General features: G+C 38.5%; 2 protein-coding genes across 4 annotated transcripts; one reads left to right on the forward strand and one right to left on the reverse strand.

The window, feature by feature from the left end:
* Positions 1–9,370: 9,370 nt before the first annotated feature.
* On the reverse strand, positions 9,371–14,563 carry SERP1 (stress associated endoplasmic reticulum protein 1). The gene is made up of 3 exons (XM_030822716.1): positions 13,443–14,563; positions 13,093–13,168; positions 9,371–11,896 (listed from the first exon to the last, which is right to left on the reverse strand). Exons 1-3 carry the CDS (start codon positions 13,524–13,526, stop codon positions 11,856–11,858), a joined length of 201 nt encoding a protein of 66 aa, XP_030678576.1. The 5' UTR covers positions 13,527–14,563; the 3' UTR covers positions 9,371–11,855.
* EIF2A (eukaryotic translation initiation factor 2A) lies at positions 14,062–51,983 on the forward strand. Of its 3 annotated transcripts, XM_030822713.1 has the most exons (14): positions 14,062–14,214; positions 19,697–19,766; positions 26,077–26,151; positions 30,249–30,367; positions 31,219–31,318; positions 31,994–32,076; positions 35,380–35,453; positions 35,589–35,733; positions 35,868–35,984; positions 39,619–40,190; positions 43,557–43,670; positions 49,361–49,489; positions 50,953–51,018; positions 51,588–51,983. In XM_030822713.1, exons 1-14 carry the CDS (start codon positions 14,187–14,189, stop codon positions 51,651–51,653), a joined length of 1,758 nt encoding a protein of 585 aa, XP_030678573.1. In that variant the 5' UTR covers positions 14,062–14,186; the 3' UTR covers positions 51,654–51,983. The 3 variants fall into 3 exon arrangements, with proteins under 3 accessions (XP_030678573.1, XP_030678574.1, XP_030678575.1); XM_030822714.1 differs by lacking the exons at positions 26,077–26,151; positions 30,249–30,367 and having other exon boundaries at positions 14,131–14,214; XM_030822715.1 differs by lacking the exons at positions 14,062–14,214; positions 19,697–19,766 and having other exon boundaries at positions 26,095–26,111.
* Positions 51,984–63,600: the final 11,617 nt, after the last annotated feature.

Raw genomic sequence — 63,600 nt, forward strand, 5'->3', positions numbered from 1 at the left:
GCTTGAACCCAGCAGGAGGAGGTTGCAGTGAACCAAGATAATGCCAGTTGCACTCCAGCCTGGGTGACTGAGTGAGACTCCATCTCAAAAAGAAAAGAAAAGAAAAGAAAAGAAAAGAAAAGAAAAGAAAAGAAAAGAAAAGAAAAGAAAAGAAAAGAAAACCTACTAAAACTAGTTAGGAATGGTAAGAGTCTACAGCATTTGAGTCATGACCAATTTCCTTCCCCTTCCATATTCAGAGTGATGGGAACCCTACTCCAGGTAGACACAGCCAAGAACACAGGGCTCCCTCTGCCCTCCCCTCCCAACTAGAGGGCTGCAGTATCTTCCCATCAGGGCAGCATGTCTCCATTTCTCCTCCTTTCCCAGCTACCTGTTGCAAAGGCTAAGTTCTGGGTGGTGTAGCTGAAAGGTGGGAGCCCCCTTCTACCCAGCCCCCACTCGTGGGATACAGAATCTATTGAGGATACTGGGTCCAATCTCCATCACTCCAGCCCATTCATATAGCAAAGGTTCCATGCCAGCACAGGCAAGCCAAGAATACCAAGGGCTATAGAGCAGAAATTAAAGAAATTGAGTGCAGAAAAACAATAGAGAGAATTAATAAACCTGAAAGTTGGTTCTTTTAAAAGAACAACAAAGTTGACAAACCTCTAGCTAGATTAACCAAGAAAAAGAGAGAAGGCTCAAATGAAAGAGGAAATGTTACCATTAATGTTACAAAATAATAATGATTATAAAGGAATATTGTGAACAACTGTATGCCAAGCAGACGACAAACAAAATGAACAATTTCTAAATAGACACAAACTACTAACACTGAATCAAGAAGAAACAAAAAATCTGAACAGACCTCTAACAAGTAAAGAAATTGAATTTGTAGGTGGGCACAGTGGCTCACACCTGTAACCCTAGCACTTTGGGAGTCTAAGGTGGGAGGATCACTTGAGCCCAAGAGTTTGAGACCAGTCTGGGCAATACAGTGAGGACCCATCTCTACAAAACAAAAAATAAATAATTAGCTGGGCATGGTGACATATGCTTGCAGTCCCAGGTACTTGGGAGGCTGAGACAGGAGGATTGCTTGAGCCCAGGAGGTCAAGGCTGCAGTGAGTCATGATCATGCCACTGCACTCCAGCCTAGGTGACAGAGGAAGACCCTGTCTAAAGGTGGGGAAAAAAAGAAATTGAATTTGTAAGAAAACAATTATCCACAAAGAAAAGCCTAGGCCCAGATGGCTTTATTGGTGAATTCTACAAAACATATAAAGAATTAATGCCAATCCTTCACAAGCTCTTCCAGGAAATGGAAGAGAACAACTTCTGATTTATTCTACGAGGCCAGTATTACCCTGATAACAAAACCTACACAACAAGAAATGAAAACTACACCAAGATCTCTTACAAACTTAAATGTAAAAATTCTACAGAGATACTAGCAAAGCAAAATCTCTACCTGAAAAAGGGCATCTACAAAAAACCCACAGCTAACATCATACTTAATGGTAAACAATTGAATGTTTTCTTGTTCTTGTTAAGATCCAGAAGAAAACAAAGATGTCCACTGTTGACACCTTTTTTTTTTTTCCACCCAGGCTGGAGTGCAGTGGCACGATCTCAGGTCACTGCAACCTCTGCCTCCCAGGTACAAGCAATTCTGCCATCTCAGCCTCCAAAGTAGCTGGGATTACAGGTGTGCACCACCATGCCCGGCTAATTTTTGTATGTTTAGTAGAGATGGGGTTTCACCATGTTGGCCAGGCTGGTCTCGAACTCCAGACCTCAGGTGATCCGCCTACCCTGACTTCCCAAAGTGCTGGGATTACAGGCATGAGCTACCGTGCCCAGCCCACTGTTGCCACTTCTATTCAATATTGTACTGGAGGCTAATTCTGACCAGGGTAATTAGACAAGTAAATGAAAGAAAAGGCATTCAGACTGGAAAAGAAAGAAGTAAAACTATCTCCACTTGCAGATCAATCTTGTGTGTGGAAAATCCTAAGGAATTCACTAAACAACTATTAGCACTAGTAAATGAGCTCTACAAGGTTGCAGGGTACAAGTTCAATATACGAAAACAACTGAATGTCTATACAGTAGCAGTGAGCAAAAAGAAAATAAAATTAAGGAAAAAAATCCACTTACAATGGAATCAAAAAGAATAATGTACTTAGAAATAAATTTAACAAGAACAAAACTTATATTCTGAAAACTACAAAACACTGTTGAAAGACATGAAGGAAGGCTGGGCAAAGTGGCTCTTTGTAATCCCAGCACTTTGGGAGGCCGAGGTGGGAAGATCACTTGAGCCCAGGAGTTTGAGACCAGCCTGGTCAACACAGTGAGACCCTGTCTCTACAACAAAATACAAACAATTAGCCAGCCATGGTGGCGAGTACCTGTAGTCCTAGCTATTCAAGAGGCTTACGCAGGAGGATCGCTTGAGCCCAGCAGTTTCAGGCTTCAGTGAGCTACTCCACTAAACACGCCTGGGTGACAAAGCTAGACTCTGTCTCTTTAAAAAAACTTTTTTTAAAGGGATACAAACATAAAATTAAAGACATAAGTGAAAACCTATAGTCTTACATTTGAATTGGAAATATCAGTATAAATTATACCAGTATAAATAACAGTATAAATTTTCTCTTAAAAATACATATTTTATAAGCTATGTTCACCAAAAGTCTTAGAAGCAGTGACAACACAGCTGCAATGGGCTCCCCTAGAGTCCAGGTTGAAATCTCTAAATACCACATCCTGATAAAAAGAACCAGAACTCCTGGGGAAAAAGGCTGATTTCAAGTTTAGAGAAGGAAATATCTCAGATGAATCCAGGGCATCTTGTTATACCAGTCTCATTTCTATGTGTTTCACATATATAAGCTCATTTAATCTTTATTTTATAGTTGAGGAAACTGAGGCTTAGATTGCCCAAGGTCATATAGATACAAAGTGACAGAAAACAGATGCAAATCCAGGCTGCAGAGCCAGCACTTGAAAAGTTACTCAACCTTACTAGTTATCAGAGAATGCATATTAAAACAGGGAGGCGACTTTACCTTCTTATTACATGGGCAAAAGTTAGTATCTGATAAAATGAAATTTTAGTGAGCACTTGAGGATAGAGGAACTCTTGCACATTGCTAGTGGAAACAATGTTTTTTGTACCCTCTTTTGGATAGCAATTTCGCCATACCTCATACATTTGAAGAATGTACGTACCTCATGCCCAGACATTCCAAATTCTAGACTAGAGAAATTCCGTATACAGCTAAACAGGGAGAAAATATATTAATATAAACACCCATATTCATTATAACCCACATTGCAAACAAGTGGGAACAGGTGGAAACAACTTCAGTATCCCTCATAAGGAAGTTAGATAAACAAATTTGGCTTATTTATAAAAAGTATACTCTATAAAGCAATTCAAATGAATGAAGCAGATCCACTGAAGAAACGTCAAAATGATCCTGAGTGTAAAGTTTCATACGACAATGTACAGTTTGACACCACCTCTTTAAATCTTAAAAGTGTACAAGGGTATGTTTTATTTGTAAATGTATACATATATTCTAAAAGTATCAGAAAAATATGTAAATAGCCTACATTGACTTTAGGGGGCAAATAAGGGGTATTTTCATCCTACCTGTAACATTGTGTTTATATTTTTAAAAAGAGATTTGAAGCAAATATTGCAAAATTTTAACAACTGTGGCATATTGATAATGACATGTAGACATGTTATTTTATGTATATTTGAACTTTTTATAATTAAAATATTTAAAAATCTAGCATACTGAATTTTTATCTGATATCTGATATGAGGCACAATTTGCTCATTACTAAAAAACAAACAAACAAAAAAGAGGGCCAGGTGCAGTGGCTCATGCCTGTAATCCCAGCACTTTGGGACACCGAGGCAGGAGGATCACTTGAGGCCAGGAGTTCTAGGCTGCAGTAAGCAATGATCGCACCACTATACTCCAGCCTGGGTGACAGAAAGAGACACTCTCAAAAAAAAAACCCCAAAGAACAAAAACAAACAAACAAACAAACAAACAAAAAGACTGAAGGCTACATTGAAGTGTGGTAACTTTGAGGGGATCCAGAAACAGAAAAGGGTCATTAGTGGAATATTGGTGAAATCCAAATACAGTCCTAAGTTAGTTAAACTATTGCTGTACTGTTAATTTCTTGGTTTTGAAAAATGTACCATGGATATAATAAGATGTTGTTGATATTAGGGGAAGTGGAGTAAAGGATATACAGGAACTTTCTATGTTATCTTTGCAACCTTTCTGAAATGTAAGTTTATTTGAAAATGAGGAAGGTATAAAATCAAATTCCATTTTGTTTACTTATTTTGAGAGAGTCTCACTTTGTGACCCAGGCTGCAGTGCAGTAGTGTGATCTCAGCTCACTGCAGCCTTGATCTCCCAAGCGATCCTTCCACTTCAGCCTCCCAAGTAGCTGGGACTACAAGCATGAGCCACCACATTTGGCTAAGTTTTTTATTTTTTATAGAGTTGGGGTCTCACTACATTGCCCAGACTGGTCTCAAACTCCTGGGCTTGAGCAATCCTCCCACCTTGGCTCCCAAAGTGCTGGGATTAAAGGCATAAGCCACCACATCCAGTCCAAATTCCATATATTTTCTCTAAACATTTTTCTATTTTCTTTTAATGGGAATTCAACTTTTCAAGGACAAGTTTTAATAGCCTATATATTTGCCAAGTGCCTTTTTCATGTCCAGGGTGGCATTACCTGTAGGTACAATCACCGCACTTCCTAGTGATGGCAACTTTGATGTAAGGTAACAAAAGGGGTGTCAAAGGAGCAACTAAAGCAGGGCTAACTAGCGTGGAAGAGTAATCTTTGAGACCAATAGGCTCTCAACCGGCTACATGCAAAACATTTTTTAGCGGAAGCTACATAGCAGAATATGATGCACAGTCCTATACATTTTGAGAAGTCATTTGGAAGGTAAAACTTTGGAAAGGCAAAAGTAAAATTTGAGATCTACAAATGGCTAGTGATCCTAGGATGGTAGGTGACTTTCAGCCCAGCCAAATATCAATATGAAGGCTATGATTTCTTTTCGTTTTCAGTCAGGAAGGTCCTTCACCCTATCAAAGCTCTACTGGTTTTGCAGCTCACAAAGTCAGCGGTATCTTATTTGCATAGAGTATTTCTAATTTTTCAAAGTGATTTTACCATCATTAGACTTCACTGTATGAGGCAGGTGGGTGTTTCGTTTTCCTCAAGTGAAATGAATGAAGCTGAAGGAGGTTTTGGGATGCAAGACTATGCAACTAGTTAGTGCCAAAGCTGGAACCAGAACTCAGGGCCCTTTTCAATACTTCTTAGAGTTTTGTTTGCAAATAGATCACCTGAGGATCCTGTGAAAACGCAGATTCTGATTCAGTGGGCCTTTGGTGGGGTGTCTATCAGGCTTCCAGGTTACTGCTGGTCCCCAACCTACACTCTGAGTAGCAGATTAGATCAGGCTGAGTTTTTGTTTTTGTTTGAGTTTTGTTGTTATTGTTGTTTTGTTTTTGACAGGTTCTGGCTCCACTGCCCAAGGTGGAGTGTAGTGGTGTGATCTCAGCTCATTGCAATCTCTGCCTCCAGGGCTCAAGCAATCCTCCCATCTCAGCCTCCCAAGTAGCTGGGACCACAGGCACATGCTACCAAGCCCAGCTAATTTTTGTATTTTTTGTCGAGACAGGGTTTCATCATATTGCCCAGGCTGGTCTCGAACTCCTGAGCTCAAGCAACCCACCTGCCTTGGCCTCCCCAAGTGCTGGGAGTATATAGGCTTGAGCCACCGCACCTGGACAAAACCAGGCTGAGTGTTAAACTCTGCTGGGTGAGCTTTCCCTGTGTGTATTTGGCAACATAGATGAATTTTAGTGGGATGTTTACAAAAAGAATCTGGCCTTGAAAAACATCTTTATACTATTCTCAAGAAAGAACAAATGACTTTCCGGATGACGTTCATTGTCTGTGGTACCTTTCTTCTCCACTTAATCCACGAGTAATTAACAGGCAGACTGTGCACCAGTAACTAGGGCTGGAACTAGGCAGAAACATGCTTGGATACTCCCACTGTAAAATTACCTTTATGATTTAGGCTTTATCTGCAATTACAATCTATCTCAATCCCGAATGTATTTGTGCTTTACGATCTGCAGTTGTGCGTTTATTGGTGCTGCTCATGTCAAACAGAAAACAAAGTTGCAGCGTCTTGGTGGTTTACCCTGGTCTCATGGCACTTCTGGGTGCCAGAAGCTAAATGTGCTGAGTAGGGTGCTCTGTGTGGCTCCATGGATGACATTTTCCCAAAAGGGTGCTGGAAGTCTCCTTTGCCCAATGTGAGACTTGGTTTGGCAACCACACTGCATCCTAAATGATAGTCAAAATGGTGTGGACTTACAGTGGGGAATTCCTTTGTGAGGAGAACAAGCTATCTCTACTCAGGAACTGGATTTGGTTTAGAGTATACTCACCTGGTTTGCATGGGTCTGGCACAGAGAAGGGTGCACTGGTGTGATGTCCTTGTACCGTCCTATACCCTAGGATGGGGCTGAGACAGAAGGCAGCTGACAGCCCACAAGCACCTGCTCTAACAGCAAGCATGGCTGTTTGACTCTTTCCTTATAACCGGACTGACCAGTGTGGTAAAGTGTCAGCTTTCTTTGATAAAGTGCTTTTTTGTTTTCTCAATGACACATTATGAACCATTCTCAAATATGACTGAAAGACAAATATCACACTGTTGAAGTACTTCCAAATATCAAGCCTATCCTGGAGGAGTTTGTTTAAAGGGTAAAAAAACTGAATTCTGGTGCTGAGCCCAGTCATCAACCAGAGGTCACCAGGCTTGGAAGTAGTTGGGATGACTGTTATACCAGGGTTAGGGGATTTTACAAAAAGACCTGCTTCTTAAAGATTATTCTGATATAAGGCATTCATCGATCTTTTTCACTTCATCACTCAACTAATATGTTGCACTCCCACTGTATGTGTAAAGCTCTGTACTAGCCAAGGGAGCGATGACAGCAGATGAAGAAATAAAGAAAAGATATGGCCTTTGTACTTGAGGATTCCATGTCTGAGAAACTAAGAAACAAAAATAATAAACATGTGAACATAATAAAGCTAACTGGTCCAGAGCTGTAAGTCCCAAAGAGAGTCTTCCTGAATCCCACGGCAAGAGAAAGCTTTACAGGAGAGGTGAAATTAAAGCTGGAAAGGGTAGGTAGTATTGTAATGCAGGAAAAGTGGGCAAAACCACCTAAAGTACAAGGTATCTGAAAAATCAGGGATAGAACAGTTCTATGGAGGGAAGCTGTGGGGGACAAGGCTGATAGGTAGGTTGTGAACCCTCCTGAAAACCAAGGCAAAAAGAGTTATTTCTTCCCAATGGCAGTGGAAAGCCATTTGAGGTTAATAAATGTTCAGATTTTACCACCATGGAGAACTCACTGAGTTTCATTAGATTCATACACAATCTTCAAAGGTAAAAGGAAAACATTACATTCTTAATATAAAAGTGTTTTAAATTGCTAAAAAAAAAGAGGAGACATGCTTAAAGCATCATAATTCCTTGACATTCCACATACTAACTGCCAATTTCATCATTACAAAACCAGTTTTCTAATCCTTGCTCTACCATTGCTTTATTGGTGTTAGGAAGGACAGTATCTCTAGGCCATATGTCCTCAAATGTAAAACAAAAGGGCCAATCAAGATCATTTCTAAAGCTCCTAAATCAATTATTTCAGTTCAAAATAAATTATTCTCATTCTCCGTTTGGCAGGCTTTCTCCATAACACACTGTGTTAGAAAATAAAAATTTGTTATTAGTCCATGTAATGATACTGTAATCAGTTTTAATAAATACACAGATTTATTCTATCTGCATTGCAAAGTAGAAATTTGCACACTGGAAAATATTCATTAAACCCTTTGTTATAAAAAGTATCTCTGGGGAGCACATTGCCTCATTTTTCGTACTGGACTACTAAAAATTTTTTTTTTGGCCAGGCATGGTGCCTCTTGCCTGTCATCTCAGCACTTTGGGAGGCTGAGACAGGAGGATCACTTGAGCCCAGGAGTTTAAGAGCAGCCTGGGCAACATAGCGAGACCCCACCTCTATTTTTTTTTTTAATTAAAAACAAAATAATTTTACACTTTTCAACAACACAGATGAAATTTTTTTTTTTTTTTTTTTTGAGATGGAGTTTCTACTCTTGTTGCCCAGGCTGGATGGAGAGCAATGGTGCGATCTTGGCTCACTGCAACCACCACCTCCCAGGTTCAAGACATTCTCCTGCCTCAGCCTCCCAAGTAGCTGGGATCACAGGCATGTGCCATCACACCCGGCTAATTTTGTATTTTTAGTAGAGATTGGGTTTTGCCATGTTGGCCAGGCTGGTCTCGAACTCCCGACTTGAGGTGTTCCACCTGCCTCAGCCTCCCAAAGTGCTGGGATTACAGGTGTGAGCCACTGCACCTGGCCCAGATGAAAAATTATTAAACAAGTGTTCTAAGTGTAAGTTTTGCGATCATTCCTATTACCATAAAGTACAAGAAACTTTGGTTCGGTTCTGCTTTCCCCCAATTAACTCTGTGATAGAAAAAAACAAAAAACAACAACAAAAAATTTATCTGGTTTTACTTGTCCTTTGAAATACTTATTACAATTGTGGTTATGCTTTCATTTTGTCTGTTCCTTCTCTACTGGTCTGAAAGATAGTTCAGTGTCAGGGCTATGTATTCACAGTTCCATACCTGGCATATAAGTTATTCATTGACTCAAATGCATGTTTTTGTTAATCTGTGAATTGAAGCAGTTGGATTAAATTTTCCATGTCCCTTCTATCTTTATGTTTCTGATATATATTTACTTTGAATTACCTACGCCTAGGCAGTTAATTTTTTCCCTTAATTTCTAGCCTTTTATTGCTCATTAATCCTCTTTCTAAGGACATGTGTCCTAATTCAATTTGAGAATAAAGTAGTACAAGTAGCTACTGTGGTACTAAGTAAGTTTTGACAGGAAATGCTTCTCTGAGGGAGTGCCACAGTTTGCTGTTGAAGCCAACCAATTCCTACCTCTTGAAGTTAGGGTTTGCATCTAAAAAATAAATTAAAAAACTAAAAAGGCAAGTAAAGGCAAATCAAACTTGAGAACAATTTCTAAACGGAGAATCTGATGCTCTAAGTTTTACAAATAAAGCACAATAAAGTTTTGCTGGTGAACCTGCTACTAAGCCCAGGAACATAATCCAGCTCTACATGGTTGTCCTTTGTACCAACAGAACTCCAGTAACCTCAGTGAGAAGAGTCATGGCCCTGCAGTTGACTATCCACATTTCTTTAATGTAAGTCAAAGCCCATTACAATGCATCCTGTTACAATGGAAATCTTATTTTTGGAAGTCCACTTAATTATTTTGAGCAACACTATACACAACCCAACAGATACAATAATTGACAACTTGTTGAAATGTTAGAGCTAAACCACAAAGAGTAACTGAGTAATGTTGACAACCCCAGTATTTATTCTCATACTGTGCTCAACATTAGATGATCTATAAAATTCAACTGGCAAACGGAGATCAAAGAATTGTGCTTTATCTTGAGCTTGAATTGGATGACAAGGAGATTAGGAAATCCTAAGTGGAAAAATATTCAAATCATTGTGCTTTCTATATATTTTTCTTACTACCTATTTCCAGTTATAAATCTTACATCTGTGCCTCTGCATACCATTTAAGTACAATACTAAACATTCTTTAAAATCATTTTCTACTAACTATAAAAGGTACACTCAGATAACTGTAAAATCATTTCCTTTTAGAAGAAAAGCATCAAATATTCAGGAACTTTATTTTTAAAGAATAAATCAAATAAGACACAGCTTTCATTTACCTAAACATGCATAATCCAACCTGAATATAAAATGCACTTCACTGGTAAATTACACATGAAATACAAAGGGAATGCAATTTTACATATGTAAAATGATTGCTAGCTATAGCAATTTAACAGTCAAATTTATCAGAACATTATACATTAAAAAACACAAACAACAACTTAAAGCCAAATATCTATAGTAAACCAAGGAAAATTCTGATATGGAATGGTTTGACTCAAAGCAAAGAATAAGGCACCTGCTATGAATTTAGCGCAACCATAAAACAGAATTAGTTAACCAAGACACTTGTTTCAAAAAGGGAAACAAGTACAGAGATTAACTGGGTGAGAAAGGCAAGTAACAATTTAGTTAAAAACCTGCTGGCCCAAGGTCAGTTGATTCATTTCTTACGCCAGAACAGTTAAGTTCCTGAAAGTCCTTAACCACTCCGCTCCCTTACTGTTCTCCTTGTTTGAGGGTATCAGAAGCCCCCTATGAGGTTCACACTGTGTATAGACTAGGTAGCAGATTTCCCTTCTGTTCCTCTTAAAACAGCTTATTTTAAAAGAAATATCCTGAGGCAATTAACAAAGCAAACACAAGCAGCTTTCTTTCCAACGCATTAATACATAGACACTGCTCAGGTTTTTTTTTCACCAAGTTATGGCTAAGTATACAAATAGCCAACACTTGCAGTTTTCAACAGTACTAGAAAACCCAAAACCTGCCCTATGATCCTCACCCTCACCATTAGTAAAACGTAAATTTGATCAATCATAACCTACAAAGTCATATAACAAAGGGAAGACTAAAGACTGATCATTATCAGTAAATCCATTCAATTCCAGATGCCACTTTAGGCTGATGTGTCTAGTACCCTAATGATTAGGTACTACCTAATGATTGAAAAATCATTAATCTAGAAAAAGCATTTCCAAACTAAGGATAACTTTGTAGTTGATGTGCCTTTTTTTGCTATTAAAAGTGCTATTTAACATGCCAAAATGTCTTATGGCACATTGGACTCAACAGCATGTTCTGATGAGGCATCCATTTTTAGCAGTATTTTTCCCTAGAATTTTGTTTGGCATTGTAAACCCCTTTGATATATTAAAATAGTTCTGGTGGAATCAATGTAACATAATCAATGTAACATAACCAAACCTTCCCTGATTGACTTCACTCCACCACGGTAGCTTTTAGTGAAACCACAGTAACTGATTAAGTCAGAAAATGATCAAGTTTTTTTTATGGCATCTTGGGTTACTATACTCACTCATGCAAAATCCAAGGTAGTGTAATGGAAACAATATTGGTAAAACAGATGTTGTGGCTATAAACATCTCCCTTTATAATAGACATTTAGAAGCTTTTAAAAATTTTTAGATGCTAAAGGCTGTGGCAAAACTAGGCTGTGTAGTTGTTCCATTTATAAGCACCTTACTACAGCACAGTTACATGAACCTATAAGGGAGTGTGCTTTCAGTTCAAAAGAGTAATAAAGTGCCTAGCTATATAAAAACCACAAGATTTCAAATTGTAATTTAAGCTAACTGCATTTATACATTAGGGTTAACAACATCTAGATCCTGTCTATGCAGAGTTAGACTAATTGTTCATACTGTTTTAATAACCACATAAAAAAACTTACTCTTAATTGACTGAATAAGTAGGGTCCACTACTGTATCTTAACAATCAAATTTTATTGCTTTATTCATGTGGTGTTTTTTGCAAGGCACTGTGGTATGGACTAGAAAACTTGGAATGACTCATGAAGAAACCTTGGAATGACACATGAAGCATGATAGGAAAGTCATTCTGAGGCAGGATGCTTTACTGAATTGTTTTCAACCAGGGTATCAAACATCAGGAATGAGTTCAAGTTAAAATTCACAGGAGAATGGAAACATCTTAAGGTCAGTCACTTCACATGCCCATCCTGATACTTTGAATAATCTGGAAAATTGCTGTAAAAAGAAAGAGCAAATATTAAAATAAGCTTTGAATAAAACAGGTCTGGTGACTAACAAATATTTATTAAGGTAGCTGAAGAATCCAAAGGTACTCTTACATTTGCAAATGGTACATAACTTCAGTATAATAAGAAGTGAAGACAGGACTATCTGAATAAATAAAACAATGAAATATCCCTGAGTTACTTTTTTTATCTTAGCTTCGCTGAATTTTATGTCTAAGTATCCAAGAGAACTTGCAGATAAGTAATCATTTTACAAAGAACTTAAAGCACCAAAGCAAACAGGTTTTTCCAGCATAGAATTATTTTGGTTTATAAGCATCCTTTTAAGGCCTGGCCTATAACATATGCATGTTTCCTCATTCTCACAAAGCTGAAATTCAATCATCTTCAGGTTATATAAACTGCTTGGCTCTCATCCATTTATCAGGAAAGCTTCCAATTGGTAAGTGCAGAAGGCAAAGTGAAACGTTAAACAGAAATCTCAGTAACTTTAGAATGTGGAAAACAAACATCTACTTCAATATTAACAGCTTGCATATTAAGATGATAAATGAAGAAAGATCTTTTTTTTGTAATCTATTTGCAAAGGCAAGTGTGTCTGTTACTCTTACAGCAGGCTGCCCCGACACTTTTTTTTTTTAAACCATGTATCAAACGTTTCTTTTATTAACCTAAAAACATTTGACTCACACATTAAAATGCCAATCAGGTACATTTCCTCTACAGTGAATCAATTCTTTGCACAAGCTTTACTTTATAAAATATACTCAATTTTGACATTAAGACATTAGATTCTGGTATATGTTAAATCAAGTTCTAACATCTATATGTACATATTTATAAGTTTCTTTGCAAAGACTGATAATGGAGTTACAAAACATTCTAAATTCTCATTCCGTTAGGTTTTGTCCGGTCTTACATTTATTCCAACTCGAACATTACAAAGACCTGACCTCCTTTCTGATCTCCTGTGAGTACAAATTAAGCTGGGAGAAGTTTCTGGAGCACCACCCTCTGTGCATATGTGGAACAAGTAATTTGGCTCAGATGAAACAGAATTATGTGGAGTCCTCGGCAGGTGGGTTGAGAACTACGCAGGTAGGACTCACTACTGACCGATCACCACGTCATCCCAAATCCTTTCAGCCCAAGAGTCTACCTGATGGGAGCCCCCAAGCCACTTACCAGAACCACAGACAACAAAAATGAAGAGAGCCAATAACCAGGGTCCTACAGACGCCTTCTCTTCGGGGGCATTTCTCTGCAAAAGCGAAAATCCACCATTTCAGATGCAGAGAAACCACTCGGACCCCAGGCTCCCACAGCCTGCACGCCGGTCGCCGGCCCCCTCACCTCACAGGTCTCCCCTTCCGTTTCCGAGCCCCCACAGTCTGGCGGCTCGCAGACTAGGGCCCCTACCCCTCCACGGCACCAGCCCACGGTCGGCTGGATCCGGGAGAAAACGCGACGCGGCCCCAGGGACCCGGACTCCGCTCCGGCTGCGGAACGCAGAGGGGCGCCCGCTCTTTCCTTACCGAGGTCTTGGCGACGTTGCCGCGCTGGGTGATGTTCTTGCTGTGCTTCTCGTTGGCCATGCGGATCCTCTGCTTGGCGACCATCTTCGCGGCGCCACCACCTGCCCCGGCCACCCCTCGGACTCGCTCACTCTCCTGCCTCCTCTGGAACCGCTGCGAGGCTCGGCTCGAGGTGCCCGCGCCGCCGGAGCGCCGAGGTTCTCAGGCCAGACGCTAGCTACGGCCGCAGGGCCTGGGCGCGGCAAGCGCGGGGGCTGAGCACAAGCCGGGCGCCGGGCGCCGACTGACTGACCGAGCGGGGCGGGTGCGCGGGAGGAAGAGAACTGGCCGTCGGGTCGTTCTCGCGCCGCCGTCACCGTCGCCGCCGCCGGGAGCGCGGAGTGAAAGAGGAAGGAAACGCAACGCAACAACGGGAATGCGCAGCCCGCCGCCTCGATCTACTTTGGGTTCGGCTGCCAACGTCAGCACTAGGCGGGCTCCGCCCCGCGGAAGTGCGCGCCCCTCCCGCTGGAGAAGGAGGGCGAAAGCAGGCGCACCCTCCCAAGCTCTGTCAAGCGTCGCCCTAGATCTGCGCGTGCGCGTTCGGGCGCCTTTTCGCGACACTCCGTAACCGGAAGTGAATTGGCCCCGAGGCTGATGGCTCCGGAAACACCAATTCGCTGTCTCCACGCATGAGGAGGCGTGTAGGGGCCGGGTTCGGCCCTCGTGAACTCTCACCCGAGCGGTTTCTCTTTCCGGGACAACATGGCGCCGTCCACGCCGCTCTTGACAGGTGAGTTCTGAAGAAGCGAGGGACTCTCTTTCTTCAGACTAGTTTCTTATTTTTGTCTTTGCCTTTGAGAACTACCCGAGGAGCCGGGGAGTCTGATCTGCCTTTTCTTGTGGCTTGCGGAAAGGCCAGACTGTTGGCTTTCTTGATATAGCGTGGCAATCGGAAGTGAAGTCTCCGCCTCTGGGCTTTCGTATTCCCCCTCCCTTTCACCCATCCATCATTCTTGCTTGCGGATTCATCTTCTACAGAAATAGAAGAAGGGGGAGAAAAACAGAATGTGCTAGTTGAATTTGTGACACATGTGTCTGCAATACTAGTGTTACACGGGCCCTTGTGAAGTCATTTAGGTCTACAATAAGGACAAAGACAAACATATGAGTTAGTCCTCAAGAATGATCACGCACGTTAAATACACCTGGACTTAAGTAATTCCAGATTCTGGGTTTCCTGCCTTAATGAGGTTTGTAGGACTGAATAGGGAGAGTGGAGCTGTAATGCAGGTTTCAAATGATGAAGGTGTGGTTGGGAGAGGGTGTAGCAGTGAGCATGACAGAGATATTCTAGCAACATTTGATTTTGAAATGGTTATGAGCATATTAGAAGTAGAACATTAGAGGACTCTTGAAATTTTGAAGCTAAAGACAGAGTGTGTAGTGTTGGAGAAGATAATAAACTTAGACTGGAAAATGCTGGGGATGTTGCTTTACTAGGGTGTGGCTAAGAGTCTTTGCATATGAGTATTACGTAAGGAAAAGAGAGTCGGGAAGGAAAAGAAGGCTTTGCTTAAGTTCTGATAACTATATAGAAGGAAAAAGTCATTAAGAGAAAGGTTGTCTGCATTTAAGGAGGGAGACTATTCCCTCCCTTTCTCCCCACCCCTTGAAAGGAACCTTAAAACATTTTTGCTCTTTTTGCCAGTCTACATTTCTATTTTTACATTTTAAAATCTTTGTTATTAAGCACCATGCCCACCGATACTCAGTCTGTCTTCTGCAGTTTAGTCATCATTTATCAAACGCCGACTATAATCTGCTAGATAATATGCTAGGCAAAGATTGTTTAAAAGGCAAAGTTACATAATAAATTTTTTTTAGGTTCGTAAAGGTAGCTTGTTATTCACAATTTTTAATACTAAATGCTTATTTGAACTCTAATAAAAATACCACATTTTAAAATCTGATATAACCCCTCCTTCAAAAATACCTACAGTAGTTAGTTCCTCTCTGCTTACAGGGTAGATTCCATCCTATGTAGCATAGTTATGTAACCATTTATAATCCTTGAATTGCTCTTGAGACTCATTTATTTCCTTGCCATCCCATCTTATTTTGTGCTCCATCAATACTGGACTGCTTCTGAGTCCCTTTGAACAACCTGTTTCTTCAGTCTAGTACTATCCTATGCCTCTTGTTGATTTGGCAAACTCTTTTTCATCTGTTGAAATTAAAATTCATTTTAGATATCATTACTCTGTGAAGCCTTTCGTCACTCTACCCAACAGAGTCACTTCCTGGGCTATTTTTGTACCTTAAGTATATTTGAAATTTTATTTCACTTACTAAGTAGGATAATTAGCCATTCACTTACCTTTCTCCCCTGCTAGATTGTGACTCCTTCAATGTCAGCGACAGGGTCTTATTCATATCTGTCTTCTCAGTACTAGTGCAGTGCCTGGTAGACAATAGATACTCTAAATCAGGGGTCCCCAACCCCCGGGCCGGACTGGTACGGGGCAAGCATTACCACTTGAGCTTCCCCTCCTGTCAGATCAGTGGGGGCATTAGAGCCTCATAAGAGCACAAACCCTATTTTGAACTGTGCATACAAGAGATCTAGATTAGATTTATCTGTTTGGACTATCCTTTTAAATTAATGAAGGATAGCCACTTTATAGTAAATTAACCAAGGATGACAATTGTCTTACAGTGCTTAAAATCGGGGACTTTGTAAGAGCTTAAATGTTGTCTGTTCAGTCTACTGTTCATATTCTTATATTCTTAGAGGCCCAGAGAGATTAAGTGGTCAGATTCACACTGCAAATTGGCAGGATTAGGATTATACTTATGCAGATTGTTCAACTCCATGGTCCATTTTTCTTTCACTAGAACAAACTGTTTAATCTTTTAAACATTCTCAATGTACATATTTCATTCAACAATAGATTATTTTACTTCCAAAATCTTTTGTTAAATTTAGACTCATGGGATTTTAGAGCTGTGAATAATTTGCAGATTAGCCAGTAAATTTTGTTAACCCCAAATATTAATTGGGAATGACAAGCCAAAGCAGGTGAAAAAGGGATTTTTTTTTTAAACTCCTATAACCTAAAAGCCTCAGTACTGCTAGATCCAGATACTCACATGGCTTCAGAAATCTGCTTTTCTTTCTTTTTTTTTCTTTTTTTTTTTTTTTTGAGACAGTTTTGCTCTTGTTGCCCAGGCTGGAGTGCAATGGCACGATCTTGGCTCACTGCAACCTCCACCTCCCAAGTTCAAGCAATTCTTCTGCCTCAGCCTCCTGAGTAGCTGGGATTACAGGCGTGCACCACCATGCCCAGCTAATTTTGTATTTTTAGTAGAGGTGGGGTTTCACCATGTTGGTCAAGTTGGTCTCGAACTCCTGTCCTTGGGTGATCCACACGCCTCTGCCTCCCAAAGTGCTGGGATTACAGGTTTGAGCCACCATGCCTGGCCAGAAATCTGTTTTTCTTCATCTGTAGGCTCTTGCTTTCCTCCAGATTAAATTCATCTTTAAACTGACATTCAGCCAAATGCCCAGCTCCAAAGGAAAGAACACATTTTTGCCAGTAGTCTCAGCAAAAATCTCAAGGCTAGCTGCCTTTGACTTTGCTTGGCTCACCTTTGTATCAGTCAACTTTTAATCATGTAGTCAGGACTAAATTATATTCCCACTCCTGGATACTCCTCAAAAGAAAATGAGCGCCTCCTAAAGAAGAGGAGCTGGGTGCTAGGCACATAAAACAGCAATGTCCATTATGTGAAATTCACATTGTCTAATCTGCTTGACCAGTTGAAGTCACAGAGATAATTTATTGAAAATTGAGTCATTTTCCTAAACTAATATGTAGTTCAGTGAATGTAAGAGTTGGGAAAAGTATCATATTTTAAAGATGACTACACCCCTGCCATGGGATCCTTGTTTATTGAAGCCCTGTGTTTTTCTCTAACTCAGGCCTAGAGCAATAAATAGTATGAGTGTCTAAAAAGGCTAGTAAGCTTAGAAAAGATTATGTAGATGTTTAATGTATTTCACGCAGCTACTATGTGAAACTGGCGTTTATTTGTTGTTTTAATGAAAAGAACTGCTTGCATTCTAGATTTTTCTCTCTGCTAGAACATATTGCCGATCCCCTTTGATTGAAGAGGGAAATCACTAAAAACAGGGAATCACACAAACTCAGAATACACTATATTAAGCTAACTACACATTGTATTTAGTTTCACAGATGCTTGTAACTAAAAAGGATTCCTTGTTAGAAAGTTACATGTAGAAAAAAATTGTTTCAGTATTGAGAAGTTTTTTAGTCCATATTTATTTTTGCTTTTATTAGTTTTAAAACAGTTTATGTTCTGTTATGGACCTGATTTTGTGTTTTTTCTAATAAACTTTGTATCACAGCTTATCAGGAGTAAAACTGTATATGCTTTTATTAAATTTATTTAATAAAAAAACTGATTAAATCTAGCAAGGCATCTTAGAAGTACAAAATGTCAGTTTGGGCCAGGTGGCTTACAGCTGTAATCCCAGCACTTTGGGAGGCTGAGGAAAGCAGATTGGATTGCTTGAGCTCAGGAGTTTTAAGACGAGCCTAGGCAATATAGTGAGACCTTGTCTCTACAAGAAATACAAAACTTAACATGGCTTGGTGGTGCGTGACATGATCATGGTTCACTGTGGCCTTGACTTCCCAAGTCCAAGTGATCCTCCTGCCTCAGCCGCTTGAGTAGCTGGGACTACAGGCATGTGCCACCATGCCCAGCTAATTTTTGTAGAGACAGCATCTCCCTATGTTGCCCAGGCTGGTCTCGAATTCCTGGGCTCAAGCCATCTGCCTGCCTCGGCCTCCCAAAGTACTGGGACTACAGGTGTGAGCCACCATGCCTGGCCTGAGCCCTATTTTGTTTTCCAGCTTCATCATCCTCTAGCCACACAGGCCTTCTTTCTATCCGCTGGGGTTGGGTTTTTGCACTTGTTACTGTTCTCCTTGCTTGTTAACTGCCACTGATCCTTTACATCTCAGTATACAAAACACTTACGGATGCTTTCCCTAACCTTCCATTTTTAGGTCAAAACTCTCTTTTATACCCTCAGTGGTACCATATACCTTTCCTTTGAAGCACTAAACACAGGTATACAATTCTGTATATTTGGCTAATTATTTGATTACTGTTTGCAAAGTTCAATGAGGTCAGAGACAAGGCTGATTTTCTTTCCTATTATTTCGCCAGTGTTCGACACAGGGCCTAGGAGGTGGTTTGTTCGTTTTTTTCCCGCTAAGCATTTGTTGACTAAATGAATCTATTTATTTGGTTCAGCTTTAGAAGCATTTAATTCAACCATTTAAAAGAGTATAGTTTAGGCTAGGCATGGTGGCTCACACCTGTAATCTCAGCACTTTGGGAGGCTGAGGAGGGAGGATTGCCTTAGTTCAGTGAGACTCTGTTTCTACAAAAAAAAAAAAAAAGCCAGGCAGGGTGGCACATGCCTATAGTCCCAGCTACTTGGGAGACTGAGCCAGGAGCATCACTTAAGTCCAGGAGTTTGAAGTTGCAGTGAGCCTTGATTGTGCCACTGTACTCCAGCCTGGGTGACAGCAAGACCCTGTCTCAAAAAAATAAAATAAATAAATTTAAACATGGAAATAAGTATAGTCTAGTTCTGTAGATGATTATTTAATCTTGAACTTTGTTTCTACTTAATTTTTTAGGCTATTACTGTCATTGGGGCCTTAAATGAATATGTCTCATTCCACTTGTTCTCTTAGTTTGAGAAATTGTGAATATATTAATATTGCCATATATTTCTGAAAACTTTAAACATGTACTATATTTTTTATTACTTTATATAAAGCATACAGCTATCCTGTGTTCTAATATTTCCATTTTACAGATTGGGTCACAGATTCAGAGGTGGTAATGTATCCAAGGTTCCACAGGCAGTTATAAACTTAGGTCAGGCTCTGAATTCATGTCCTCTTTACCACAAGACAGCTGCCTTTCTTTCAGTGGTGACAAAGTTTCGAGTTTTTGTTTAAAAAGTTACATATTTCTCAGCAATTGTATGATTTTATGTAACAGAGTAAGAAAATATGCCCTTTTGTTGCTAGTATTCTATAGTTCAATGAAATATTTAATGATTTCATTAATATTTTCACTAAAGCTCTTTTTTTAAAAAAGATATTTGTGTTAACTGAGTCTTTATTAATAAAGTAATTGTGGTTCTTTTTATTTTACTTCTTTAGTCCGAGGATCAGAAGGATTGTACATGGTGAATGGACCACCACATTTTACAGAAAGCACAGTGTTCCCAAGGTATGATTTATTTTGTTAAGTAATGTTACAGGGAACATACAGTACAGTCTAAAATGGTTTTGTTGGTGGTGTATTTTGAACAAGAAAGGAAAAGAACAAAAGAAACGAGAACAAAAGAAAGGAAAAGAACAAAGGGAAAAAAATGAACTCGTTTTTATTGTATAATATTAACTGAAGATGAAAAGAATACATATTCTCTATCAAGGAAAATGATCTTCAGATCTGAAAATAGTAACTTAAGCCTATTTATAAGGTAGGGGGAACAATACTAAGAAAAAGTGTAGACACTAGTGTAATTGAATACAAGCCTTTAGTTTACAAGAGTTTTATCTTAAGGAATGAGAAAAACTTGCAAATTTGATAGCCAAATCACAGCCAGTAATATTAGTGAAATCATAATGAAAAAGATACTAAAAAGGGAGGACATATATATGCACATAGTATATAGCTAGCTAGATTAATTTTTTTTCCCCAAAGAAACAATGGACAAGTAAACCAAAAACTAGTTAAAAATGCTTATCTATAGGGGGAGAGAGTTACAGGATGCAGGGGACACATCTGTGAAAGAGCTTTGGTATAGTTTTGACTTTGGACCATATAATTGTTTTAAATTTAAAAATTAAATTAAAGGCTGGGTACGGTGGCTCACGCCTGTAATCCCAGCACTTTGGGAAGCCAAGGCAGGCCAGATCACCTGAGGTCAGGAGTTCAAGACCAGCCTGGCCAACATGGCGAAACCCCATCTCTGGTAAAAATACAAAAATTAGCCAGGTGTGGTGGCAGGCACCTGTAATCCCAGCTACTTTACTCGGGAGGCTGATGCAGAAGAATTGCTTGAAACCCGGAGGTGAGGTTGCAGTGAGCCAAAATCATGCCACTGCACTCCAGCCTGGGCAAAAAGATGAGACTCTGTCTCAAAAAAAAAAAAAAAAAAATTAAAATGAGAAACTAAAATAAGCGATTCTAGCTTTATATCAGGTTGGTGGCATAACCATATGAAGACCTGCAAAATTCTTTGTTTTTTTGAGACTGAGTTTTGCCCCTGTTGCCCAGGCTAGAGTGCAGTGGTGCAATCTCGGCTTAATGCAACCTCTGCCTCCCAGGTTCAAGCGATTCTCCTGCCTCCGCCTCCCAAGTAGGTAGGATTACAGGTGCCTGCCACCATGCCTGGCTAATTTTTTTGTATTTGTAGTGGTGACAGAGTTTCACCGTGTTGGCCAGGCTAGTCTCGAACTCCTGACCTCAGGTGATCCACCTGCCTCATCCTCCCAAAGTGCTGGGATTACAGGCGTGAGCCACCACGCCCGGCCTAATAGTTTTCTTTTTAACTGAAAGTTGATATTGTCATTTGAATCTACTATAGGATAGAGTAAATTAATTGTATTAATGTCGTTAGGCACCAAGATTTTTCAGCATTAGAGTGAAAAGATAGACTTGCCTGTATCAGTATGAACTCATGATTTCTTTTCATAAAACATTTGCATTTCCTAGTTCTGGCCAATGAAAAGGCCTGGAAGCAGCAATAACACAGTAGCAGTGAATACCCCATCCTCACAGATTGTGATCTCTAAATACAATTCTTCACTAAAAGGAACCACTTCCTTGGAGAGGTAGTCAACTCTAGGTCTGGGACAGAAAATGTTCAAGTTGATATAGCAATTTTTGTGCCAGAAAGCAAAGCTGTAAAAGACTAATGAGATTTTGTTAAAGGGTCTTAGGAAGCAACTTGAAGAGATTCACACCAACCTAAGATGGGAACATTAAGAATTATGAATAGAAAGATAAAGCATATCAAGTATATAAATGCTCCCCTGAAAAATCCTTCCTCCATTTAAACCTTACTGGTCAGCATTGGTGGTTGATGGAGTCCTCACTCATTACTTTGAAAATTGATAAATAAAGGGAAGGAATCAAGCATTTATCTTGCCTTTTTTTAAATTATTATTATACTTTAAGTTTTAGGGTACATGTGCACAATGTGCAGGTTTGTTACATATGTATCCATGTGCCATGTTGGTGTGCTGCACCCATTAACTCGTCATTTAGCATTAGGTATATCTCCTAATGCTGTCTCTCCCCCCTCCCCCCACCCCACAACAGTCTCCGGAGTGTGATGTTCCCCTTCCTGCGTCCATGTGTTCTCATTGTTCAATTCCCACCTATGAGTGAGAACATGCAGTGTTTGGTTTTTTGTCTTATACAAACTGTTTCTAAGAGTAACCAAGTGGTTGATGAGAAAAAGAATTTTATAGACGAATTCCAGTTACTAAATGGAGAATGGATGCTGGATCAGACAGTTACCATTTTGTAATCCTCAAGAAATTGATCTAGGCCACTGGTTCTCAAACTTTACCAAGCATCAGAATCATCTGAAAAGCTCGTTAAAATCCAGATTGCAGCTTCTCTTTCCAAATGTTCGGATTCATTAGATCAGCGGTAGGGCCCAGTAATTTGCGTTTTTAACAAATTCGCCAGTGATACTGATGCTGCAAATCTGGGGACCCCCCCCTTTAAGAACCACTGATCTAGACAGACAGTCATCAAAAGATGCTGAAACCTTTAGCTGAACTGTTTGATGACTGTTAATGGGGAACTTTATAATCAGGCTGTTGTCATCTGACTCTAGTGACCAATTTTTATTAGGCCCAGTTCTCTAGAACCTTGCTACAGGAAGCATGGGCCCAACCAAGACCAACTATACTGGCGTCACTCCTGAGCCAGTACAGAAATGCATCTCAGGCCCTACCCAACTTACTGAATCAGAATCTGTATTTTAGCTATATCTTCAGATGATTTATATGCACTTTTTTTTTTTTCCAGAGTCTTGCTCTGCCGCCCAGCCTAGAATGGAGTGGTGTAATCATGGCTCACTGCAGCCTCAACCTACCAGGCTCAAACAATACTCCTGCCTCAGTATCCCAAGTAGCTGGGACTATAGGCGCATGCCACCATGCCTGGCTAATTTTTGTATGTTTTGTAGAGATGGGGTTCTCACTATGTTGCCCAGGCTGCTCTCCAACGCCTGGGCTCAAGACATCCACCCGCCTTGGCCTCCCAAAGTGCTGGGATTACAGGCCTCAGCCACCATGCCTGGCCTGTGTGCACGTTATTTATTATTTTGCACATTATTTATTTACTTAATATATTTATTTTGAGATGGAGTTTCACTCTTGTTGCGCAGGCTGGAGTGCAATGGTATGATCTCGGCTCACTGCAACCTCTGCTTCCTGGGTTCAAGCGATTCTCCTGCCTCAGCCTCCCAAGTAGCTGGGATTATAGGCGCCTGCTACCACACCTGGCTAATTTTTTTATTTTTAGTAGAGACGTGGTTTCACCATGTTGGCCAGGCTGGTCTCGAACTTCTGACCTCAGGTGATCCACCCTCCTTGGCCTCCCAAAGTGCTGGGATTACAGGCGTGAGCCACCACACCTGGCCCTGTATGCACATTAATGTTTGAGAAGCACTACTCTAGAAAACCCAGTCTGGCTGGGCGCGGTGGCTCATGCCTGTAATCCCAGCACTTTGGGAGGCCAAGGTGGGTGGATCACTTGAGTCCAGGAGTTCAAGATCAGCCTGGGCAGTATGGCAAAACCCCATATCTATTTAAAAAACAAAAAAAAACTATGGCAAAGTTATGTGCTACACTTCATTAGGGTACGCAGTCCCAAGGCTGCAGGAGTAGGGGAGAAAGGGAAATGAGACAGGGAAGGAGTTAAAGCAAATATGATGGGGTATACTGAGCTGACCACAAATCCACAAAATATAGCCAACTTGCTTGGTCATGTGTGCAGAATGTCTCCAGAAAGGCTGTATGGAACATTTGTACTTCAGAACAGTCTGTTGTGTGGAGACGGGGTAAGAAGTTTACTGCAGCCTCTTAGCCTGTTTGGGTTGAATCTGAGTGCCAGAGCTCCTCTGTGTGCTGCTGCAGTGCATGGTGGAAGCCATGTGGAGGTATGGCCTTTAACTCTGCAGACTCGAAGACAACCAGTGGCGTTAGGAGATGAGGTCTCTTCATTGAATAGTTGAGGTGTGGCAGCAGGAAAAGTTAGGTGGATACAAGGAGGCACATGACTGAATCCAGTACAATCTCAGTATCACTAAGAGTAGAATAGAGACACATTTATGTGTCTCCTGGTGAGTTATTATACAGTAGGAACTGTACTGTGCATATCTTCTACAAAAGTTAAAAAAACTTCAGACTCAGAATTTTGTCAGTCTTTTACATGAGTAGTTCTTAAATGTGGCTGCACAACAGAATGACCTGGAGAGCTGTTAAAAAACCCAGATATCCAATCCAAGTATTGGGTATTAAATGATATTAAGAAGTTAATTTTGTGAGATGAAGTGGCATGGTGGTGATTATGTTTTTTAAAAAATATACTCACTGGTTAGAGATGCATAATCAAGTATAGAATAATATGATAATGACGTCTAGTTTTTGCATTGGAATGTTGTGGTATGAAAGATAAAACTGGGGAATAGATACAACAAAATTGGCTCTGAGTTAATAGTTACTTAAGCTTGATGATGAGTGCATAGGTGGATTATTATACTTTTTCTCTACTTTTTGTGTATATTTTAAATTTTTCATTCAAAAAATTATACCAGAAGGAAAGAGACAAAATTTCCCAATTGCCAAGACCAAGAAAATAATTGAATTCTGGATTCTGTAGTTTAGTAAGCTTGTCTTCAGTCTGAAACATGGCTCTAGAATGAGCTACTAAAAGGACAGTGTATAATCATTGTGATAAGGGAGTGTTTATTAAGTCAAAATGAGCTTCCTAAGAACAAATTGTTTCAAGCTTATCTTGTTTCCTTTCTGGGTAGAATTTCCAGACAGAATAATAGAATACACATCAGAATAATAGAACTGTAAACATAATTTTGGCAAAATATCTGAGAAAAGAGAAAGTCTTTGGGTTGCATGATGATGACAGAATTGTCATTGGTTAAGGTCAGTAAAGTCAGCTGATTAATGAGTTAGTTTTAATTCGAGGGAAGGACTGTTGGTGAGCCACAGGATCTTGTTCAGAGCTCACTGAACAGTCTTATAAATAATTTAGATGATAGCCTAGTAACAGTTTTATAATTTATACATTACATACTTCTGTATGTAATGTAAGGACTGACTAATGTTTTAAAAGAGAAAATCAAGATTTAAGTAGGCGTCAGTAGGCTGGAATGATAGGCCAAAACCTGGGTGGAATTAAAGATAATTGTAAAATTCTGCCGTAAGGTTCAGAAATGAGTTGCATAAGTGTAGGGTAGTGTAGGATGGGGAACATCTTGATCATAGCTGTTTATGTGGGAAAGATTTTTTTTATTTTTATTTTTTCGTGTGGTGGAGTCTCACTCTTTCACCCAGGCTGGACAGTGGCGCAAGGGCTCACTGCAACCTCTGCCTCCCGGATTGAAGTGATTCTCTTGCCTCAGCGTCCTGAGTAGCTGGGACTACAGGCACCCACCACCACACCTGGCTAATTTTTGTATTTTTATTAAGAGACAGGGTTTCGCCATGTTGCCCAGCTGGTCTTGAACTCCTGACCTCAGGTGATCCGCCTGCCTCGGCCTCCCAAACTGCTGGGATTACAGGTGTGAGCCATTGCACCATGAGAAAGAGATTTTAAAAATGTTTTATTATCTATAAACTGAATGTAAGCTGTCATTATTGTGTGATTGCAGAAGCACAAATGTCGTCTTCATTTGTGCAGATGAATTAATGCAAAGATAGTGTAAGGGATGTATCAGTCAGTTCTCAATGCTTTTGTTGTTATTTAGCAATTCAAAATTATTTTTTAGCCAGGAAGTTCTCATCTCATGTTGTGACTACACTAATGTACATCTACATGTGCACAGATACAAGTTTCTATTTGGGTATTCATTATCACTGGGTGATGTATTCATAGTAAACATCTTCAGTTCGGAGATACAGTACTTAAGAGTTTCGATTCCTTGATAGAATATTTCCAAGTAGTTAAGTGAGGAGCCTCTTATTGTTGTTATACTTTCAATCTCTACACATGAAAAATTGATGGAAGGCCTACCACACAAACTTATTCACCCGAAAGGGCTCTTTTTTTTTCTTAAAATCCATCTGTTAGTATGAAATCATTTTCCAGCTTACTTTACAGTGATTGTTAGCGTTGCATTTTAAAGTATTTTGGCAGATGAAAGCATTTTGGAATTTTCTGAAATTTGTACAAGTTCTTAGTTATTAAATTGATAGTGAAATGGTTGACTTTATAATCAGATTTTTTTGAAAAGTATTAATGTTTATTCATTTAAACTTTTTTTTGTCATTTTCAGGGAATCTGGGAAGAATTGCAAAGTCTATACCTTTAGTAAGGATGGGACCTTGTTTGCCTGGGGCAATGGAGAAAAGTTAGGTTCATTTACATAACATATTTTGTGTGTCATGAATATAAACACAACTGGCATTATTTGAATAACAGATATTTGAGTGTCATTAATAAAATCCATCTTTTAATGTCATGATGTAGTGAGATATTACCTCTCGTTACACAGAATACCTTCAAAATTTTTCGTTTCTATATATACGTCATGACTTGTTTGAGTTATCTAGTTACTTAGAATTAAAAATTAATGTATGAAAAATATAATTTAATGCTAAAGAAGTTGAGTTGTTTTAAATAGTGCTCTAAGTTATTGGTTGGAGTTTCTTAAATCTGCACTAACACTGAGAAAATAATTCTCTTTACTCATTTAATCCTAGATGTAGATACTTTTTTATCTTTGCTGTTAAATTACTAACAACTGCCTGCAGTTATTATTATTAGTCTTATGTATATAAAAGTGTATGTTATTCAAAAGAACGTTTAGTATAATATATGTTACATAAAATACCAGTTTACAAAATTGGTCTTGCACAAAAAATTATGTTGATTAAATGCTTATATTTTATTAAGAAAACCAGGCCTTTTTAATTTTTCAAGAGTTACAACAACATTTTATTTCATAGACCACGCAAATGCCCAAATATTTGTTGCTTGGCTTAAAGATATTTACATTGTTTTAAACCACATATAATACTGTTAGGTTTTTCAAAAGGGAGAAAATGCATGCATTAGTTTGAAAAGTAAATTTTAAACGTTGTTCTTTACAATGTTAATGTATTCAGAAGTCTTTCACCTACCCGGTGAGATTGGATTAATACTTGCTTTTTAAAAATTGACTGCTAAAGAGAACATGTTGAATTAGTTGATTCACCTTTTATGACTATAAGTAGCTGGCAGAATTAGCGTTTATAATTTTAAAAAATTGGTCTTTTATTCTTTTTCTTTTTTTTTTTCAATTTTTTGTTAGGTTGACCAGGTTAGACTCAAACTCCTGGCCCCAAGCAGTCCTCCTGCCTCGGCCTCCCGAAGTGGTGTGATTATAGGTGTTAGCCACTATGCCCAGCCCTTTTTTTTTTTTTTTTTTTTTTTTTGAGACAAGCTGTCACCCAGGCTGGAGTGGTGCAGTGGCGTGATCTCAGCTCACAGCAACCTCCACCTCCCAGGTTCAAGCGATTCTCCTGCCTCAGCCTCCCCAGTAGCTGAGACTACAGGCGGACAACACCATGTCTGGCTAATTTTTGTATTTTTAGTAGAGATGGTGTTTCACCATGTTGGTCAGGCTGGTCTCTAACTCCTGACCTCAAGTGATCCACCCGCTTCATTCAACCTCCCAAAGTGCTAGGATTACAGGCATGAGCCACCTCACCCAGCCTGAATCTACTACTCTCAAATCATTAATAATATAATTATAATGAGTCTTATCTACAATGTTAACAGTTTTAATCCCAGCCTCAAAAAATAGGATGTGATCTCAAAATTTCTTATTCTTTTTTTGTGTAACCTATTGTGGGTACTTAAATTTTATTTTTTAATCCATATTTTAGTTTGTATTATTTGAGTAATGAGTCAATAGAAATTTACTACCTAATAGGCTATACTATACATCTTTTCATTGTCTTTTTTTGTTTGTTTGTTTTTGAAGTATTCATTGTTCTTCTAGCTTAGAGTTTGTTGAATAAGTCTGTTTTTACCTTGGCAGTTATTGTTAATAGTTCACTCATATCCACACTTAACCTTCCATGGGATTCAACTCTGAATCCTTTAAGTATGTCCCCATATGTCATGTCCATGATTTTAATAGATATCTTCTATATTAAGTTCTAGCATTTATTTCATTAAAGTGCTGTGACCACAATGGTACTTATTGTTCTGGGGCAAGAGAACTACATTTCATGTACTGATTGTGGTCTTTGTTCAGTTTCTGGTTAACTAAGTCAGAAACCGTTACTGATTCTTCCTTAAATATGTTTTTTCTTAATTAAAATAAACATCCTTCATTAAACTAACAATAACTCTTAAAGACCATCAATTCTGAGTAGGCTCTGGTTGCAAAGCAAAGAAAAAAATAAAGGTTAACAACAGCAACAACAAGAAAACAAGAAAGCGTCTTGTAATTCTAAAATAGGTTATTTGCAGCAAGTTGTAAAGATTTCCATGTAGGTGTGTGTGTTTAAATAATATGTGGTAATTTTTCATTCTTTTCAGTGACTGCTTATCTTAACCTCAGTTATCTTCCTCAAACCTGAGTAGAACAAAGTTACTTATAGCAACTTCTGGAATAAGATGGAGTGTCTTTTTTTTTTTTTTTTTTTTTAAACACCCCAGAGTGTTTAGTACATAAAAGTGAGTCAGGCCAAACTGATTTCAAAGCTTGGCTGTGGCATTTATCAATAGTATGATCTTGAGCAAATTGTCAAATCATTTTATTTTTCTAAGCCTAAATTTAAGCACTTGTAAACCAGAAATGATGACATTTATAAGATTGTTGTAAGGATTAAATGAGAAAATGTACATAAAGTGGTTAGGTACATAGAAAACATCCCAAAATGGAACTGCTTTTATCATACAATTACTGTCATTTTTGTCATTGTACCATAATAATTCTTAGAATCATATCTTTTAGAGATTGCTCTTGAGATTGTAGTAGACATCAAATGTCTCCTTACTGATTTCCCTAGCTGCTACAGCTGTATTTATTTTAAAAAAAATTTTTTTTTAATTGAGTTGGGATCTTGCTATGTTGCTTGGGCTGGTTTTGAACTCCTGGGCTCAAGCAGTCCTCCCACCTCAGCCTCCCAGCGTGCTGGGATTACAGGCGTGAGCCACCACACCCAGCCCATTTATTCAAATTTAAAAGTATACTTTTGCAGGCCGGACACGCTGGCTCATACCTGTAATCCCAGCACTTTGGAAGGCCAAGGTGGGTGGATCACCTGAGGTCAGGAGTTCAAGACCAGCCTGGCCAACATGGTGAAACCCCGTCTCTACCAAAAATACAAAAATAAGCCAGGCATGGTGGCATGTGCCTGTAGTCCGAGCTACTCGGGAGGCTTAGGCAGGAGAATCACTTAAACCCAGGAGGCGGAGGTTGCTGTGAGCCAAGACTGTGCCACTACACTCCAGCCTGGGTGACAGAGTGAGACTCCATCTCAAATAAAAAATAAAACAAAGGTATACTTTTGCCATTTTCTCTAGCACCTCTGCCTTTCCTTTGGTTTGATAGACCTCAGCTTCTCTATAGATTAGTTTTGTGTTCACTTAAAGGCGTTTTTTTCCTTTTCAGCTGAAGGTGGAATCATCCATGTGTCTTCTATTTTATATCATTTACCAACATTAGCCTTATATAGGAGACTTTTGGTAAAATACACATTTTTTTTTTTTTTTTTGAGACTGAGTCTCACTCTGTCACCCAGGCTGGAGTGCAGTGGCACGATCTCAGCCCGCTGCAGCCTCTGCCTCCCGAGTAGCTGGGATTACAGGTGCCCACTGCTGCGCCCGGCTAATTTTTGTAGTGTTAGTAGAGACAGAGGTTCTCCATGTTGGCCAGGCTGGTCTCGAACTCCTGACCTCAGGTGATCCACCCACCTCAACCTCCCAAAGTGCTGGGATTACAGGTGTGAGCCACTGCACCTGGCCTTTTTTTTTTTTTTGAAGTTAAGGTATTTCCTGCATATTTTCTAGAACCAACTTAAAGTTGATTTTTATGAAAAATGAACATTTTGGGCTGGGCATGGTGGCTCACGCCTGTAATCCCAGCACTTTGGGAAGCCGAGGCGGGTGGATCACTAGGTCAGGAGATCAAGACCATCCTCGCTAACACGGTGAAACCCCATCTCTACTAAAAAAAAAAAAATTAGCTGGGTGTGGTGGCGGGCGCCTGTAGTCCCAGCTACTTGGGAAGCTGAAGCAGGAGAATGGTGTGAACCAGGGAGGTGGAGCTTGCAGTGAGCCGAGATCGTGCCACTGCACTCCAGCCTGGGAGACAGCAAGACTCCGTCTCAAAAAAAAAAAAAGTGAACATTTTGGAGTGATCTGTATTTGAAAAGAGGTATGAATGTTTTGGTTAGTGTTGACTACTATAAAACAGTATTTCATTGCTGAAATAATTTCTTTTGAAACCAGAGTAAATATTATCAGTGTCACTAACAAGGGACTACTGCACTCCTTCGACCTCCCAAAGGCAGTTTGCCTTGAATTCTCGCCCAAAAATACTGTCCTGGTAACGTGGCAACCTTATACTAGTAAGTATTTTCTCAGTGTAAAAATACTCTGACAGGATCAATTACGTTTAGTGGGGGGAAAAAGTTATAAAGTTTATAACCTCATAAGAAAGTAATTAGTCTTTATGATAGTAAACAGTGTTTGTGAATATTATGATCAACAGTGAATCTTGTACTCTCCAAATAAACAATGTATTGAAAGTAATTTCAAGGTATATGGTAAGTTAGTGTAAAGAGCCATTATGAGCTAAAGGAAAAGAAAAAGCTCAAGGGAAAATTCAGGAAGTAAATAACTGCTGGATAGAGATTTCTGAAGATTAAGAATAATAATGACTTTTAAAATCAAGACTTTTAAATAATTATTATGTGAAAGGAAGTACAGTAGACAAAACATCTAAGGGATGTGTATAGTATAACAGAGTAGAAAATGTTGTGCCATTTTCCAATATATTTAAAGAGATACCTAATGATAATACATTATATGAACATTTTATGTAGCTGTGTTTCATGTAATAAAATAGTTATAGGGGCTTATTTTAAGAAACATTTTCTAATAATGTTGATATTGTTGAATAAGTAAATGATAATAGGTCATTATTGGCTTACAAACCTTTTGAGTTTTTGTTCTTTGAAGAGGTATGAACTCTAATTAATCTTATTTTTCCAAGTAAATGAAAGAGATACTGAGAATCAGTTGAGAATCATGAGTGGGTTATGTAACCTTTTATTTATTTATTTATTTAGGTAGCAGAGGCAAGCTTTCATGATCTAACCCATTTGATAGTAATCCATGTCAAACTTAATAAATAAGAAAAATAATCCTTTTACAAATGTTGCAAGGCAATTACTGAAAAAAAGAATTTTTATTGCAGCTTCTAAAGATGGCACAGCTGGGATACCCAACCTACAACTTTATGATGTGAAAACTGGGATGCATTTGAAATCTTTCATCCAGAAAAAATTGCAAAATTGGTAAATAAATGGTTTAAGATGCTATTTTTTTACATAGTATTAATGTCATCACTGCATAATATTTGTTTTCCTGATATTGATTTAAAAAATAACTTATCAGACAAAAATCTGTATTTTTAAGGATTTTGTATGTAGGAATGTAATAGAACAAAAACTTGATCTTTCTTTCCTTTAGTATTAAGTGGAAAGGAACAGTGTTTCTTTTGTTTGTTTGTTTGAGACGGAGTCTCACTCTGTCGCCCAGGCTGGAGTGCAGTGGCGTGATCTTGGCTCACGGCAACCTCTGCCTCCTAGGTTCAAGTGATTTCACCTGCCTCAGCCTCCCAAGTAGCTGGGACTAGAGGCATGTGCCACCATGCCTGGCTAGTTTTTGTATTTTTAGTAGAGATGGGGTTTCACCATGTTGGCCAGGCTGGTCTTGAACTCCTGACCTCAGGTGATCCACCTGTCTCGGCCTCCCAAAGTGCTGGGATTACAGGTGTAAGCCACCGCACCTGGCCTTTTCTATTAACATATATTGACTAAAACTATTAGTAACTGACTTAATATCATATTTATAAGTGTTTATAAGTGTTTTTCCTTAAATAGTAACCAATATCATAAATTACTTTAACATGTTAACATGATGTTACATTCTGTCTGAATATTTCTTATACTTTTTTTTTATTGACATAGGTGTCCATCCTGGTCAGAAGATGAAACTCTTTGTGCCCGCAATGTTAACAATGAAGTTCACTTCTTTGAAAACAACAATTTTAGTATGGAAAGATTTATGACATAATTTTATTACTTACTGTAATCGTATACAGTTTTCATTAACTTTTATGACATCATAGGGTTTTCCTAAATACTGTTAATTTATTAATCAATAATTACTGTTACATTCATTTGCATAATTCTTTAGAAGTCTGAATTCAGTGAAAATCTGTAACACAAAGGTTTTCTTTTACAATAACTTTTTATTATCTGGTAATTGCTATTAAGACATTTGAATATCTTTTCCTGAATTTAATTGCTATTGAAATTCTGTGACACAAATTTTTTAGATATTTTATCGTGTAGAATTTTCAACTTCAGACACCTAGTTCTAGTAACCATCAGCTTGTGGCCAGTCTTATCTCATCCATACATCTCTCCAGCTACCATCTCTCTTACTAAGTGAAAGCAAATCCCAGATATGGTATACTTTTATATACTTGTTAAATATGTAATTGTAAATATTTCAGGGTAGATTTCTGAAGATTGGGGCCTTTCATTTTTTAAACTTAGCCACAAAACCATTATCACAAATTATTAAATATATGTTCAAATTTCTACTAATTGCAAATGTTACAATTTTTTTTAAAACTCAGGATCCAAATAAAGTACTGCACATTGTGGTTGATTGATACATCTTTTATGTTTCTTTTGGTCCTATAAGTTCCCACTCTACCTGTTTTTTACTCTTCATAATTTATTGTTTAAGAAACAAGGTTATTTGTCTTTCATGTTTTCCCATAGTTTGAATTTTGCTTTTGTATCCCATGGTATAATTTAACATGTTCATCTGTCCCCTATAAATTGCAAGTTGGCTCTAGAGTTGGTCAGCTTCAGGTTCTTTTTTAGGTGAGTAAGGGTAAGACTACATCATAAGGTGGTGTTCACTTCTTTTATCAAGGAGCACATAATGTCTGGTTGTCTTTAAGGCTTAGCTGACATTAATGTTTCATGCCTGGATGCATTATTCATCAGTGGTTGCAAATTGTTGATACTTTGGTTTTTTCTCCCTCACTTATTTTTCAGCTGTACTGCTTCTATAAAGAAAAATTTCCCCTTCTACTATTTGGTTACCTAGTGCTGCATTTATATAGAAAAGGCAGGATAAATATTCTTGCTTTTATTAGTTTTAATATAATGTATTCTATCTCTAGCAACCTTCATTGTAACCAATTAGCTTTTTCCCCATTCTTGTTTTTTGAGAGTGGGCCTCATTCTTTTGTCCAAGCTGAGTGCAATCATGGCTCGCTGCAACCTCGACTTCCTGGGCTCAAGCAATTCTCCTGCCTCAGCCTCCCAAGTACCTGGGACTACAGGCTTGCACCACCATGCCCGGCTAATTTTTGATTATTTGTACAGACAGGATCTCATTATGTTGCCCAGGCTATTTTTTAGTTCCATTCTTTTTTTTTTCGAGATGGAGTTTCGCTGTTGTTGCCCAGGCTAGAGTGCAATGGTGTGATCTCGGCTCACCACAAACTCCGCCTCCCAGGTTCAAGCGATTCTCCTGCCTCAGCCTCCTGAGTAGCTGAGATTACAGGCATGTGCTACCATGCCCGGCCAATTTTGTATTTTTAGTAGAGATGGGGTTTCACCATGTTGGTCAGGCTGGTCTCCAGCTCCCAACCTCAGGTGATCCACCTGCCTCAGCCTCCCAAAGTGCTGGCATTACAGGCGTGAGCCACTGCACCTGGCCTTTTTAGTCCCATTCTTAATGAGCTGTGGATTTAAAAGGTATGTGTTTCAGTCCATTGTAGTTATTTTTCTTATTGATGCTCAAATTGTCTCATCTTTGACCAATTAGTCTTTAGTGACTTCTTTGCTATATGGTAAGACAAGTCATTCTAGTATTAATTTGTACATTTCTAACCATTACACCTACAACTGGCTAATTTTTCAGGAAACCCTGTCTCCTTTTTGGTGTGCTACTTTTGAATAGCTATTGATCTCTGAAATTGAACAAAGAAAAAGTATTAGCTCTTGATCTCATTGAAGGAAACATTAAAAGGAAATAAGGTTTCTTGAAAAATTGGCTGAGTCTAGCAAAAAAAATGGTATTTAGGTTCTAGGGATTCTTATTTGCTGTTGCATTGATCATTGTTTCTAGGCCTTTTTTCTTCTATTTAAAAGATGTAACAATCTTTTAAATAAATAATTTTATTTAAATTAAAGGTTTATACGTATAGTTTAAATTAAAGACTACAAGGTTTTTATTTAACAACTTCTATCTTATTTGTATTGCCTTCTGTCACCACCAAGAATCTTGTTACTCTGGAATACCAGGGATGATAATTTGAGAATATCACATTCATATAAGTATTCATTTGGTTTGTTCCACATTATCCACAGGGTATTCTTAGAATCTTAATACCAAAAAGTAACACTATTACTGAAAATAATTTTTTAAAAAGGGTTTGCAGTTATTTTTGTCTTGAGAGCATCCCATTACTGATTGTACAGTTTTGAGTATATCATAGTTAGAATAGGAATTGGTAACTTTGTTCACATGTACCAAAGATGGCGTGTAGGCTGATTTTGAGCAGCATCCAATCAGTATAGTTATGCATTTTATTTTCCTGTGTTTGAGGCGCACTGTCACCTCACTGTTTCTGGGTTAGCTTGCTTTCTTGTCTTATTCTCCTCTTTGTGAGCATGCCAAATGAAGAGGGATCACCACTTTTGACAGTTTGGTATGCTGCTTTTGAAAAGCCATTGATCTTTGAAATTGAACAAAGAAAGTATATTAGCTCTTGATCTAATTAACTAGGGTAGCAGTTTTATTAATAATAGCATGGTTCAGACTGCCTGGAATAGAGTAAGCTCTTAATATCAGCCATTGTTACTGTGGTTGTGATCATCATTATCATGCATCTGTTTATCACATTAAGTTACAGAATTTCCATATCCACATTCTGCAGTAGTAGGCCGAGGTTGATCTTTTCCTTCTAATAGGCTCTAAGACCACTTTATTTCAGCGATTGAAGAGAGGATAACTGACGTTTATCAAATACCTACCATATGCCTGGCACTGTTCTCTTAAAACCAATTACTGAGAGTTAGGTGGTATAATCCCATTACTTGCCTAAGCTTACACTGCAAGTAAATGACTGAGTAGAAATTGAAGCCTACATTTGTCTTGCTCCTACCCTACGCTTTTTCCACTGTGTTACTGTGTCTCACCAGGAGGAAACTACAGTGAGTAGTATTAGTGTGTAGTTATAGTGATCTTTTATAATGTATTCAGAGTTTAACATGTTCCTTTTAGGTTCTCTCATCAATCTGATTTAATTTACTCTTTTTTTTAGACACAATTGTAAGTAAATTGCATTTGCAAAAAATTAATGATTTTGTATTATCACCTGGACCCCAACCATACAAGGTAATTGCTGTTTTTGTTTATGTGTAATATTATGTGTTTAAACCTTTTCCTAGTTTTTTGTGATTGTAAAAACATGTCCATCTCAGTTTTTATTCTTCAAAAAATTAAGTAATGATTTATGTCTATGTATCTTAGGTGGCTGTCTATGTTCCAGGAAGTAAAGGTGCACCTTCATTTGTTAGATTATATCAGTACCCCAACTTTGCTGGACCTCATGCAGCTTTAGCTAATAAAAGTTTCTTTAAGGCAGATAAAGTTACAATGCTGTGGAATAAAAAAGGTATGCTAAGTATATTTTATCCCTCCTTTTGTTTATCAGTTGTTAATTTAGGCTGTATTCCTATGTGTATAACAGAAGAATCAATGCCCATTTAATTTGTGTTTTAAATCTGATTAAAGTTTTTACTGTTATAGCTACTGCTGTGTTGGTAATAGCTAGCACAGATGTTGACAAGACAGGAGCTTCCTACTATGGAGAACAAACTCTACACTACATTGCAACAAATGGAGAAAGTGCTGTAGTGCAATTACGTGAGTATTCCAGCAGTCTTCCTTTGATTAGAAATAATGATAATAAAAAATACTGTGCCATAAAGATGATATAATCTAAATTCTTGATCAAAAGATAGAATTCATATACCTTAATAACCTTTAAGATAAAATTCTTCTTAATTAAGAAACTTAAAAATCATCCTCAAACATACCTTATTTTGGCAGAATACAATTATTTGAGTTATGCCAACATTTTAGAAGTGAACTTCCTGAGTGAGGTAATTCCATTGTAGTAGCTCTTTTGGAACTTACTTAGCTAATTATAACAGCAAATTGTTTAATACTGTCTTTAGAATTGTTAGTAATATCCAAGAGGCCAGGCATGGTGGCTCATGCCTGTAATTCCAGCACACTTTGGGAGGCTGAGATGGGAGGATCATTTGAGCCCAGGAGTTCAAGACCAGCCTGATCAACATAGTGAGACCCTACCTCTACAAAAAATAGAAAAAGTTAGCCAGGCATGGTGGCGTATGCCTGTAGTCCCAGCTCCTCAGGAGACTGAGGCAGGAGGATCACTTGAGCCCAGAAGTTCAAGGCTGCTGTGAGCTATGATCATGTCACTGTACTTCAGCCTGGGTGAAAGAGCGAGACCCTGTCTCAAAATAATAATATCCAAGAATGTTACCACTTCATCTGTTGTTTTAATGAACTAAAACTTTAAAATAATAGTTTTAAAATACTGATAGCATCCTATTTTCTCATTTTGAATTGAACATGTGTAAGTAGGATAATCTATGTTTTAAAAAAACTATTTCCATTGAAGTCAGAGAAAAAAACAAGGATGGCTCCCTTTTTCACTTTATTTTAATAGCATTCTGAAATACCTAGTCACTATAACTAATCAGCAGAAGTAAAATATATATACAGTTTTGAAAGAAAACAAAATCATCTCTGCTCACGTAGATGAAGTCACACTATAACCAACAGCTACTTTAAAAAAATGAAAGATTCCATATATAGCAAAAAATAAGAAGAAGAACAAATATATAGGGCCAATGAGAAGAAAACTCTAAAACTCTTCAGAGAGACAAACTATGACCTTTACTAAGAAGAATTATTTTTATAAAGATGTCATTTCTCTCCTGTCAGTCTAAAATCAAATTTAAATGCTAATTTTTTTTTTAACTATATAAACTGGCTGTAAGGTTGGTGTTGAAAAATGAACACACAAGAATATTTTGGAAACTTGTGTAAAAGAAGAGCAGGGCAGGGGAAGTTATCTGGAGTTCTGACACTACCAGATATTAAAATGTACCCAGCACTTTGGGAAGTTGAGGTGGGCGGATCATGAGGTCAGGAGATCAAGACCATCCTGGCTAACATGGTGAAACCCCGTCTTTACTAAAAATACAAAAATTAGTTGGGTGTAGTGGCACGTGCCTGTAATCCTAGCTACTCGGGAGGCTGAGGCATGAGAATTGCTTGAACCCAGGAGTGGGAGGTTGCAATGAGCCAAGATCGCGCCACAGCACTCCAGCCTGCTGACAGAGCGAGACTCTGTCACAAAAAAGTAAGCCAATTGTAATTAAGACAGTTTGGTTGTGGTATATGGATATACTGGTAAAAGTGATAAATCAGTGGAAGAGAACAGAGTCCAGAAATAGATCCATACTTTTGTAGACATTAATATATAATAAAGTCAGCATTTGAATCAATGGAGGAGAAAATATTGATCATTTAATATATGGTTTGGGATAACCGGCTAGCCATTTGAAACAAAAGGTTATCTTCTTCACAAAATAAATTCTGGTTGGGTCAAAAACTTATACATAAGACTGCAGAGAAATTAGACTATATGGGAGAATTTTTTTTCTAATCTTAAGAGTAGAAAAAGACTATTTAAACAAGACAGGAGTGCTAAGGGGAAAAAATAATGAATTTGACCATAGAAGAATAATGGATTATTACAATGAGAGAAGAAAAGGAAAAGAGTCCATAAATTAGGCAAAATGAACAAAAAGTTGGGGAAAATATATTTTTTAAATAGTCAAGTGATGAGTATGAGGAAGTGCAAATTTTCTGAATATATCAAGTAAGCCAAGTAAAAGACCAATAATTGGAGAAAAATAAAATAGGCATAGGATAGTAAAAATTAGTCCTCAGAGCTGGTGCAGTGGCTCATGCATATAATCCCAACTATCTAGGAGGCTGAGGTGGGAGGATTGTATGAGCCGAGAAATTTGAGGCTGCAGCGAGCTAAGATCCCACGGCTGTACTCCAGCCTTGGTGACAGAATGAGACCATCTCTTTAAAAAAAAAAAAAATCAGCCCATAGAAAAAGAAATAAAATTACTTATATTAAAAGATGCTTATAATTTAAAAAATAGAAATAAAAACAAGACAGACATTTTCACTTAGTAGGCTAATGAAGATAAAAATATGAAACTACACAGTATGGTTGAAGTATAGTGAGGGGGAAGCCTGCATCATCAAAAACTGTTAATAGAGGCTGGGCATGGTGGCTCATGCCTGTAATCAATCCCAGCACTTTGGGAGGCTGAGGCAGGTGGATCACCTGAGGTTAGGAGTTCAAAACCAGCCTGACCTACATGGCGAAAGCCCATCTCTACTAAAAATACAAAATTAGCCCGGCGTGGTGGCTCATGCCTGTAATCCCAGCTACTCAGGAGGCTGAGGCAGAATTGTTTGAACCCGGGAGGCAGAGGTTGCATTGAGCCGAGACCGTGCCACTGCACTCCAGACTGGGCAATGAGAGTGAAACTCCATCTCAAAAACAAAAATTCTGAAAGGATATCCAAGAAATATAACAGAGGGTTGCCTTTGTGTAAAGTGACCTGTGTTTTTGGCTTTTTTTTTTTTTTTGAGATGGAGTCTCGCTCTGTCACCGAGGCTGGAGTGCAGTGGCACGATCTTGGCTCACTGCAACCTCTGCCTCCCAGGTTCAAGCGCTTCTCCTGCCTCAGCCTCCCGAGTAGCTGGGATTACAGGTGCATGCCACCGTGCCCAACTAATTTTTCTATTTTTAGTAGAGATGGGGTTTCACCATGTTGGCCAGGCTGGTCTCAAACTCCTGACCTCAGGTGATCTGCCCACCTCGGCCTCCCAAAGTCCTGGGATTATAGGCGTGAGCCACCGCACCTGGTCTTTTGTGGCATTTTAAAAAATATAGGGCACAGTGGCTCATGCCTATAATCCTAGCACTTTGGAATGCCAAGGCAGGAGGCTCCCTTGAGCCCAGGAAGTTGAGGCAGCAATAAGCTGTGATTTTGCCACTGCACTCCAGCCTGGGCCACAAAGTAAGATCCCATTTCTATAAATAAATAAATAAATAAAATAGTTTGTATTTTGATTACCATCTGCACGTATTACCCCTTCCAAAAAAAATTTGTTTATTAATAGTAACAAACTATTACTATAAGGCCATATTACCAAAATGTTTAAAAGAAATTAAGATTCAGTAGGGGTTCTTAAATAAATTTATGATTATACATTAATCCCCCTAGTATATAATGTAAGAGTATTTTAATGTTAACATTCCTTGAAATTTTTTTATCTGTTTGACGTGTTTGTGAGTACTATATGATGGTAACTTTTGCTACAAATATTTATATAGTTCTTTATTGCTAATTTGGGCTTTATATTCTTTTTCTAGCAAAAAATGGCCCCATTTATGATGTAGTTTGGAATTCTAGTTCTACTGAGTTTTGTGCTGTATATGGTTTTATGCCTGCCAAAGCGACAATTTTCAACTTGAAATGTGATCCTGTATTTGACTTTGGAACTGGTCCTCGTAATGCAGCCTACTATAGCCCTCATGGACATATATTAGTATTAGCTGGATTTGGAAATCTGAGGGGACAAATGGAAGTGTGGGATGTGAAAAACTACAAACTTATTTCTAAACCGGTGGCTTCTGATTCTACATATTTTGCTTGGTGCCCGGATGGTGAGCATATTTTAACAGCTACATGTGCTCCCAGGTTACGGGTTAATAATGGATACAAAATTTGGCATTATACTGGCTCTGTCTTGCACAAGTATGATGTGCCATCAAATGCAGAATTATGGCAGGTTTCTTGGCAGCCATTTTTGGATGGAATATTTCCAGCAAAAACAATAACTTACCAAGCAGTTCCAAGTGAAGTACCCAATGAGGAACCTAAAGTTGCAACAGCTTATAGACCCCCAGCTTTAAGAAATAAACCAATCACCAATTCCAAATTGGTAAGTAAAGTTTTACTACTTTTATAGAAAAAAAGTTTATTTTGGGCCAGGAGTGGTGGTTCACATCTGTAATCCTGGCACTTTGGGAGGCCGAGGCAGGAGGATCACTTGAGGTCAGGAGTTTGAGACCAGACTGGCCAACATGTTGAAACCCCATCTCTACTAAAAATAACAAAAATTAGCTGGGCATGGTGGCGCATGCCCGTAGTCCCAGCTACTCAGGAAGCTGAGGCAGGAGAATCGCTTGAACCTGGGAGGTGGAGGTTGCAGTGAGCCGAGATTGCACCACTGCACTCCAGCCTGAGCAACAGAGCGAGACTCTATCTCAAAAAAAAAAAAAAAAAAATTGTATCACTGGTCTGAAACTTCTTAATTTCCATCGAAATGTTCTATTTAAACAGTATTGTTTTATTTATGTAAAATTATATAAAGACATAACACGATATTTACTTGTATTTATCATATTTATTTAGATTTAAAAAGAAAGTATATAGTAGACTTCGGATTTTTCCTATTTCTGTATTGGAATTTTCTTTACCTCAGATAAAAACAAAAGTAACTCCAACCCATCCTGCTTTCTGAATCTGTGCATGATGGCATAATTCTTTGATCCATAAAAGTAGTAGGTTTATTTTGGTGAGGGGGAGAAATTGATATAGAAAATAATACTTTGAAAATGGTGATGAAATTAGGCAAGAACTTAAAATCAGGGTTTTTTTTTTTTTGAGACAGAGTCTCACTCTGTCACTGAGGCTGGAGAGCAGTGGGGCGCGATCTCTGCTCACTGCAACCTCCGCCTCCCAGGTTCAAGCAATTCTCCTGCCTCAGCCTTTTGAGTAGCTGGGATTACGGTGCCTGCCACCACATCCAGCTACTTTTTTGTAGTAGAGATGGGGTTTTGCCCTGTTGGCCAGGCTGTTCTGGAACTCCCGACCTTAGGTGATCCACCCGCCTTGGCCTCCCAAAGTGTTGGAATTACAGGCGTGAGCCACTGTACACGGCCAGGATTTTTTTGTTAACATTTAAGATTTCTACTAAATTGTTGCTTTTTTATGTGGCGTGATGATTGTGTGGTCCTGTCAAATCATTTTAGTTGAAGTAGTTGTATGCCCAGTAATTAGAAATGTTTACATGTATCTAATTCCAGAAACGAGCCAAATTACAAAGAAAATACTGTCAAGAAATTACTAGAAACAAAGACAGTGTAGTAGATAACTTCACAAAGGAGGAGGGTTACACAGCAGTAGGGGAAAAAAGGTGTTGGGGTTCGTCCCCCACAGAAAAAGTTTTTTATAGGTAAAAATTTATATATAAATTATACTTAAAGAGTATTTATTAGCTTTCCAAAAAACCTTCACCTTTTAAAATGTGTTCGTTGGTCCGGCGTGGGGGTTTCCATCTGTAATCTCAGCACTTTTGGAGACCGAGGGGGATGGATCGCCTGAGCCCAGGAGTTTGCGACCAGCCAGGGCAACATGGTGAGGCACCGTCACTACTAAAAATACAAAAAAAATAGTTGGGCATGGTGGTGTCTGCCTGTGATCCCAGCAACTCGGGGGTGTTGAGGTGGGAAATTCACTTGAGCCCAGGAGGAGGAGGTTGCAGTGAGCTGAGAAATTAAAATGTGTTCATCAAAAACGTCCCATAATAATTGATAAAACTGAATAAACAAAGTTTATTAATAAGAATGAAATTATGGGCCGGCCGAGGCGGGCGGATCACGAGGTCAGGAGATCGAGACCATCCTGGCTAACACGGTGAAACCCCATCTCTACTAAAAATACAAAAAATTAGCCGGGCGGGGTGGCAGGCGCCTGTAGTCCCAGCTACGCGGGAGGCTGAGGCAGGAGAATGGCGTGAACCCCGGGGGGCGGAGCCTGCAGTGAGCCGAGATCACGCCACTGCACTCCAGCCTGGGTGAAAGAGCGAGACTCCGTCTCAAAAAAAAAAAAAAAAGAATGAAATCATGCATAATGAGCACATAGTACCAAAACCAGAAAAAACTCATGATTTATAGTAGTTGTGTGGATTTTTTTCGTCTCAAGTGAAAGGCTCTCAGTGGCTACATGATGCTCCTAAGTGTGGAAGAGACTTGTAACTTATCTTTTCTTCTTGCCTCATTTTTCATCAAAGTTCTCCTGAGCAGAAACTTTTCAGCCAAAGCAAACTACTACAGAAGAGCCCACTATTGAAAGAATTTTCATATTATGTATGAAACAAATGTTCAGCAAATATTGTATAACTTAAGTAGCATTTTATGCAACATGGATAAAAATGAAATGAAAGAGCCTTACACTCCAAATTTGTCTGCTGTTCTACAAATGTGGGTTCTCATAATATTCAGTTTGTTTCAAGTAGAATATGAACATACCCAGAACTTTGATGACCTGAAATAGTTAATGCATTTGCTAAGATAAGGTCACTTTATGGTTTCTTATTTATTACTCTGCATCTTAAGTGTTTGAGCTCTGCTCATTTCCATATAGGACTTATAAGTAAAATGCAGATCTGAGACCTAGTACTCAAGAAACTTCATGGAGAGCTGGTACTTTTGATGTGCTGAGTTATGATAGAGTCTAAGAGACAATTAACATTAAAATAATAGCAATATAGATAGAAATCAGTAAGTACATAAATCTGATAGAGTTGTAGTGCCATCACTTATACTGTATGTTGTCTAAAACTGTTCTGGAGATACATTGAACCCATAATTCACCATTTTTTCTGTTGTGGAATATAGTTGTTACATGGTTACATAAATATCTGATGTTGGAAATGATTGTCTTCATTGTGTAATCTGACAAGCCATGTAATTTTTTTTTGGTCTCTTCATATGTCAATCCCAGATTTGTAATTATCTAGTTAATTACTCCTTTCTATTTCATTTATTTTCATATAATCTATTCTTGTTTTTTCATTTGCTTTTATTTCTAATCTTCTAATCTCTGATTTTACAAGTAAAGATCTAGCAAGTAATTCTTTGTGTGAAGAAAACAAGCGAGGCAACTGGGTTTCTGTTGACAATAGTTAGAACCAAAAAGGCCTCAGAAGAAGCTGTTGTTGGTATCTAGTTTTCATAAGAATCATGTGTCTGTAGTAGTGCTAAGAAAAATTCTGTTTGAACAAAACTAAAGTGAATTTTGCCAGCTCTGATATGATTGAAAGATATAGCAACTGATAGGAAGACCCTAATTAAATCCATCCTGACAGTTGGAGTGTGCCACTACCAGTGAGTTTCGAAATAATCTTTGCTAATGATCTTAAATTTGATAAAATAAGTTTATCCTATATTAGCAGAAGTGTATAATTTGTTGTAGGTGTTTACAACATGGACTCCATTTCAAAATTATTTTACATTTTCCATAGCATGAAGAGGAACCACCTCAGAATATGAAACCACAATCAGGAAACGATAAGCCATTATCAAAAACAGCTCTTAAAAATCAAAAGAAGCATGAAGCTAAGAAAGCTGCAAAGCAGGTATTTGGAGCATTAATCTCATAACAAAACAAATAGTCAGTTATGGCCGGGCGCAGTGGCTCACGCCTGTAATCCCAGCACTTTGGGAGGCTGAGGCAGGTGGATCACTTGAGGTTAGGAGTTCAAGACCAGACTGGCCAACATGGTGAAACCCTGTCTCTACTAAAAATTCAAAAATTAGTTGGCTGTGGCTTATAATCTCAGCTACTCAGGAGGCTGAGGCAGGAGAATTACTTGAACCTGGGAGGTGGAGGTTGCAGTGAGCCATGATTGCGTCACTGCACTCTAGCCTTCCAGCCTGTGCGAGAGAGAGAGACTCCATCTCCAAAAAAAAAAAAGCAGTTAAGTTAGCTTTAAGCCTTAAAGTTTAAAGAATTGTGGTCCTAAATACTTGACTGTGACCAGGTGTGGTGGCTCATGCCTGTAACCCAGCACTTTGGGAGGCCAACGTGAGAGAATTGCTTGAGCCCAGGAGTTCGAGACCAGCCTGGGCAACATAGTGAGACCCCTATCTCTACGAAAAATTTTTTGCTGGGCATGATGGCATGTACCCCATAGTCCCAGCTACTTGGGAAGCTGAGATGGTAGGATCACTTGAGCTTGGGAGGTTGAGGCTGCAGTGAGCTGTGATTGTACCACTCCAGCCTGAGTGACAGAGCAAGACCATGACTTGGAAAAAAAAGAAAAAAAGCACAAAAAACCTTGGCTCTTACATTATAAAATGTAGTTGGAGTTAGACTTAAATAGGCAGAGTATCTTTCTTTTGTTTGCCTATGAATTTCTAAGTAATCTTGTCTATATGATGGGTGACAAAAGAAACTGGACTTGACATCGTAACCTGAGACACTAATGGTGTTATGTAAGCACGTTACTTGCTGTAGACCCTTTTGGTGGCACTTGTGTGAAGTGGTGTAGTTTGCTTTCCTTGAAGCATGTATTTACTAAGAGAAGCTGGAAATTACATGACTAGAAAGCCATTTGGGCACTCAGTATTATAGTACTATATGAAATTATTTAACTGGGAATTGAAATACCAGAAGTACCCAAATAATGGGATATTTCCAGAATAGTTTCTTATTTGATTATGTAGTTGAAAAGCCACACCAGTGTAAATAATTGACAAATTGTGATATTGTGTAGCTCATGGTGATAATGTGATTGGCTGGGCTGGGGATGTCTGGTTAGTGAAGTTATGGTGATCACATCTTTGCAATTCAGGTAGAGTACATGTCTCAATCCATTCAGGCTGCTACCTTATACTAGGTAATTTATAAACAAATTTATTGCTCACAGTTCTAGAAGCTGGGGTGCTGGCAGATTTGGTATCTGGTGAGAACCCGTTCATCATAGATGGCACCTTCTTTCTGTGTGTCCTCCCATGGTGGAAGGGGCAGTGGAGCTCTCTTTGGTCTCCTTTATAAAGCTACTAATCTCATTCTTGAGGGTGGAATCCTCATGACTTAATCATTTTCCAAATGCTCCACCTTTTAATACTATTACATTGAGTATTACGTCCCAAACTATGAATTTGAGGGAAACACCAATATGTCAGACTGTAGCAGTGGGGTAGGATTTTTGGATTTTTTGTTTTTGTTTTTTTTGAGACACTCTCTGTCTCACTGTGTTATCTAGGCTGGAGTGCAGAGGCATGATCACGGCTCACTGCAACCCCAAACCCTGAGCTCAAGTAATCCTGCCTCAGCTTCCCAAGTAACTAGGACTGTACATGTACACCACCATTCCCAACTAATTTTTTTATTTTTGTAAAGATAGGTTATCACTATGTTTTTCAGGCTGGAAATGGGCGTAGGTTTTTTTTGTTTTGTTTTGGTTTGGTTTTTTTTTTTTTGAGACCGAGTTTTGCCATGTTGCCCAGGCTAGTCTCAAACTCCTGAGCTCAAGCAGTCCTTCCACCTCAGGCTCCCAAAGTGCTTGGATTACAGGCGTGAGCCACTGTGCCCATCCTAGAAACGGCAGATTTTTAACAGCTGGTTGCTATATCACCAGTACAGTCCTGCTGATAATTCTTGAATTTTGACAGGTCTAGGCTGGTTATGTGTTTTGGGAGGCAGTTACTATTTTAAGGTGTAGAATTGTATTATGCAGCCATATTCTGCTAAAATCTGGACTTTTAGAAAAACCATTTTGCTCATTTGTAGTTAATATGTTTCATCCCCAGAAGTATCTTTTAATTGGTCAACTTTAGGTTATTCCAAGTAAAAATGATCTATTCCATGCATTTGATATTAGCTTTGTATAAAAGCAAGTCTTGTCCCTTCATCAGTACAAGTAGGGACCTCTACTGGCCCTGGATATTACAACTCAGTAGTATCCTTACAACTTGATAACTAAGATGCCCTTTGAGTTTTAGGGCCTCTCTGAAACCCACTCAACTTAGAATTCTATTTTTATAAGCAAAAATTGCATTAATTATAAAAATACAAATTCTATTAGTTTATACATTTTATAATACAAATTATTTGATAATTATTTCACATTTAATTAATATAATGAAATTATTATTGTAAATAATGGTTATTTATAACTCTCAGTTATAAATGTGTAACTCTTTATAGCTCATGGTAATTGTGTGATCAGCTGGACTGATCAGTTATAAATTTACACCTCTCAGTTATATGTTTATACCTGTCAGTTTTTTTTTAAAAGAGCCAATACAGTCATCAAGCACCTACACACGTTTTTTACTAAAGATGATACCAAAGGTGATACCAGTAATCTCTCATTGTGGAGTTGCTTTTTGAGTTGTTTTTCCAGTAATAGCGAAGGTTTTCAACTTGCAAGATAAACTATTCAGTATGTATTTTGGCGATGACTGACTGAAGTTGGTAAAAGTTATGGCTGTGTGATGGAACAAAGCTAAATGGCCCTTGACAGAATCTCACTTTATCCAGGCCTTCTTAGTCCTGACTCTGAAGTAAATAGTCAAAGATAGAGCAGTCAGATGTATATAATCTAACTAGTATTTTTATAAACTGGTGATAATTTTATAAGTTTGTTGACTTTACCAAAAAAGAGTTGAAACATAAGAATTTAATCTTACCATATATACGTCCTTTCTAGAGAATGGCTAGAATTTAAGTATAATAATGCAGACATTTCAACTTGTTCTTGGTTAGTTTGTGGGGAAAAATAAATTTTATAAAGCAGTTAATGGTTTTTCACATGTATAACATTAACCTTTCTTCCTAGAGAGTTATATTCTTAGCTCATTACAAACAACTAAAATTTTATATTTTTAAAATCTGATATCAAAAGTGAATTTTGATAGGCAGAATATCCCCTCTTCTTTTATTTACTCTTCTAATTTAATTTTATATTGTGAAAAATATAAACTGCCTATTACCAGAACTTATAGGCTCCTTAAGAGGAGAAACAATATTTTCTTTTGAATTCTCAAAGTGCCTGGTAATTTGTTTTCATGTAGAAGGTAAAGAATTGTTTATTAAAGAGTACCAAAAAGTGAAACCAACATGACTTTAAAAAGAAAAATTGGCTGGGCGCAGTGGCTCACGCCTGTAATCCCAGCATTTTGGAAGGCTGAGGTGGGCGGATCACCTGAGGTCTGGAGTTCGATATCAGCCTGGCTAACATGGTGAAACCCCATCTCTACTAAAAATACAAAATCAGTTGGGTGTGGTGGCAGGTGCCTGTAATCCCATCTACTTGGGAGGCTGAGGCAGGAAATCGCTTGAACCCGGGAGGCGGAGGTTGCAATGAGCTGGAATCATGCCACTGCACTCCAGCCTAGACTCTGTCTCCAAAAAAAAAAATACAGAGAGAAAAATTGACTTCAATTCTGTATTTTCTAAAAACTCTTAAGCAGACTTTTAGAGTTGAAGATCTAGAAGTGATACCCTATTCTGTGTTCCTTGAGGATGCTTTAAAAGTTCAGAGTATCCTACCCAGAACTCTGAGTAAAAGGTTATGGAGACCTGGAGCATTATATATATATTCCACTGGAAATTCTATAAGAAGTAGAAACCCTACCTTGGAGCCAATAAATACTTATATAACTTTTTTCCCCTCTTACCAAAATAGATATCTTGTCATAATTATAAAGGAAGAGTCATTCCTTTACTTTTTAATTTATTTAGCCAGTGCAACGAAGCAAGTATTATGCTAGGGGCTCAGTTCTAATGGGGAATGGTAGAATATGGTGTTACCATAGGGAAAAATACTGGGCATTATGAGAGCCTGGGAAAGGTGCGACTATCCAGTCCTAAGGTGGGGAGATTTTCCAGAAGACTTAAAGGATAAGTAGGGTTCAGCCAGGTGACTTGTGGGGGAAGGTGTTCTAGGCACAAGGAACAATATATAGTAGTCTCCCTTTATCCTGGAGGGGCAGAGCTGTGCCTGAAACCACAGATAGTACTGAACCCTATAGAGACTGTGATACACAGTAAGAGATTAACAGTAACTCATAAGAAAATAGAGCAATTATAATAATATACTGTAATAAAAGATATGTGAATATGGTCTCTCAAAATATCTAATTGTGTTGTATTCACCCTTTTTGCGACAATGTGAGATGGTACAATGCCTGTGTGGTAAGATGAATGACCATGGCTATAACTTGCAGTTCGAGGTGCAACTGCAAAACTAGCACTAATCTCTTTTTTCTTCTTCCCAAGTTCATGGATAGGTTTATTCTTACTGTAAATCATAGCAAATCAGCATACAATATTTTTTATTCCTTATTAAGAACTTTCACCTTTTCACTTAAAGGGAGCACTTTACAGCTTCTCTTTGGCATATCCGAACTGCCAGCATCACTACTCTGCACTTTGGGACCATTATTAAGTAAAATAAGGGTTACTTAAACACAAGTACTGTTGATACCGTGACAGTCGATCTGATAACCAAGACAGCTACTAGTGAAAAATAGGTGGGGAGCGAATACACTGTGGATACACTGGATAAAAGAATGATTCTCGTTCTAGGCAGGATGCTGAGAGATTTCATCACACAGCTTAAAACTTATGAATTGTTTACTTCTGGGATTTTCCATGTAATATTTTTGGGCTGCAGTTGACCCTTGGTTACTGAAACCATGGTTAAGGGAGACTGCTGTACACAAAGGCCAGGGGCAAGAGTATACAGCACCTTAGCAGAAATAAAAGTGATTCAGAATCAGTGAGGAGGGACAAGAAAAGTTATCAGAGGTCTGATCATATTGGAAGCATTATAGCATCCCTTTAAGGGGAAAAAAGTTTTGTGGTACTTTGTTGCAAAGCTGAATTGATCTGATTATAAGTTAATATCTGTAGGATTCTTATTCTTGTAGCATAATCCATTACAGGTACTTGATCATACATATTCTTTATAGTTTTGGAGAGAGCCTTGTAAGAGTGAAACTTTAAACACCTTAAATAGAAAAGCCCTCTCATATGTTGAAACTGTCTATCTACTGTCACATCTCAGAATATGCAAAAGTTTGGGATGCTTGTTGGCTGGTACAGAAACCTCCTAGTTTACTCTGATAAGGTCATTTTATTTCTAATATGGGAGTATGTAGCATACTTCATGAGACCTTTAATTCAGATTCTTTATATAAAATGTAGATAAAATCACATATTTAGTTTCTGTATTCCATATGCCAAAGCTATGTTGATTTAAATACTGTAATGTTTTTGGTTTTTAAAATTGAATTTAAAAAATATTTCCTGCAGGAAGCAAGAAGTGACAAGAGTCCAGATTTGGCACCTACTCCTGCCCCACAGAGCACACCACGAAACACTGTCTCTCAGTCAATTTCTGGGGACCCTGAGATAGACAAAAAAATCAAGAACCTAAAGAAGGTGAGAGACTTAAATGAAAAACAGACGTGCATATTGAAAGGTGTACATGAAAATTATATAAGTAAGGGAGTACTTAGATGCCTAAAGACAGGTATCTAAGAAGTTGGTATCAGCAGTTCTCATTGTTGTTTTCTTACTATGAAGCACTGTTCACTTAGGAATGGTATTGATTTTAGTTATATTCACAAATGTCTGAAGACTCTTAGTACTTTGATTTTTGGAGTAATAAAATTTAGCATGCATCAGCATAGAAATATACTGAACACTTTTTTTTTTTTTTTTGAGACGGAGTCTCGCCCTGTCACCCAGGCTGGAGTGCAGTGGCACAACCTCCGCTCACTGCAACCTCTGCCTCCCAGGTTCAAGCAATTCTCCTGCCTCAGCCTCCCGAGTAGCTGGGACTACAGGTGTGCGCCACCACGCCTGGCTAATTTTTATATTTTTAATAGAGACGGAGTTTCATCATGTTGGCCAGACTGGTCTCAAACTCCTGACCTCAGTTAATCCACCCGCCTCGACCTCCCAAAGTGCTGGGATTCGTGAGCTTCCTCGCCTGGCCACTGAACACTTTTTTATTTTATTTTATTTTGAGACAGAGTCTTGCTCTGTCGCCCCGGTTGGAATGCAGTGGCACGATCTCGGCTCACTGCAAGCTCCACCTCCCCGGTGCACACCATTCGCCTGCCTCAGCCTCCCGAGTAGCTGGGGCTACAGGTGCCCGCCACCACACCTGGGTAATTTTTTATATTTTTTGTAGAGACGGGGTTTCACCGTGTTAGCCAGGATGGTTTCGATCTGACCTCATGATCTGCCTGCCTCGGCCTCCCAAAGTGCCGGGATTACAGGCGTGAGCCACTGCGCCCGGCCACTCAACACTTTTATACTCAGTATTTCATTAGATACCTTTTGATAAGTAGGGGCAGATATTTATCCTAGTTTTGAAGATGAAGAGACAGAGACAAAAAAGAAGTGTATTGACTTGTGATATTGCAGCCAGTGTGCTGGGGTGGCCCTGGAGATAAAAAAAGGGTCTCTAAAGCCCTTCACAGCTGCATTATGAGATTTCTCTTTCATTCACTTTTTATCAGGCAGGACTTTGGACCAACAATCTTTCAGAATGCTCTCATTGAGATTTCTCTCAAAGCCAGAAACATCACCCAGGTCCAATGGGGCATTGAAATGTGCCATTACTGATACATTTATATATACACATACATACATGATAACATTAATTAAAAGCCTGAGAAAAATATTTTGCCAAATCTCATGTTTTTAACATTTACAATTTTGCATTTAACTTTAAAAAACAGTTTATCCCAGCATTTTAACAGACCATTATTGATACAAGTGTAAGATAATTAATCTCCTTACTTGAATTTCACATTCTTAATAAGGAAGTGACTTTGAAGTGCATTTGAAGTGACTTTTCTTCCTTGCTCTTGACTCATATTTGATGTTTGCAGAAACTGAAAGCAATTGAACAACTGAAAGAACAAGCAGCAACTGGAAAACAGCTAGAAAAAAATCAGGTACTTTCTGCATTTTTCATTTAGGCTTGTGGTGACCACCAGCCTTCCCCCTTTTATTATAAACAAGTATTTAGTCAGGTAAAAGAGCACATGGAGTTTAAAAACTTATTTTGAAAACCATATGCCATATTCTTTTTAATGTTTTTACTTTTAAATAGCTTTACTCTTAAATAGAAGAGATATGGTATTGATCATGTGAATGAAAAAGTCAATATTCCTAAGAGGCATACTATGCTATTACTGCTGAAAATAATAGCAATTTGTTATATTAGACAAATTTAAGATTCTCCCAAGTACCTGTTTGCCTTTTCCCTCCTCCTCTCAACATTTTTAAGCCCAAATATAGAACTGAAAATTTTGGGGGCCCAAAGGGATGCAATAAGACAGTGTCTGTTCTTTTCACCCTCAATTCATACCAGATAACAAATTAGAATTTGTTTCTAACCTGTATTTTAAAATCTGTTTACTAGTGAACATAATAAATTGTCAGAAATATCATTTTTTTCTGTATTTTGGTTACATATCCAGTAATTATTTCATAATAACTTCATTGTTTCAAACTTTTCTAGTTGGAGAAAATTCAGAAAGAAACAGCCCTTCTCCAGGAGCTGGAAGATTTGGAATTGGGTATTTAAAGATTCACGGAAAGCAAGTTGATGACCAGAAATCAGTGCAAACACATCTTCTGTTAAACCCATTGGTATACACAGAATATTCCTGTGCCCACACTTAATGTCAATCTATAATTTTAACCATTTATCCAAGATTCTACATAAGTGTAAAATTATTTAATAATGTCTATTAAATTGATATTTATATCTTGCATTCTATGTCATGTCAATATGTGGTACAGAAAAGAGATACGTGAATTTTTTAGCTAAGCTTGACAGATTGAAAGACAAGTGTCTTTTTTTTGTAGAGGGAGATATATACCATATAATTGAATAAAGACATTTTAAATTTAATCACTTTGTTTTTATTGTAAGTTCCTTAGTTCAAATATCCTTTATTAATTTGTAAAACTACTTAATTCTCACAAGACTCTATGAAGTAATTGTTATAATCTCTATTTTATAAATGAAAAAACTAAGGCCATAAAATTAAGAAATTTGTCAGTGTCTCAAAGCTAGGAAATGGCCATCTAATCCCAGAACCTATGCTTTAGGTCACTATGATATACTACTCCTGTATCCTCAGGTAATGTATCATTTAGTAACACTAAGCACCCTGCTTAGTTTTCATGGATACTGCCAAATTGCCCTATCTCAAGCTTTATACTTGCACCATTTAAAGTTTTCCACACTGTTGTCAATATCAGAAGTTATAAGGCTTTGAAATGTTCGCCACTTTGATAAACAGGAAATGATAGTTCGTTACTGTTATCTACATGTATTTTTATTAGAAATGGGTTATGTACTTTTCCACGTTTGATAGTTGGTTGTATTTCTTTAGTGAATTGATTTTTCTTTTCCTTTGCCCATTTCTCTGTTTGGATGTTTGACTTTCTTCTTAATTTGTAAGAGTATCCTATGTAGTAACAAAATCCTTTTTTAAAAAATTTTAAAGAAAAAGTATACACAGGACTTTTTTTTGATTCAAAAAATACAAAGGCATGCAATGAAAATTAAGTCTGTTCCACTACCACATTTTCCAGTTTTTTGTGTGTCCTTCTAATGATAGATAGCATATGAGTATTCAAGTATACATATACATACACTTAAAAAAAAAAGATGGCATATACTCACTGTTCTGTTTGGGGTTTTTTGGTGGTGGTGTTTGTTTGTTTGTTTTTAGAGACAGGGTCTCACTCTGCCTCCCAGGTTGGAGTGCACCTTGAACTCCTGGACTCAAGTGATCCTTCACCTCAGCCTCCCAAGTATCTGACACTACAGGCTTGCATCACTATGCCCAGCTTATATTCACCATAGTGGTTCTGTACTCCCTTAAAATATTTTGGAGGCCAGGCATGCTGGCTCACACCTGTAATCCCAGCACCTTGGGAGGCCAAGGTGGGTGGATCACCTGAGGTCAGGAGTTTGAGACCAGCCTGACCAACACGGTGAAACCCCATCTCTACTAAAAATACAAAAGTATCCAGGTGTGGTGGCACATACCTGTAATCCCAGCTACTTGGGAGGCTGAGGTAGGAGAATTGTTTGAACCCGGCAGGCAGAGGTTGCAGTGAGCCGAGATCGCGCCATTGCACTCCAGCCTGGGCAACAAGAGCGAAACCGTCTCACCAAAAAAAAAAAAAAAATAGTATTTTGGAGCTCCTTTATATGAGTCTCTCTCTCTCTCTCTCTCTCTATCTCTATCTCTATCTCTCGGGGAATGTGTGTGTGTTTGTTTCTCTGGAAAACCCTGACTAATACAGATTAGGTAATACATAATGCCTAATACATAACTAATATATGGACAGGAAGTTAATAGACTGTGCCACCTTAAAACTCATATGTTGAAGCCCTAACCTCCAAGGTGATGGTATTGGGAGATGGGCCTTTTGGAAGGTAAGTGTGTTTAAATGAGGTGAAGAGGTTGGGGCCTTCATGATGGGATTAGTGTCCTTACAAGAAAAGACACCAGGGAGCTTGTTCTGTCTCTTTGGGCCATGTGAAGATATGGTGAGAAAGCAGCTGGCTGTAAGCCAGAGAGTCCTCACCAGAACCTAACCATGCTGGTGATATCCTCATCTCAGACTTCTAACCTCCAGAACTGTGAGAAAATTAACTTCCTTTGTTTAAACCACCTAATCTGGTATTTTGTTATGGCAGCCTGAGCAGACCAATATAGATTGTATAAATTTCAGTTTGTTTAACAGTAAAGGACAACTAATGAATCAAGGAAGACTTTATGGGAAAAACTAAGATTTAACATGCTCTAAATAGAAAAATCGTTTACTTTTTTTTTTAAGGCTTAACGTGTTCATCATGGTTGGCAGCTAAGTAGAGGAAGAGCCAAGTCCAGAATCTAACATTTGGACTTCCCCTCATTTAAACAGTGGTGTTTTGCTATGTTGCCCAGACTGGTCTCAAACTCCTCAGCTCAATCTGCCCACCTCGGCCTCCCAAAATGCTGGGATTACAGTCATGAGCCACTGCAGCCGGCCTACATTTTAAAATGGTTGGAAAATCAAAAGATTATTTGATGACATGTGAAAATGGTATAAAACTATGTGAAATCTATTGTCCATAAGTAAAGTTTTCGTTGAACACAGCCATGCTCACTCATTAACTTATTTTTCATGGCTGCTTTCATGCTGCAACTGCAGAGTTGAATATTTCCAACAGGTCATGTTTTTGCAATGCCTGAAACATTTACTCTATGGCATTTTACAGAAAAATATTGCTAATTCCTTTGTATTCTGTAGAAGAATACAAAATAACATGTAAATAACCATATAATTATGTTGCTTCTTGTATTCTCCACTATATAAACTCCTAGAAGTGGAATTCTTGAGTCATGTCACATTAGAAAATTTAGGCCAGGCACCAATTTAGGCTCATGCCTGTAATCCCAGCACTTTATAAGACTCAGGCTGGAGGATCACTTGAGCCCAGAAGATTGAGGCTGCAGTGAGCCATGATCATGCCACTGCACTCCAGCCTGGGTGACAGAGAAAGACCCTGCCTCCAAAACAACAACAAAATGTAAATACTTTTTGTTGTTACTATTATCATCATCATCTTTATTTTACTTGCTGATTTTCTCCTTCACTATGTTTGGGGTTTTTTTACTCAATTTATTTTCACATTTGGTACTGTTATTACTCTGAGACTGTTGTTTTTATTTAGTGGAAGCATAATCAAGTTACTTAAGTGAATGAGATGTGACTCCGCAATTGGCATTTTAACATCTAATTTTGAGACAAAGTCTTGCTCTGTTACCCAGGCTGGAGTGCAGTGGCTCGATCTCAGCTCACTGCAACCTCTGCCTCCTGGGCTCAAGCAATTCTCGCGCCTAAGCCTCCGAGTAGCTGAGATTACGGGCGTGCACCACCACGCCTGGCTAATTTTTGTATTTTTAGTAGTAGAGACGGGATTTCGCCATGTTGGCCAGGCTGGTCTCCAACTTCTGGCCTCAAGTGATCCGCCTATCTCGGCCTCCCAAGCTTTGGGATTACAGGCATGAGCCACTGCTCCTGGCCTTAAACTTTGTTTAAAAAAAGAAATAAAGCAATGGGCCAGATTGGTTTTGACACAGATTGAACAATTTAAACATTTATTGCTCAAAAGATTAATGAAGATCATGGGCCAGGAATCTGCTTCAGACAAACTGTTAAACTAGTTTTTAAAAACTAAATTGAACATTTTCTAAATTTATACCCCTTGCCAAGTAAAAAATAAAACACATACATTCCAAAATAAATTTAATATCAGAAATTCTGTGATGTTTGTGTTGCAATCCAAAAAGGTGAAAAGGTAAGATGTTGAGTTTTCCAAAAGTAAATTATAAGGCGAGCATTTTATCCTTGGCTTTTCAGCTCTCTATGGAAAGACACAATCCATTAATAGTCATAGACCTGCTGACTGTCTGTAACCCCTGCATCAGATCAGTGGTAATGTAGAGTCGATGAGGTTAAGTGGCAGGCATGGACACGGCGGCTGCTTACACCAAAGGCTTGCCCTGAATGCAGGGCTGATTGCCTGCTCACAGTTCGTCTTGTGACTGGCAAGTGTCCTGTTAGTGTGGTTGTAGGATGACAGGGGCCTCACAATTTCCAAAAACATTATTTTGTAGGGGAGGAGCATTCTTCTACTCTTCAGGACTCTGAGGAGGTCTACATCATCTGAACCTCAGTACTGTCTTTGGAAAGCAGTTTGCAGGACTGCGACCAGAGGAAATGCTTCAACTATTTGTTCTCTGCACCTGGGGGACGAAAGTCTTTGCCCTGAAGTGTGGTAGCCAGTGATCTAATCAGCTACAGTTATGTGCCACATAAAGACGTTTTTGTCACTGACAAACTGCAAATATGATAGTGGTCCCATAAGCTTATAATGGAGCCGAAAAATTCCTATCTCCCAGTGGCATGATAGCCTTCTAATGCTCTAGCACAACATATTACTCACTTGTTTGTAGTGATGCTGTTTGTAAACAAACCTGTGCTGCCAGTCCTATAAAAGTCTAGCACATACAATTATGTACAGTACATAATACTGGATAATTATAAATGACTGTTACTGGTTTATGTATTTACTATACTAGTTATTTTAGAGTGTACCCCTACTTTAGAAAGTTAACTGTAAAACAGCCTCAGGCATGCCCTTCAGGAGGAGTTCCAGAAGGCACTGTTACTGTAGGATATGACAGCTCCATGTGTGTTATTGCCCCTGAACACCTTCCAGTGAGACAAGATGTGGAAGTGAAGACAGTGACATTGGTGATCCTGATCAATAGCCCCTACATGGCTGGGGTTAATGTATGGGTTTGTGTCTTTAAAAGTTTAAAAAAAAAAAAAAAAGAAAGCTTTTAGAGCAAGGATATAAAGAAAAAAATATTTTTGTACAGCTGTACAATGTGTGTGAATGTGTTTTTTGGTTTTTGTTTTGAAACGGTCTCATTCTGTCACCCAGACTGGAGTGCAGTGGCACAATCTTGGCTCACTGCAACCTCTGCCTCCCAAGCTCAAGTGATCCTCCCAGCTCAGGCTCCCAAGTACCTGGGACTACAGGCATGCACCACTGCACTCAGCTAATTTTTTTACTTTTGGTAGAGACGAGATCTCACTATGTTGCTCAGGCTGGTCTTGAACTCCTGGGCTCAAGGGATCATCCCACCTCAGCCTCCCAAAATGTTGGGATTATAGGCTTATTCTGGCCAATGTGTGTTTTAAGCTAAGTGTTGCTGTGAGTCAAAAAGTTATATAAAATTAAAAGTTTATAAATTTAAAAAGTTACAGTAAGCTAAGGTTAATTGATTATTTTAAAAAAATTATTTTTAGCATAGCCTAAGTGTACAGTGTTTATAAAGTCCATAGTAGTGTACACTAATGTCCCTGGCCTTCATGTTCACTCACCACTCACTCATTGACTTGCCCAGAACAACTTCTAGTCCCACAAATTCCATTCAAGTTAAGTACCCTATATGGGTGTACCATTTTTTATCTTTTATGTCATATTTTTACTGTACCTTTTCTACATTTACATATGTTTAGATAGACAAATACCATTGCTCAGAGTATCAATACAGTAACATATTGTACAGGTTTGTGGCTTAGGAGCAATAGGCTATACCATCTAAGTTTATGTAAGTACACTGTATGTTCACACAGTGAGGAAATCGCCTAGTGACACATTTCTCAGAACCTATCCCTGTTAAGTGACACATGGCTGTTCTTGAGCTGCTGCTTCATAGGCCACTCCCTCCCTCTATAATGCTCCGCTTTGTTCTTGGAATCTCTCGAGTACTTCGCATCTCCAAACTTCATTTCACCGCTGGTATGTTGTGGAAATTATAGGTAAACCAATTAGTATGAATCCATCTACTTTCTGTTTTCTAGAGTTTTTAATACAGTTTCTGAACCACTGGTCCTTCTTTCCTGGAGGTATTGCAGTTTCTGGACCACTGGTCCTTCTTTCTTTTCAGTGTTGCCACAAAATTATTGCTTGTACCACTTTCCTGTCATGTCACTCAGATCCTAAGAAGAGGTAGGCAGATGCATGTGCTTAGTCTGTTGTCTTAAATTGGAAGTCAGACAAGCACACTTCTAAAGGTTTTTTGTGTTTTATAATATATGTATACATTTTGAGACAGGGTCTTGCCTTATTGCCTAGGCTGGAGTGCAGTGACATGATCACAGCTCACTGCTCAAGTGATCCCCCAGCTCACTGCCTCCCCAGTAGCTGGGAACTACAGGCATGCACCACCATGCCCAGCTAATTTTTGTATTTTTTGTTGAGACAGGATTTCGCCATGTTGCCCAAGCTGGTGTCAAACTCCTGGGCTCAAGCAATCCACCGATCTCAGCCTCCTGAAGTGCTAGGAGTACAGGCACGAGTCACTACATCCCCCATATATATATATATATATATACACACATATATGTATGTGTATATATATGTATATATGTATATGTATATATGTATGTGTATATATGTATATATATATATTAAAAACGTGAATGTAAAAATTAAAAGCATTTTACTTGGTTCACCTAAACCAATTCCTCATATTGACACTAGAGGGTTCTAAGGATCTGGAGTATGGGGAAATTAATGAGGAATTCAAAATTTTAGAACATAACTGGAAAATATGTTCACTCAAAACTTGCCATTTTAGTAGCCTGGATTACTGCTATTTATTTATTTATTTAGAGACAGGGTCTTACTCTGTTGTCTAGTCTGTCTTTTCTCATTGTCAAACTTAACCCTCTTTAGCCTTTTGCCATCAGACTTATTCCCACCCTCCTGCTAAAGTTGTTCTGTAATAGTGGTCTCTTATTGGTGCAAATGAATCATGTTCCAACAGTTTGTTTGGAAGTCAACTATTTGCAGAGAGGACTGTGTTTTCCTATTGAAAGAATATTATAAATTGTCATTGGTGTTGAGGTGAGCCTCTGAAAACCTTAAATGCAAAAACTGGGTATAGGATCATTAAAAAAAAAAAAAGTTTAAAATCACTTAAATTTTCAAGAGAATGAGAAGCCACAGAAAATATTTGCAAAAGATGTATCTGATAAAGAGGTATTATCCAAAATATACAAAGAAATCTCAAAACTCCACAGTAAGCAAACAACTTTGTATATTAAAGTTGAAAATTCATTTAAAAATATATAAAAGTTGTTTAATACATAAAGTTAAGTTTGATTAAAAAATGGGCCAAAGACCTTAACAGACATCTCATCAAAGATGATATACAGATGGAAAATAACCACATGAAAAGATGCTCTGCATCATACATCATCAGGGAAATGCAAATTAAAATGTTAGTCAAATACCTCTTTACACCTATTAGAATGGCCAAAACCAAACACACTGACAACATCAAATGCTAATGAGGATGGGGAGCAACAGAAACTCTCATTTATTGCTGGTGGGAATGCAAAATGGTACAGCCACTTTGGAAGACAGTTTGGCAGTTTCTTACTAAACTAAGTATAGTTTATTACTATACTTTTAACATACAATCCAGCATGTCACTCCTTGGAATTTACCTAATGGAGTGGAAAACTTAGGTCTACACAAAAACCTGCATACATCGATAGCAAACTTATTTATAATTGCCAAAACTTGGAAGCAACCAAGATGTCCTTCAATGAGTGAATAAACTGATACATCCAGACAATGGAATATATTTAGGACTAAAAAGAAATGCGCTAACAAGCCATGAAAAGACAGAAGAAACTTGAATACATATTACTAACTGAAAGAAGCCAATCTGAAAAGGCTTCATACTGTATGATTTCAACTACATAATATTCTCAAAAAGACAAAACTATGGAGACAATGAAAAGGTCAGTAGCTGCCAGGTATTAGTGGGGAGGGTAAATATTTAGGACAGGGAAAATATTCTGTATGATGCTGTAACAATGGATACATGTTATTAAACATGTTTCCAAATCCACAGACTATACAACACCAAGAGTGAACCCTAATGTAACCTATGGACTTTGATTATGATGTGTCAAGGCCAGTTCATCCTTTACACCAATGACACATTCTGGTGGGGGATGTTGATAGTAAGGGAGGCTATGCACGCAGGGGGTATGTGTGAAATGTGTACTTTCTGCTCAATTTTGCTGTGAACCTACAACTCCCAAAAAATTGTCTTTAAAAAATTATTTAATATTTAAAAATTAATGCCACAATAAGAAATAAGAAAACAGAATGAAAATTCTTGTTGACAGTTTGAATACTTTTTTATTTTAGAAAAACCAGATTAAAATGAAGGAAAAAGTATGGGAAAATAATGTTTAGGAGATTCCCAAGGATGCTTTTTGTGCTTTAGATACTGATTCTTTAGGACAAACACATAAACTTATCTTCTCTTTTCCCTGGTATAAATTTCACCATTCTCAAGCTTAACCATGATTGAGGTAATCCAGCGTTTACAAACAAAATGACGGAAGGGAAAGAAAGAAAACAGATTTTTCTAAGATCATTAAAAAAATTGGAAATGAGGAGAGAAAGAGAGAAAGGCATTATGGAGAAAGAGATATACATAAGAGGGACAGAGAAAGAGAGAAGGAAAGGGGACAGTGAGGGAGAGATATTGCAATTAAGTGGGAGCCATCACCCAGGACACCACCTCAGTTTCTTGTTTGAGGATTTAATGGGAGAGCTGGGAATGAGTACTCTTGGAAGTGAGAGGAACGGGTAACCAGGAATGGGTAACCCAGGGATTTACCCCAGAAGTAGTTGCAAATCAGGCACTATACGATTGGAAATACATCCACAAACCTTTTAGGACTTAAATTCCTTTTTAAAGTAAAGTCAGCTGTATGTTTTTAGAGTCTCAGGCCTGGCAAAGCAGAGGTTTTTGCCTTTACACTATTGGGCAAAATTACTTCCAGGCACAGTTTTGTTTGACTATGTTCATTGAAGCTAAAGAGCAAATCCTAGAATTGTGATTTCACTGGAGAGAATCTTTGTGCCCACTCTGTTTTGTTTTTGCATCTTCTTCCCTCTTCCTAGCAGGGACATCTGGTCCCCATTTAGGGAAACTGAAGTCCCTAGCTTGTGGCGCTTCTCCCACTCCCCTAGTTATATCTGAGACAATACATTCATACTTTTTTTTTTTTGAAACAGGGTCTTAGTTTGTCATCCAGGCTAGAGTACAGTGACATGATCATGGCTCACTACAGCCTCAACCTCCTGAGTTCAAGCGATTCTCCCACCTCAGCCTCCTGAGTAGCTGGAACTACAAGTACATGCCACCATGCCTGGCTAAATTAAAAAAAAAAAAAAAAATTGTACGCCAGGTGTGGTGGCTCATGCCTGTAATCCCAGCATTTTGTGAGGCCAGGGGAGGCGGATCACTCGAGGCCAGCAGTTGGAGACCAGCTTGGCCAACATGGCAAAACTCCCTCTCTCCTACAAAACACAAAAAAATTAGCTGAGCATGGTGGTGCAGATCTGTAATCCCAGCTATTTGGGAGGCTGAGGTAGGAAAATCACTTCAACCTAGGAAACGGAGGTTGCAGTGAGCCGAGATCATGCCACTGCACTCCACCCTGGGCAACGAGCAAGACTGTCTCAAAAAATAACTTTGTTTTTTTGTTGTTGTTGTTGTTTTTTGTAGACACAGGGTCTCATCATGTTGCCCAGGCCGCTCTTAAACTCCTTGGCTCAAGTGATCCTCCTTTCTCTGGCTCCTAAAGTGCTGGTATTACAGGTGTGAGCCACCATGCCTGGCTTATAGTTTATTGATCGAAATAATACATTTAGATCACAAAGTTCAAGCAGACATTTGGATTTTAAACACTGGCAGTGAAAAACTTTTTCAAGGAATTTCAAATGGACAGTTTGGTAATATTAACGGTGGTAGAGAAGCGATCAGCCTTGGGCATAGAAGTAGGACCGGCTTCATAATTTGCAGCGCCCAGTGCAAAATGAAAATGTGAAGTTTTTTATTCAAAATTATTAAGAATTTCAAAGCTGTGACAACAGAGCATTAAACCAACTACAGGGTCCTGTGTGACTGCCTAGGTCACATACCCATAAAGCCAACCCTGCGTAGAAGCTACTGAAACTCCACCTCCCTCTGACCTATAAGAAGTTCTTTAGTTTGTTTCTGGACATCCCCCTGTTCCCTAGAAGAGGAAGAGGTAGTGGCCAGTCACACCAAGACTGCTGGCTCTGGATTGGGAGCCGCTAAGAACTGAGGAGATTTTTGTTTTCTACTTCTCTATTTTTTCTTTGTAAATTTTTATTTATTATTTTTAAAAATTCTTGGGTTTTGTTGTCGTCGTCGTTGTTGTTGTTGTTGTTGTTGTTTTTGTGACAGGGTCTTGTGCTGTCACCCAGGCTGGAGTGTAGTGGTGTGATCATGGCTCACTGCAGCTTCGAACTCCCTGACTCAAACGATCCTCCTGCCTCAACCTCCTCAGTAGCTGGGATTATGGGTGTGCACCACCATGCCTGACAAGTTTTTGTATTTTTTGTAGAGACAGGGTTTCATCATGTTGCCCAGGCTGGTCTTGAACTCCTGGACTCAAGTGATCCTCCCCTCCTCGGTATCCCAAAGTGCTGGGATTACAGGCATGAGCTACTGCGCCTGGCCTATTTGGTATTTTTTTTAAAGGTGGGGTCTTGCTCTGTCACCCAGGCTTGAGTGCAGTGGTACAATCATGGCTCACTGTGGCCTCAACCACCTAGGCTCAAGCAATCCTCCCACCTCAGCCTCCCGAGTAGCTGGGACCACAGGTGCGTGCCACCATGCTCAGCTATCTCTTTTTTCTTATTACCAAAATAACATATGTTTAACAGGAAATATATCCAAGCAAAACATTTTGATCCATATCTTCCTTTTTATGTACTTTAAAAAATACATAAATAATAATGTGATAACACTTTACTGTTTCATAATCCAATTTTTTTAACATTCTATGTTGAGCACTTTATTTTTCATTGAATTCTAAAACATTTATTTACTTTTTGAATAAGTATTACATGACAACAGCACAAAATTTTAAAATACAAAAGTTACTTATGCAATAAGAATAACTTCTCTCCCATCTTTGTTCCCTAGCCACTCTGTTCCCTGTTCTCCTCTCAGGAATCAACCACTTTTTGGTTCCTTGTATATTATTCTTTGTTTCTGAAACAGAGTCTCACTCTGTCGTCCAGGCTGGAGTGCAGTGGTGCAATCTCAGCTCACTGCAACCTCTGCCTCCCAGGTTCAAGGGATTCTCCTGCCTCAGCCTCCCAAGTAGCTGGGACTACAGGTGCCTGCCACCACACCCAGCTAATTTTTGTATTTTCAGTAGAGACAGGGTTTCGCCGTACTGGCCAGGCTGGTATTCTGCATGTAACTTATACACATATAAAAATTTATAAGTCATTTTTAATGGTTCTTAAAATGCCACTAAATTAATATACCATGATTTATTTAACGCAGTGTTGGACACTGAGATTGTTTCTGATTTATAAATTTATAAAATAACATTGTGATGAATATTTTTGTAATTAAAATCTTTAGCTATACATTATTATTTCTCTAGGTTAGATTTAGAAGTGGAATTGCTGGGTCAAGATTCATGTACATTTTAAGGCTTTGGGTTTATGTTGACAGATTGTAGTTCCAAAAAGCTGGACTTATTTTCCCAAGTTAGTATAACAGAGTGCCCATTTTCCCACAAAATCACGAAAACTGAGTATTGTTTTTTTTCCTGGCCCACAATTATTACAACTTGATAAGTGAATATATTTTGTTTTCCTGATCATCTTCTTCCAAGGCCCTAGGCTTACCAGGTCCTCTCCCACTGAACTCCTCCCACGCCCTCTGTTTCAGCGGTCCCATGACCCAAATTCAGTGATTAGGTAGAAAGACTGATAAGATGGAATAGCAAGTAATATTCATGGTAAGGCTTATTATAGCAAAGGTTACAGAGCAAAAGCAGTGGGAAAAAGATATGCATCAAGGGAG

This window comes from Nomascus leucogenys, chromosome 11 (genome assembly GCF_006542625.1).
Source record: "Nomascus leucogenys isolate Asia chromosome 11, Asia_NLE_v1, whole genome shotgun sequence".
NCBI lineage: Eukaryota > Metazoa > Chordata > Mammalia > Primates > Hylobatidae > Nomascus > Nomascus leucogenys.

Excerpts from the sequence above, each read along its gene's own strand:
- EIF2A (XM_030822713.1), top strand. The coding sequence starts at position 14,187 with ATGGCGCCGTCCACGCCGCTCTTGACAG. Across the intron at positions 40,191-43,556 it reads CAATCACCAATTCCAAATTG|CATGAAGAGGAACCACCTCA; the intron begins GTAAGTAAAGTT and ends CATTTTCCATAG. Across the intron at positions 43,671-49,360 it reads CTAAGAAAGCTGCAAAGCAG|GAAGCAAGAAGTGACAAGAG; the intron begins GTATTTGGAGCA and ends TATTTCCTGCAG.
- SERP1 (XM_030822716.1), bottom strand. The coding sequence starts at position 13,526 with ATGGTCGCCAAGCAGAGGATCCGCATGGCCAACGAGAAGCACAGCAAG. Across the intron at positions 13,169-13,442 it reads GCAACGTCGCCAAGACCTCG|AGAAATGCCCCCGAAGAGAA; the intron begins GTAAGGAAAGAG and ends TCGCTTTTGCAG. Across the intron at positions 11,897-13,092 it reads TTTTGTTGTCTGTGGTTCTG|CAATTTTCCAGATTATTCAA; the intron begins GTAAGTGGCTTG and ends TTCTTTTTACAG.